Here is a 72,089-nt window from a genome sequence, read left to right as displayed (position 1 = left end):
ATTTATAGCTACATTAATAAATTATATGTGCATTTTAAAAAATCTCTCCGTATAAATGTAGGTGAATATAACTTATCATCTACAAGCGGAACAAAAATTTATATAAATTTGGAGATTCCAGAGACTTCTGTGTTTATGGATCAGTAAGTAATCTATATCCTTTTAGCAATATATGTTATATAATATTTTACAGTATACGCAAGCTTATACTGACTTCTTTATGTTACAATCATAGGGAAGTGAAAAATGATCATCTTATAGAAGAGTTGCCAAGACAATTTAAGCCACAGAGAACAATTGAAGAAGAAATGAACAATAACAGAAGCACCATAATTGAAATTTTAAACATGGTTTGGAACTCTAAAAATAAGGTAAGGGAAAAGTTCTTCAAAAGAAAATTCCAAAAATGAAATTGTCAATGACATATTAAATTTTACAAATAAATTTGAAATTCCAGGAGACTATCTTCACCTGCCATGGAAAGATTACAAAAATTGAAACAGCTTTTGGTTGGTATTTTATGTCATGCGAAATATGTCGTAGAAAGGTTAAACCAAGAGGTGAACATTTATGGTGTGATCGTTGTAACAAACTGGCAGGCTTCCCAATCCCAAGGTATGTATAATATAAAAGTATAAATATATATATAAAGAAAAGAGAAAAAAAATTAAAATTAAAATTATATCTACCATGCCTTCTTTCAAGTATAGAATTGAACTGAAAGTTGAAGATGACACAGGATTGGCAACATTCATTTTATTTGATTCTACGGCTGAAAAATTACTCCACATATCAGCAAAGGAACTTATAAATAAATGTTCACAGGTGAGAATTTGAAATTCACAAATAGTTCTTAATATATTCTTTAATATAATTGAACTTACAGTTTATGTCCTACTATTTCTACAAGGTACCTGAAGAGTTTGACCTGCCTATGCAAATAGCGAACCTTATTGGGAAAACATTTGTCTTCCAATTGGAACTCAATGACTATAACCTCAAACAGGGATGGGAGATCTACACTGTGAAGAAACTTTTTGATCCTGTTATACACACTGACAATTCAGTTAAACTTGATCAAATAACTGATGTGAGTACTTTTATATTAAATTTAAATTAAAAAAATTAGATATTTTTAATGTTACTTATTCATATCATAATATAATTTACACCATATTCTTTTAACAGTATTATATGAGTGATGCTACAAATGAATCTGTCAACAACTTACCAAGTGAAGAAGATGCAAATCCTACAAATGATGCAACTGATGTACAGCTCACACCTATTGCAGATCGACAAAAGAGAAAGAGGAAACAAAAAGTCCTTTAATCTATTGAAGCTTATGTTACAAATTATTTAAACTTTTCTTACAATAATAGGTGACCTTACAAAATAGGTGATAAAGGAATAGTTGGTGTTAAATATTCTCAGAATTTGGGTTTTTTTTTTTTTTTTTTTTTCCAACATGTTTTGGATTTATTTGATGGATGCATGATTATCCACCTGTCATTTTCTCATGTTTTGGCAGTGATATTGGTTCTGTCTACGTGTGTATTGGTGTGTATTGGTTTTATTTGACGGATGCATGGTTGTCCACCTGTTGTATTGGTTTTGTTTGATGGATGCATGTTTGTCCACATGTTGTTTTCTCATATTTTTGCGCAGAATAAACCAATTGCCGATAAAGTGTTTTGCCTTTGTCATATTTGCTGTGTTTGCTCTGTGTCTGAGATATTTTCCAACCATTGTATAAAGTTGTTTTGATGCTTGACAGTAGTGGTGGGATTAATTAAATTATATTATATTAAGATATTTGACATTTTGAATCTTTGTTTGATTGAGCATTGGTCTATATATTTACTGGTCTGTGCGTATTGTGCCTGCGCTGCATTGTTTGGTTTTGAAATACAATTGGCTTATAATATATTATATGATATTAAGCCCTTTTGTCTCTAACGGTTTATCGCTTGGCTGGGCATTATTTAGATTCTATAGTGTGTTCCTACTGTGCTGCTCTTTTCCTGCAATTCGGTGATGAAGTCAAAGCAAATGTTTTATTTGCATCTCTTGGTAAGTGGTGATTGGTCATTGTAGTACATACACGATAGTATATGGTAAGGCAATGAATAACTGCCTTAAGATTTTTTGTTTCATACATTGTATGGATAGTTGAGGATATTTAAGATTTAATTCTTCATTTTATTTTAAACTTAAGTTTGATTTCTATTTTTCATTAAGTAATTTAATGTTTCATCTTTATACAAAATAGTTTTCCCGTGCATCGCACGGGTTAGCGACTAGTATATATATATATATTTAAAATATTTAATCTTCTTATATTGTACCAAAAACCTAGAGCCTCCAACCCTTCATTATATTTTTCTTCTCCTCTATCTCTTGGCTTCTTAACGGTTTCAAAATATGAAAATTTTGTTATAAACTAAAATTTTAGATACTTAAAAGGATAGATAAATAAATGTTGAATTCTACATATTTTAAGAATCAATCAAGATGTTGAAAAATATATATAATTTTACAGGTGTTTACTATTTACTATATGTTTATACTTGTAATTACATTTATTTACAATTGTTTATTTATTTTGTTATTGTTAATTTGTTGTTGATTAACATATTCATAATATTTTTTCTTTCAATCTTGCCCCCCCTAAATTGAAATCCTAGCTCCGCCACTGTGTGACGTGCTTTTTTATAATAGGTTGTGGATCCGCACACGTTTGGTGCAATAATCACTCTACAAGTATAGGTGTTCGTGGGTTGTGGGGTAGGCAATGACTAGAGTTCAAGTTTCTAAAAGGGAGTTTCACACACATATACTCTTAAATTAGGTTAAAATAAAATTTCTATTTTATAAATAAATAAAGGAAGTGGATGCAATGAAAAAAAGTTGTCCAGTTTTAACAATTGGGCCAACAGTTCCATCAAAGTACCATGACAATTGGGTGAAGGATGATAATGATTATGGGCTTAACTTGTTCACATTAGAATCCTCTATTAGTATCATCAATCGGCTCGACACCAAGCCCATAGGGTCTATTATTTATGTGTCATTTGGTGGCATGGCCAATTTAAGCAACAAGCAAATAGAGGAACTGGCTTTGGCTCTTAAGGTAAGCAAATACTACTTTTTGTGGGTTGTTAAGGCTTGTTGGTGAATTGGAGTTCACAAATGGAAGTGCTATTGGGTGTTTTTTTTCAACACATTGTGGGTTGAATTCTATGATTGAGGCATTCAGCTTGGGAGTTCCATGTGGGTTGAATTCTATTTTATAACTACCAACTGGTACGGTGCAACTAAACAACAACGGTAGTAGAAAATAATACTGAAACAGTTTGTTTAAGTGTCAAACGAAAAGGTATATTTTTTTGTGTTTTTAATTGTAAACATGGCATAAGTTTAGGTAGCCACGTGGTGCAATGAGGCGTGGTCAACAAAAAATCAAACGTTTCGGTTATTAGTTATTATATAGATATAGATATAGATATAGATATAGATTATGCCATTAAAACATTTTTTGTATTTTGCAAATATTATTTTCAGCTGTTTTTAAAATCTCATTTTTAACAGGGAAAATAGGAAGGGAAATGCTAACGAGTACCCTTAGGGCATTGGTTAACAATCTATTTTAGGAAAGTTTTGACATCACTTTTATGAGAAATGAAAAAAACTGTCAAAACATCAATTGCTTTTTTTTTCTTTTCCTATAAAAATTTTCTTTACTTATTATTAACCAATGCCTTAAGGACACTCACTAGTATAACCACATGGGACATAATTTTCCAAATAATGTATTTAGAGGAAAATTATTAGGTACTCCCAGAGTACCATAAATGCGTACTCCCTTCTCTCACATAAATAGTAGGTCTTACCATGAATTTAATTAGTAAGACACACTATTTATGTGAGAGGGGGGAATATACATTTATGGTACTCCGAGAGTACACAATAATTTCCCGTATTTAGAAAACATTAGTAAAAAAATACATTTAAGTGTGGGACCCACCATTTATGGTCTCCAAAACAAAATATTGTATTTTAATCTTCTAACCAAACATGCCCAAATTAATTCTAAAATCACATTTTCTTTCCCCCACAAAGAATAACATGAAGGTGATTTTTGGATTCATAACCCACTTTGAATTCGTGTGCAACTTGTGAAAAAAAAGTGTCTACATAATCTTTCAACTCATGTTAATAATAATGACAATAATAATCTTTAAATGTACTTCACATGTTCAGAGACTCTTTTAGCAAATAAGCAATAAATCAATAGTTAATTGACACGTGATTTGGTAATGAAGTGAAAAAACAAATTGTCACGTTCAAAGGAAAAAAAAAAAAAAACACATCGACGGTTATAACCAGCCCCAAGTAAATTTTTACTATTTAAAAATTAAAATAGAAGTTTACAATTGAAATAAGGGCGAAAATGGCCAAGTACCATTTTTGACAAAAATAATTAGCAATTTACCACTGTTTGGAAAATATTTAGCGATCTATCATTTTGAAACTCGAGTTCCAAAAACTTGAGTTCTATAATGGCGCCCGCTGACCTGGAATTTTTTAATTAAAAAACTCCACATGAAACTCGAGTTTGGAGAACTCAAGTTCCTTATAAATAAAAGTCAAGCTCTATTTACTCGATTTATGCATCACATAAATAAATTGATGAGTGCAATTGATGTTTGAGAGTGCAAGTGGCAAATCAGAATAATTGCAGGAGAGTACCAATGCTAAAGTGACTAGTTGTAGAGGGTAGCAGGTGTTTCTGAGAGTCGAGGGGGTAATGGCAGAGATTTCACAAACTTCTTCTTTTCGAAAAGCATTAACTAATGCTATACAACTATACTGATTAAAGACTAAGTTCACCTTGTTGACTTCTTGTTTTGATCAGCACTAGAAAGTTCCTTGGCAATGTGGATGACTTCAATTTGGGAAAGAAAGTTCCTTGGTAACTAGCTACACTAATGGAAGACTAAGGGTTTGTTTGGATACCGCTTATTCTTGAAAACTGAAAATATTGTAGCAAAATAATTTTTAAATGTGTGAATAGTGCTATGGGACTCAGTTTTAAAGTTGTTTTGCTAAAAAAAGTACTTGCAGATCCTGTAAAAATGCACGGGACCTACTAAAAAATGCACAAACACAAACGCACGGACACAAACGTTGTATCCAAACTCACACTAAGTGCATAATTGTTGGGTTTCACAGGTGGAAATTAAGTTTCATTCCTTGTTCAAATTTTCACAGAACTCGATTGTATAGAGCTTGAGTTCCACACTCAAGCTTTACAAACTCGATTTCCACATGGACTTTTTAATTTAAAAAAATGTCAAGTCAACACATAACTCGAGTACCATAAACTCGAGTTACATGTAAAACTCGAGTTTCACAAACTCGAGTTTTAAAAAAAAATGGTAGTTTGCTAAATATTTCCCAAATAATGGTAGATTGCTAATTATTTTGGCCAAACATGGTATTTGGCCATTTTCACCTTGAAATAAGCCCTTACTTCTAAAACTAGTTACTGAAACTGTAGAACTTACAATTGTGACCCCATAAATTGCTCCAAACGCTTTGGACTCTTCTATCATGAAATTCTCCATATGTTCTCTCTTCATGATTTCAAGATCCACCTTGAAGATGTCTTCACAAAAATTGACTTTGGAGGATTTTGTGGCTTTGGTCATGATGACCAATCTTCAACTTTTTTGTGTTTAGACTTACTTCAAGATCTCTGGTATGGTGGTGAAATAGAGAGAACTAGGTTATGAAACCATTTTAACACAACAAAAACAATCTCTCTTTCTTTCCCTTTTACTTATTTGATTTTGTCAAACTTGAAATTTAGTTGTTTACAGAGTGAATCACTAAATATCATTAAAATATGGAGATGAAAACATACTAGATAATGGAACTTTTTAAAATTTTTTTTACAAAAATCAATTTTGATTTCACTTCATATGCTGTATTGATTTTTATTTATTTATATATACTAATAAAATTAGGTAATCTTTTTTTTTTTTTTGGCTAGAAAATAGTTCCCATGTGTGATTTATTTCAATTTTTTTTTCTTTTATATACTTTTTTATTTATTTATTTTTTTTATAGAATGGGCCATAGAGCCGAACAATTAAAATCCATAAACTTAATTCGAACCAACCAATCCCCACATAAAGCCAAACAATGGAGTTTGACAAAATGGGCTATAAAGTATGGATCAACCAATCCCCATAAGTTTAGAGTTTGACAAAATTCTTTTGAATTAAAATAAATGTTACTGTTGAGCAATGGCGGCTATTGGAATCTTCAAGCAATGGAGGCTTGATAGGGAGAGAGAGAGGTATCAACAATGGAGGCTTTTGAGAAAATAGGAGAAGGAACATTCGATATTCAGGTTCATCAATTACTCCAATTTAGTTTTTTTTTTTTTTTTTTTTTTTTTGGTGATTTAGATTTAGTTTCTTCATGTCTCTATGTATTACTTGTAAGAATCATCTTTATTGCATGATTAAATATGTTGTTACTCTTGGAATGGGAGTTACTGTGTGGAGAAGAACCCTAATCTTTCTGTGTTCAATCTAATTTTTAGGGTTTTGTTTTCCCTCTTACATGTTATGTTATTTGTCTTGAAATTGTGGGATTTTGAAATTTGAATGTGTAATGATTTTGTTATTTTTTTTTTATGTTGGATTTTTTTTTGGGGTTTTGCATTTTTTTTTAATTTTGAAATTTGAAAGTATAGTCTCTGAAATTAATTTTCTAAGAGATTCCTAAGTGTTGGTTTTAGTGTTTATTGTGTTGGTTTTTTGGGGTTTGCATGTTGTATTCCATTCTTGAAAATTAATTGAGGATCTGTTTTTTTTTTTTTTTTTTTTTTTTTTGGGTTTTCTTGAAGGAAATAAAAAGATAGAGAAGGCCGGTTTGTGGCTTTGGTGTTTTCTTTCATCTCACATGACATGTATTTTCTCTCTCTAATGATATAATTTTCTAAATTATATGCTTGTTTTGTATTGCTTTCTCTTGGAATGTGTTCATTGATGAAGTGCCTGTTTGCCAATAGAGTTTTCTTTTAGAATATATCTATATATATATATATATATTATAATTTTTGTAGCACAAATAAGGCAAAATCATTTGCCAACCTTCCAATTTGTAGAATGATCTTTGGGAGTGGCGTCAAATTTCTTTCCATATAGGGATATTTGAGTGGAGAACACGCAATCGGTGTGGAGCTAAGTATGAAGGGTCGTCAGCCAGGGACTGTGGGTGTAAGCGCTCGCAACGAGTTAGGTCTTCTCGTGGGAAATATGCCTCGACTTAGGGTGGATCAGGCAGAGAGTGAAAATTGAGTCGCCACCTAGATTAGGTCTAGGAACTACACACACACACACACACACACATAGTGCCCTTGTGTAAGGACTGATCTTTACCAGAGCACATGTTTGAAGTTTAGGTATGGGGATGGGAAGATGTTAGACATCCAACCCCACCTAACTCGTAGGTTGGCCTCCACTCATTGTGTTCCAAATCCTAATCCCATCAAAGGGTTTTCTAATAGGCTACTCTAGACACACACACACACACACACACTAACATGCATCTAAGAAAATAACATGACATATCATCCCAAACCCTAGCATTCATCTATCATGGCATTCGATCATGTTATCCAAAGGCAACAAGTATATCAAGGCAGGAACATCCTCACATGGTATTAAACGATTCAAAGTATGGCATCATGGCACTAAACAAGCATGTTCATCATATAATTAACTCACTTTAAACGACCAAGTCAAATGCGTGTACATGTGATTATGCATGACTTGCCTCACTGCATCACAACACTTATGTATCAATGCATGTTCATGTTCATGTGCATGTTCATATTTTTCATCAAGCACAAAACCCTAATCATATAGTCTAAGCAAAAGACTTGTAAACATGTTATAATACTAACTTAGAACCTAAACATGTGGAAAAAAAAAAGCTAAACAAAAGTTAAAACATGCATTTAAATGAAATAACAACAAGAACAAACAAATCTAAGTTTTTGCTTGAGCCTGCATACGCATGTAGAAGCTCATGTACGCAAGGACATAAAGCTGCGTACGTAGGCACAAGCCTACGTATGCAACCCTACCTAGAAACACAGTAAGCACACACCAATCAAAACCTAGTCTAAACAACCTAGTATGCCTTCTAAACAATCAAATAACTAACCTAAACTACACAGGAAGATCTTAAAGCAAGAAAATAGAGATAAAAACAAATAAACAAAGGAAAAGACTAAGAACAAGTACCTTGTACAAAAAGCTTTTAGAGTTTGATTTTGACCATTCCCCTCGGTCAATCTACCAAAAAAAAAAAAAAAAAAAACCAGAGGTTTAGTAAGTTTAACTAGAAGGCTTTGGACTAAAATAAGTCCTAGCCAAGAAATTTTAGTTTAGGATGCTCTTCAAAGTAAAATGCTTCTCTTGAATCACTTTTTTGGAGCAAATTCTTTCTCTTTTTTGGAAAAAGGGCCATAAGGCTTTTTTATAGTGTTCAAAGAGAAGAGGCGGAGGCAATTCTAAGCGATGTGAGATTGTCTTTGCTAAGATTTTTATAAAAACTTGCCTTACAAAGAATTCAGAACTCTACCTACGTACACAGGCTCTGCTGGGGATATTATACAAGTAATAATGGAAGAACAAGATTAACACAAAAGACAAATAGAAAATAGATAACTTGGAGGCACAATATTGTTTTCCTTAGACAATATTTGCCCCCCACACTGTTGTTACTAAAGGGTCATCGCAAATTTGTCCCTAAGATACAACCAAAATATTGGGTTCTACAGATAGCAATTCTGGAGAATGACTACAAGATTTCTTGTGTTTCAAGTGAAAATAAGCCTCAATTTATACCCATAGGGTTATGTTTCATCAAAAGGCACGTATAGAGAGTTAAAATGTTTCATAAAACTGTTCACAAGGCTTGAAACCTCTTCAACCTTTCTGAATAGTCACCAAAAAAATGCTACAAAAAATTTAGCTTTTGAGTTTCGATTGATCAAGAGGTTCTTTCGATCGATCGAATGCTCTTTTTGATTGATAGAACATGAATTGAATAGCGATTGAGCCAAGCAGAAGCTCCAAGATTTTTTCTTTACCATTTTGATTGATCGAGCCAAAACTTTGACTGATAAAAAATGCTTAATTCAGAATTTTAACTTAGAAAATTCCAAAACTTGAATTTTTAGTTTATGAAACAATATTCTCTAAACTCAAACAACATTATTACAACCTATCCTTGTATATACCTATATGTACAACAGGCTCATGGCTGCGTACACAAGAGTTAAATTCAATGTTTCCAACGCATTTAAAATTTTTCCATAAATCCAGACAATTTGTACATCTGATGTACACAATTTGATTTTGAATTTACACAATTTTGTGAATTCAACGTATCCAACGTACTTAAGCTTTTTTACAAATCTAGTCAATCTGTACATCTAATGTACACAATTTTTTTATTCAACATATACAACATATTTAGATTTTTCTACAAATCCAAACTATCTTTATATGCAATATATACAATTTTTCGTTGAATTTACACAATTTTGTATATTCAACATATTCAAGGTATTCAATTTTTCTATAACATCTGTTGAATTTACATAATTCTATACATTCAACATATTCAATTTCTTTTACAAATTCAGACAATCTGTACATCTTACGTACATAATTTTCTGTTGAATTTACACAATTTTGTACATTCAATGTATCAAGCGTAGTTAAATTTTTCTATCAATTCAAACTATCTGTACATCTAATGTACATAATTTTCTGTCAAATTCAAACAATCTATACATCTAATGTACATAATTTTCTATCAAATTCAAACAATCTATACATCTTACATACATAATTTTCTGTTGAATTTACACAATTCTGTATATTCAATGTACCAAATGTAATTAAATTTTTCTACCAATTCAGACTATCTGTACATCTAATGTACATAATTTTCTGTCAAATTTAAATAATTTTGTAAATTCAACGTATCCAATGTTTTTAAATTTTTTTTTACAACCATCACTATGAATACTCTTACGACCACTTTCTCAACAAAACATGTTAGGATCTTTAACCATTGTTGTAGAAACATAATTGTCTAATAGAAATTTTCTGCTATTTCTCTTTATGGACTCTTTTTCTTTTCTCTAAAACACACACACACACACACACACAACCAAAAAAAAAAAAAAAAAAACAAAACATTTCAAAAAACACATCAAATTTTCTTAATTCTTGCATCTCCACCAAGAACACCAAGTGTTGTTTTTTAACCCAAATCTTCCTTTTCTTGTTCTACATCTTGATTTTTGGCATGTTTTAAAGGTGTGGTGGCTTTTAGCTTCTATGCCACACCCTAAGCCTTCTAATTTTTTCCTAGCATGTTCTTCCTTTGCCATTAATATAGTTTTATTGCTTTGACTGTTCTGCTTTATCTTCGTTTCTAGCGTGTTTTTAGCTTCCCTGTTCTTTGCTACCCACATGCTTATTACATCTACATGTTGTGTGCCTTTATGCTCTGTTTTGAGTAGATCTTGTTTCTACATGCTTAGGGTCATTGTTCGTTTCCTTGGTTTTGCTCATCTTTTTATTTATGAATGATTAGGTTATGTGCTCATGTGCTTTATGATTTCTATGGTAATGCATCTTGGATTTATATGCTTGTTGCTTTTTCCATGTTTTGTGCAGATTTGCATCCGTACACACTTATATGCTTGGATTCACGTTCTTCCATGTTTATGTGCTTAGATTTATGTTTTCACATGTTTGCGTGCTTAGACCTAGGTTTTCACATGCTTATGTGCTTAGATCTATGCTTTGCTTGCTTTATGCCATCTTCCATGTACTTGTGTGCTTTGTGCCATGTTTGCATGCCTAGACCTAGGCTATGTTTGTCTTGCCATGTGCTATTGTAGCCCTTTTGTCACTTTATCTTTCTTTCTTGCATTTTGGCCTATTGGTTAGGACACGATCTAGACCCTATGGTTTTTGCCATCATCCATATACCTTGGCCCGTATCAAAGGGTTTGGATTGCCCCATTTGCATGTCTATGCTTGCTTGCTTCTATGCTTTATGCTTGTGTTAGCCTCTGTAGTTCTAGGCTTTGCCACGTTTGACGCCCTTAGCGGGTTTGTGGTTGTGTGGTTACATCCGATGCCCATGAGGCCTTGTTCGGATGTAACCATTTAGGGATGCAGTGCCGTGATGTCAGTTGCTTCGTGCATACCTCTCCCTTTCCACTACATGCAATGATATGCTTGCCATGCTTGTTTGTGCCACTCGCTTTTTTGCTTTTATACATCTATATTGCTTACTTGTCCACGCATGAGTCTTGCTTGCTAGTGCGTCGTCCATACTTCAACATAATGAAGCTATGGACATCGGATCCAAACTTACATTTGTCCCTCGCGGACACCACCTTTTGTTTGTTTCTTTACTTGTTGCCTTTCTTGCTTGTTTGTTTGCTATCTACTTTGTTTGTTTGCTTGCATCCTTGTTTCTATGCTTGCCATATCTATCTTGCTTATTCGCTTTGCGTCCTCTTTCTATTATCTATGCATTTTCCTTCCATTGCTTGTCTACTGGTTTTCTTGTCTTTGCCTTTGTAGGTACACACATGGAGTGAGGACACATGGAGCTAGGGCATGATCTCCTAAGCATAAGCAAAAAGGGCATGGATGCAAGCATGCGGTCAGGCCGAGCAACCGCATTAAGTAGGTTTAGGGTTTAGTTTTTCCCTTTGGTTATGTACTCTTTAAACCCCTCTCTTCCTCCTCCCTTTCTCTCTTAGATGGTCTGTATTAGGTATATCATGCTGTGTACCATTCGTCCTCATCTCTAGAGTATGGCGACCCCTGTTTACTTTCTTGTACTTATATTTTAAGCCATGCTATAGGGATATAGGCATTTACTTTCCTGCTCCGTGTGCTAGTATTGTACACGATGCATGTATATATATACCTGCTTGCCCCTTTTCAGTGTGACTATCACGATCCGTGTCATTTAAGGCTAGCAATGCCTAATTTCCACCATGAAAGTAAGGTGACTTCTTATCAGGTTTTCGTGGTGGAAATCTAGCATTTTGCTCGAATGCTTTCGAAAAGCATAGATTGGGACCACTCCCATTCAAAAGCCAAAACCTCAAAGCCCCATGCGTGCAAAGCTCAAAACGCCAATGCCAAAATCGTGTTTTTACTACCAATCTCCAAAAATTAAAATTTTATCAAAACAAAGGACTATCATTAGACAAGCGTTGTGGGGTACCTAACACCTTCCTCACACGTAACCAAACTTCCGAACCTAAGAATCAAGAGTTTTTTACTGTCAGCATTAGATTAGGAAAAATGACATTTTTCTTAACCTAGAATTGGTAATAAAATTAACTAGAAACAGGTGACCAATCACACCTTAGAAAAACCTAATGATTGATGGCGACTCCACTGATCCCCTTAAAATTTAGCCCAAATTCCTGCCATAAAACCAAAGGTGAACCTACCTTCCTCCACTGAGAGAGAGAGCACCCGAAACTCTGTGCAAACCATACACATTCACATCGAAAAGGGCCTTCAACGGGCCTTGTGTGCGCGCAAGCTGTCGCCACGGCGGGTGGTCGAACGGAGGCCCATGACGATGGCGCTTTTTTCCGCTACCCAAAGATGACTGAGTGTCGACACGGCGAAAGGAAGTAGAGAACCATGAAACATTGGCACTTGAGAGGGGACATCGAATACATATGGTGAGNCTTGATTTTTAGAAAATCAAGTTTCAAAATATGAGCATATCGCTAGATAGTATCAGAACAAGGACATTTTGCTGAAATTTTTGGGCAAAATAAGTATTTTGCCATTTTTGCCTTTAGCTTTAGGCCTGCCCCACGTAATTCCCAATTTAACCCCGCATCAATTTAAATAAGTCCAATTCACACACACACAAAGCTAAGGGCATGTTTGTTTGGAAGTGAATCAAGGTGGATGGAAATTTTGAAGAGAAAATGAGAATGAAAACTTTTTTGGAGTGTATTTGGTTGGAGAGAGAAGAAGAAAAAAAAATGGTAGGGCCCAGGTGTTTTCTTCCCAATCCCACCAAAATATTTTCTCCCTAAAAAAAAAAAAAAAAAAAAAAAAAAAAAACAACAACAACAACTAAGTGGAGGTGAATTTTTTCTTAATTGACAAAAATGCCCATGTGTACATTCTTCAAGTTGCCTTTATTATTATTTTTTTCTTCTCCACTGGGCAATACGTTGCCTTTTTTTTTTTTTTTTTTTCACTGGGCAGTACTGTTGCCCTTTTTCGTATTTGTTTTCCTATTCTTTTTGTTTCTTTTGATTTTCTAGGGCCTAGCGTGCCTCTTTCTTTCTTTCTTTTTTTCCTAGGTAGTTACGTTGCCTTTTTTTTTTTTGGACATGATTTTTTTTAATAAATTTGGGTTTTTTTTTTTTTTTGGTGGTTCTTTGTCACTTTTTTTGTTTTAATTGAGCATCATTCTTTAATAAGGGTATATGAGTAAATTTATTCAAACTCATTTTTTCCATGCTTCCACTTTTCCACTCTCAACCAAACAAAAAGAAGAGAAAATAAAATTTTTTCTATCCTCCCACTTTCCATCCTCCCACTATTTCTATCCTCCTACTTTTCCACTCCTCCAACCAAACGGACCCCAAAAAGTTAAAAACTACAAGAAGCTCGGATAAAAGCAGAGTATGATGCGATTTTAAGCGTTGGGTTTGATGCTTTAAGCCCGCCAACGATGAGTTTGTGCTGGCGGCGGGCTAGGTAAATAGCCGAGAGTTGGGTTTTTTTGGTGTGGGATTTGGTATAACATGATGTTTGACAGAAGTTTTGGTGGGTTGAAACTTTGAAACGAAGGTTGTGTGGAGTTATCTTAGTTGAGTGAAGTTCCGTTGGGAGCCTTCATTCTATTCTCACATTGAAAGTCCAGGACTTTGAATGAGTTTCCTTTGCTTGAGGATTCTTCTTAGGGTTTTTTTTTTTTTTTAGGGAGAAAATATTTTGGTGGGATTGGGAAGAAAACACCTGGGCCCTACCATTTTTTTTTCTTCTTCTCTCTCCAACCAAATACACTCCAAAAAAGTTTTCATTCTCATTTTCTCTTCAAAATTTCCATCCACCTTGATTCACTTCCAAACAAACATGCCCTTAGCTTTGTGTGTGTGTGAATTGGACTTATTTAAATTGATGCGGGGTTAAATTGGGAATTACGTGGGGCAGGCCTAAAGCTAAAGGCAAAAATGGCAAAATACTTATTTTGCCCAAAAATTTCAGCAAAATGTCCTTGTTCTGATACTATCTAGCGATATGCTCATATTTTGAAACTTGATTTTCTAAAAATCAAGTTTCAATATAAAACTCGATTTGTAGAAAATCGAATTATAGGCAATCAAACTTTTTTAAAAAAAAATTATGAAACTCGAGTTCCATTTGAAATTTTTCAAGGAACTTGAGTTCTTTACTAAAATTTGATTTTTAAAAAATTGAGTTTTAAAATAAAGGTATTTTATTATATAGTTTTAGAATATAAGTATTTTGCTGAAAATTTTGGGGTAAAAGAGTATTTTGGCATTTTGGCTTAAAGCTAAAACCCTTTTCCTTCTTCCTAAAATCTCAAGACTCATCAGAGAAACTCACTACCACCAAAACCAAAAACAATTCCTTGCTCTCTCCTCTCCTGATCATGTTTCGAATCCTAAAACCCAACTCCCTAACATCATCATCGAGCCACCAATTCCTCCAAAAATGCGGCGTCAGCAAAACCGCAAAGGGAAAGGACAAAATGAAATCAGGCCAACTCTTGAAGCGAACAAGAACCAACACCAAAAAAGGCACCATCGCTACTGAATCACCCAAACCCGGAAAAGGTTTCGAGAGACAAGACCGATTGGAGCAACTATGTCTTAACGCTCCCACTCCAATTCGCTACTTAAACCCCAGAGAAAGAGCCCGCGAAGCTCAGAGAGAGAAATTGGGACTCATCAGCAAAGAGCGCCAGCGCGAGCTCGATATCTTGAAGAAGCAGAACAGCAAGAAGGCTTCCAAGAAGGATAAGGAAGTGTTTCAGGAGATCATGGGGACACCCGGCTTGGATCTCATTTCGCTTGGGATTGTGGATGCTGATTTGGTTCCCAAATATGAGCTCACTGCTGAGGATGGCAAGCGGTTGGCCAAGGAGTATAGTCGGGTTTTGATGAGGAGGCATCGCGCGAGGCAGGCCGCTGAGTCTACCATTCTTAGGTTGAAGAAAGAGGCCATTGAGGCGCTGCCGGAGGAGCTTAGAGCTGCTGCATTGGTACCGGACCTTACTCCGTTCCCCGCCAATCGGTTCATGGCCACATTGACTCCACCGATTGAAGGGTACATTGATAAGGTCATGGAAGCCGCCAAGAAGAGCAGTGGCAAGGAGAAGATGAGATGAGATTATCTCAATTCCCAGGTTTTATTTATTTATTTATTTTGTTTTTTAATGTTTGATATTTATTTAAGTTTATGGCATTGGTGGCTTTTTCAAGGGTATGTGTGAATTTTACTGGGAGTTTTAAGGTTTGATTGATAGACAAATGAAATAACCAAAATTCAACAAAGTCTTGCTGGGAATGTTTGAGCTGAAATTTTAGGGTTGTATATTATAGTCCACTCATAAAATAGTTGCCCTGTTAAATTTAGTACAATTTCAAAGTTGTTTTGAGTGTTAACAATGTTACCAAGTGGTTAGTCTTGAACCCACAATCTCACTCTCCATCCCATTATTATAGGAGCAGGAATTTGTACATAAATCTTGGCAGGCACATAATTCATATCCTGAGTTTAAATGCTTTGAAAGGTCTAAGGATTTTGCAACCAAATAGAATAGAAAAGTTACAGTACATACATTGCAGCACAGGATTTGAAACTCTGATTAGGACCCCTTGTTTACCCATCTAAGTATCAAAGCTTCTCTCCATTGCTGCCTCCAATGGAAACATGTTTTTGATACTTTGCTTAGGACCCTTTGTTTACCCAACTTAGGGATGGAATTAGGACATAAATTATGGGAAACACCAGGTTGGTTTACTGGAAAGTATGGTAATTCCAAGCCCAAGAGTTTAGCTTTCATTACCCACGCCGCCACCCCCCCCCCCCCCCCCCAAAAAAAAAAAAACAAAGAAAAGAAAGAAAGGAAAGAAAATTAACATTGCCTTGAGTTAATCTATTATTTTCAAAGAGAAGCTCAAAAGTCAAACTGTAGATATACATAAATAGAGCATGTGAATTGTTATATGACTATACTGCAATACAATTTATGTCATCCAAATAAATCAGTGATCAGCTTGAAATAATTTCACCAAGGACAGAATCATGACGTGATTAGTACAGTGGTTCTTGTTATAATTATTTCTGAATAGAATTGCCCTTGTTTCTTATAACATATGAAGTAAAAGATTTTATTTGTCACCACCCCCCCCCCCTTCCCCCCAGCCTGTGCGTGTGCGTATCCTTGTAAACAGTTCTTTTGGATTAGTTGTCCAGTATTTTCAGTGAGGCTGTTCAACTAAGAATTTTTCTTTAATTATTTGGGAACCAAAAAGCTTCATGTAATTGTCCAACTAAGCATATCCTTTAATTGTGTGTACCCAGGCACTCAACAAATGAAGTTCATGTCAAATTGCTTCCTGGGCATGATGTGTTTCTTGTGAAAGTTATTTTAAGTTTTAACTATATATAAATAAAATTTGACACTGCCTTGAGTTAATCTATATTCAATGAGAAGCTCACAATTAGAGCCGTCATTACACAACAACGGAGCATGTCAGTTGTTATTTGACTGTATTGTACCACAGGTTTTTTTATATGATATGTGCAAAACAAAAAAGTATTAAGCTTGGGATCATTTAAATTGAGGACAGAAGCATGGTTTTTTTAAAAGAGAATTGCCTTTGTTTCTTGTGACATGCTGTGAGATAAAAGCTTTTGGTTCATTTTTTTCAAGACTCATTGTGTGTGTGTGTGTGTGTGTGTGTGTGTGTGTGTTTGTAAACAGTTCTTGTCAGCTATTTGTTGAATTTTTTCAGTGAGGCTGTTCAACTGAGATGGTGCTTTGGTCAGTTGAGAACCCAAAAGATTCATTAAATTGTGATTCTATTGTCTGTATAATTATTTGATACTCGAGCTCTTTAAAAAATGAAAATTCATGTGAAATTGCTTCTTGGGCATGCTATCTTGCTTGTTGAAGTCCTCCCCCCACCCCCCACCAAAAAAAAAAAAGAGGAAAAAAAGAAAGAGAAAATTAGCACTGCCTTGAGTTAATCTATATTCAAAGAGAAGCTCACAACTGGAACTGTAGTTCTACAATAATGGATCAAGTCAGTTGCTACCAAATTGCTAAAACACTGTAATACTAAAATTCACCTGGAATTGCTTCTTGGGCATGGTATGCTGCTTGTTGAAGTTCCTTTTTACCTTAACTTATATTTCAAAAGAACGCTTCCATGTAGAACCGTAGTCTACAACAACAATGAAGCATGTCAGTTGTTATCTGACTGTAATGCAATATATTTTACGTAAATATCCAAACAAATTAGCCAGCTGGGGATCATTTTCACTAAGGACAGAAACATAATGCGTACTATTCTTTTTTTGGAAGGGAAGGAGGGGTTGGGGGAATGGAATTGCCTGACATGCTGTGAGATGAAGGCTTTTGGTTCTTCTCTCTCTCTCTCTCTCTCTCTCTCTCTCTCTCTCGTGGCTTTGTTCTCTAATACTTTTAGTAAGGCTTTTAAACTGAGATAGTCCTTTGGTCAGTTGTCTAATCCCATGTAATTGTGATTCTATTGTATGTATGGGTATTGGATACTTATCTCTTAACATAATGAAAATTCATGTGAAATTGTTTCTTGGGCATAATATGTTGCTTGATAAATTTACTTTTTACACACCACATACCCCCCCCCCCCCTTTTTTCTACCAAAAAAAAATAATATGAGGGTACATGCAAAGGGGTGAGGGGATGGCAAATTTAAATAACATTTGGTGGATTGGAATAGGGTTTTCTCCCTGATAAAAAACGGAGGGTTGGAGGAAACTAAACACTTTTAACCAAGCCATATTGGTTAAGTGTTTATGGAGGTTTGTAGAGGAAGGCAATATGTTTTGGTGAAATGTTATTGCTGCTACATTGTTTTATTTTTTTGGTGGGGGGGTGTAGATGGACTACTTTGATTGTTCATAGGCCACATGGACTATTTTTGGTCAACCTTTTATGTAGCTAGGCTGCTAGGGAAGGTAACTTTGCTGCCCACGATGTTGTGAAATGGGCTTTGATTTGTAATCAGTGGCATAGCCACGCTGGTGCTTGGGTGGGGTCAAAGTTTTGAAATTTTTTTATAGCATATGTATTTTTCTAAGTGTTTTTTTTTTTTACAATTTGGGCACTCAAAATTTTGGAGGAAATTAATTTATTTTTTAATAAAAAATATTCACTTATAGAATTCCCTTTTTTGTGCTTTAAGATATTGGTTTGTTATGTTTGTAATTGATTTGTTTTATTGATGAGAAAGTCTTAGATGTTAGTGGCTAAACATTTGTGTTTTTTTTTTTTTTTTTGGGGGGGGGGGGGGGGTGTGGTGGGCAGGAGAGGTGGGGGTGGGGGTGGGGGAGGGCGGGGAGCTGAGGGAACAGAATGAGAGTAAAATTGGTAGAATAGTTAAATTAAACTAATAAATAGTTGTATTACACAAAATTGAGCATTGGATTTTGTACATTTGTAGCTGTTTTCTTTCTTCCTATATTATTATCTTAGAAACCAAGTGAAGCTATAGTTTAAATATTTTTAAAACCTAGTTGTGCTTTGGAAACCTAACAGATTATACTGTCTCTGAAATGAATTTAACTTCTTCTCTTCTCTTTTTTTTGTTGTGGGGCTTTGGGGGGTGGGGGGTGGTGATGGTTCTAGTCGTTTTGGTAGTGTTTTGTGATAATTTCTTTTTGACTAGAACTTGTTATGGTCAATTTAGATTTTAAGAAAGTAAATAAAGCGTAGTTTCTCTCTGTAATGTGTTGTTACATGTGCCATTGGGATGGGAAATTGGTTGATCACTTGCTTCTCCACTGTGCATTGGCTTGCAATTTGAGTTGTTATCGAGCTAAAGAGGGATAGGATAGTGCTAATATTTATAGATTTTAATTACTAAAGCATTGAAACTAGGTATTAAGCTTAGTTGAATTTAGCAGAAACTAGGGATCATGCTAGTTTTCTTTGAAATTGTACGATAAAGCTTACTGTTTTGCTTGAAACAAATTGATCTTCTCTCTCTCTCTCTCTATTTTATTTATTTATTTTTAAGTACTTTTCAGTTTTTCAATTGTGATTGTGTTAAATCTTTTGGACTCTTAAGGGTAAGTAAAATCTTTGAGAAGCACCAAAGGAGATGCTAGATTGCTACTTTTGTTGCGTAATACACATATGATCTGTGTCTGTTATGCATCTGCTTTAGCCTTTGTGTTCTTTCTAATCCCACCCTCCTCGCGTGCGTGCCTGCCTCCCGATGTGGTGATGCTATGACAATGGTACTAGACCAAGATTGAATATTTATTATTTTTTGGGGGGAGGGGGTGGGTGCAAGGGCAGTTGCCGATGTTTTATTTCCTGTCTCATAATTGTAATTCGTTTGATAAAATTTCTTATGCTATCCCTTGTGCTGCAGATGGAGCTATGTTTTTAAGCCTGAAGAACTTCAACTGTTTCACAAGCGGCAACTGGAAGTCAAGGACCTGTATTTTTGGGTTCAGGTGGGAGACCAAGGACCAATTGACTGGTGCAATAATATTGCTGAATTTAGGACTACATGTTCTGGTAATTATAACCTGTTTGTTTGGGTGGCTTTTGATGGTCAAAGCATATGTATGGTTTCTGATAACTAGTGTCTTTTTTTGCCCAATTAGTGGATTTTACATGTTGTTCAAATCCATCATGATTTATTTTGATTCAATCCAATATTGCAAACTGCTTGAACAATATGGTTAGAAAAAAGTTAAGCTTCAAACCAATTGGAGTAATTTTCCTCCAACCAACTATGTGTCCATGTGTAATTTAATTACATGACTTCATTAATGAGTAATGTGAATTGTTTAAATAATACACTTGAATAATCTTATAATAATTCACCACATAGTAGGTTAGAAGAGGTAGTTCCAAATTGGTTTATAGCTAAACTTTGTTTATACTGTAATGGATTGAAATGTAATGAAATAGCTTGTGGTATAGTCATTTTAGACTTCTAGTTTGCATATCATTCCAGTTACAGATAATTGGCTGGCAGGTGCCACACTTTTTGTAGGTTTGAATAATCAATAATCTAAGTGTAGTGGCCCACGATTGGCACAAACTTTCGATATTTAAAAATATATATATATATATACACGATTAAAAAAATTTATGCAAATATGAAGGCTGCTTAAAAATTGAAGGTAAATTATATTTTAAAGTTTAAACTCTATAATTTATTAGAGGGTTTTAAAGTAAAAAATTTAAAGTTTTCAGAATTTAAAATTAGAAGATAAATTTTAAGATTGTTATAAATTAAATTCTATAGTTCAGTAAGTTTCAAATTGAACTTCGTATTTTCAAAATTGTATCAAATTAAATACCTAAATCAAACTGAAAATTTTAGCCTTTGAATCTAGCCCTAAAATTTTAGAATTTAGAGTTTAATTTTATATGATTTTAAGGTAGATAATTTGTTTTGAAATTTGTGAACCATTTGAAATTAGTGAAACTATATTGTTTAATTTGAAATTAGTGAAACTTTACAGAATAATTAGAAATTGTTAATTATATAGTAATATTTAATTTGAAATCACCTTAAAATATAGGATTTAGAATGTAATTTATGCTAAAATTAATTTAAATTGTACCTACTACCCATGAAGTTGGAATATGTATTTAAATACTACCTTAGAAGTAGCAAAGTAGGCACTTTAAAATTCCAAAGCCAAATTGACTTTGCAAATAAAAAAGGAAATTAAAAGAAAAAAAGAAAAAAAGCCCAATTGACTTGGATGGGTTGCAATGCATCAATGACATGTAGAGGCCCCAATTGCAAACTATTGTGATGGGCCTTTCTCCTTTAAAATTAATTTAATATTATGTAGCAAAGTAGGCACTTTAAAATTCCAAAGCCGAATTAACTTTGCAAACAGAAAAGGAAATTAAAAAGAAAAAAGAAAAAAGAAGCCCCATTGACTTGGATGGGTTGCAATGCATCAATGACAAGTAGAGGCCCCAATTGCGAGCTATTGTGATGGGCCTTTCTCCTTTAAAGTTAATTTAATATTATGTGACCCATAAGTCATGTATTAGATGGTAAATTCACTAGTCGTTAACTAGTGGAATGCACATGCACCAGATAGTTAGAAAATATTAAATACTAGTATTATGTCCATGCCTTGTACAGTTTTAATTAAAAACTTTTAGTATAATTTTATTGAGAAATAATAAATTATTAATTTCTTGAATCTAGATTATATAAATTGCATATAAATTATTTTTCTTAAAATTATCAAGAAATCACACATCATATTTATATGAAAAAAATTCCTTAATTTAATAATTAAAAACCTATGGAAACTTAACCAAAGGTATTTCATTTGCCAAAAAAATAAACATAATTCTCTTCTAACTTATCGGTTGTCTTATAATGACAATTTTGTAGCGCACATGTATAATATTACTAACAACAAAAATAAAAATGAAAAATAGTAACATAAAAATTTTACTATTCAAGAAAATTAATTTAATCTAATAATGCACGGATAAGCATAACTCAAATGCAACCTAGAAATAAAAAAGATGAAACCCTTGTTGTAGGAGGAAATACAAAATTTAGATAAAGCCTATGAGAGGGGGGGGGGGGGGGAGATGAGTACAAATAATTCATAAATGCAAAACCAAACAAAAGAAGAAGAAAAAAATTAAACATATTTTTGTAGGATAAAAAGGAAGAATAGTATAACAATAAAAGGATAAATCTCCATACCTTTAAGTTTAACTCAAATAATAATTGATGTAGAAAAATCATGAAGGTGAAATATTTATAGAAGAAGGTAAAATATTTATAGAGGTTTATATAATATATTTCATGCTTTTAATGACTCATAAGAAAAACCATAAATTAAAAAACATAAACACAAAAATAAAGAAGAAGAGAAACATACACCTATAATAACATGGATGGTGGCTTTGATAAAGTATTCTACTACAAACAAAACCAACTCAAATAATAACTAATGACAAAACATAAATGTGAAATATTTATATAGGCTTATATAATGAATTTCATGGATTTAAAATTGACTTTATGACTCATAAACGGAACCATAGAAAACAAAAATAAAGAGAATAAACATACTTGTAATAAAGTGGATGGTGGCTTTGATAAAATATTCTACTACAAGCAAAACAATTTGGGTTGCACCGCTGGTGCCTTGCCCTTTCCTTTCATATTTGCCTAGGAGGTTCTTTTACTCATAGTAGTCTGCAAATGAGTTTTAGGAAAAAGATTATGTTTTGAAGTATGATTTGGGAATAAATATTTTCTTGCAAAGCTTTTGTAAGATTTATTTCAAAAACTATTCTCTCAATGTCTTTTTGTAAAGTCCTTTTAAAATGTTTTATAAGAAAGTCATTTTTAAGATTTAAATCATATATAATAAGACAAACTCTTTTCTGTACACCTTTGTGCTCTTGCTAAGTAGTGGTATAAGAGTAGTCAATGTTAGAGGGATTGGAATTCAAAAACTTTATAAACTCTACCATGATTCTATCTGTTATGTTTGTATTACTATATAACTCATTCTGTGAAAATATGTGAAATAAAGTTTTTCCATAAAATAAAGTTGTACCAACTGCTAAATTAGTCTGGGGAAAATCTGTCAGAGACTTATAATTAATTATGTCTGTCAAGAAATTAAATCTATCTTTACTCAAGAAATTACCACAATTAATATCTTCTTTAATGATTAGTAAAGGGGAATCTGTCAAGACTTCTTTTATTAAAACATTTGTTACATGAGTAATTGAGATTACTACAAAGAGTGCAAGACTGCCATCTATTATAATTTTGTTTGGTACATTTGTCAAACTATCAGTTCGTTCAGTCCAATCATATTGACTTATAAGCATAGTCCAATCTTTTGTATTGAATTCTTTTTCATAAAGTGTTTGGACTATTATTTGGATTATATGTTGGTATCTATGCAGAAGAGTAACAGAAGAATAAGAACGAATCTCTGTCTCTATGTCTTGTTTAACCTTTTTTATGTCCTTATTTGTTAATTGGTGAACAAATGATATTTCTATCTCTAAAAATGACAAACTTCTTTTAGTTCCATGTATTCTTTCTTTATTAGTATCCTGTAAGATAGTGACCTTATAGGGGAAATCGATTTCTTTTGGATAAAGGGCAGGATGGGATCAAGAAGTACGTTAATTACATTAGTTTTAATTCCTTTGTCAATCTTTTTCAAGACCATAAAAGAGTTTCTTAAAACAACTTTGGAAGAAAGATCTTTAATAACTTTAAAACGAAAATAGAAACATACTTGTAATAGTGTGGAAAAATTGATTAGAACAATAAGTAGTGTTTCTATCTCCAAAAAATTTATATATATATATATATATATAAAAGAAGAAGAAGAAGAAGAAGAAGAGAAAGAAAGAAGACATAAATGATGAAGTTGTGCATATAAATATATAAGAATACACTAAAAAAAACCTGTATATATAGAGAATTTTCAATTTCTAGATTTCTAATCAATTTAGGAATTATAAGAGAAATAAAATTATTAGGAATAAGATATGTATTAAAAAAAATCACAATTATTAGGATGCATATTTATCCAAAAAACTTGGAAGTTAGGACTTGGGAGAGTTCAATTAGACATAGAATTTCAAATTATATTGAAGTTAAATTATAAGAGAAATTATTAGATAGTTTGGAATTAAAGAAACATCAATTCTATGTGAAATTCTTATCAACAACGTGTATTTTTTTTCTAAATTTATTTTTTATCTATAATTTTTAATTTTTAATTTTAAATAAAATACTAATGGTTATACGATCCTAATATAAGTAAATTACTTATCTTATCCATGTTTCTAAGGGTTTTTTTTCCTTTTTTTACATGTCTTATCATTTTATATCTTAAAAAAAAAAAATCTAAAAAAATTCTGCAATATGGATTAGACCTTTTTTAGTGTAGTAATTAAAAAATAAGAATTAGATTACACTATGTCTCTATGTTTCTGCAATTTAAAATGTATTAGACCTCTTTTTTTTTAGTGTAGTCTACGTTGCTGCAGTTTAAGATTCATTAGACCATTTATATATATATATATATATATATAAATGTTTTCTTTGTATGTGTAGTGTAGTAATTAAAAAATAAGAAAGTTGCTGCATTTTTTATAATCCACTACACGTACAAAATAAGGATTACATGAATAAGATGAAGAATTTGGATTGTAATCAAATTAAGATTTTTATCAACTCAGAAATTATAGGAGAAGAAAATTTATATATTTAAAAAAAAAAATCTAAAAATCAAAAAAAAATTCTATAATATAATGCAGTCACTTGGCGCAACCACGGCTTCTAAGCCCAATTTTTGTTATGTAGTATATAATTTCCACTTTGTTCAATGCTATCATGTTCTGTTTGGATGGGAAGTTTGATTTTTACATAGAAATTATAAAAGAATGGGATCCCATCATTTAAAGTCCCATCAAATACTAATTTCATTATATGGATTGAATATTACATGGACAAAGAAATCCCACTATTTTTCGGGGAATTGAAAAGTTTAGGTAAGTTCTAAATAAAGAAAACTCCTAGAGACACAACTTAGTGGCTCAACAGCCCTTAGTAGTCAATCAAATTCAACTAATTGATTCCATGAAAGGAGAGTGGGACTTAGTGAAGTCACAAGAAACTATTTAATGATACATCAATCTGTGCCATTAGGAAGGTTCCTCTCAATGAAAGACAAACCAGATAAATTGCTGTGGATAGCAAATGCACAAAGGAAGTTCATAAAGAGTTCCAGCATTTTTTTTGCAACAAAGTGTGTTGTGCAGTACAGAAAGATCAGTGTGGAGAAAGCTATGGAGTTTGAAAATACATGAAAGATAACAAAACACTACTATAGAGAATAGTTCAAAACATTCTGCCTACTAAATGTAGGTTTCAAAACATTCTGCCTACTAAATGTAGGTTACAAGAGTTGGGACAAGAACTTGATGCCAAATGCCCTTTATGCAAATGTGGAGAAGAATCTAGTTTGCATAAGAATGCGTAGTGGTGAAAACTTTGTGGTTTGGGGGAAGATGGAGCTTATAAATCGGCTACTGGCCTACAGTGTCAATCTTGCAACTAGTGCATGGGTTGTCGAGCCACCTACTGCTCTGATTCCTAATGAGATCCCTGCAGTTCAGTTCCAGACCATGAAAGCAATTATTTGGGAACAAATTTGGAGCATCAGTAACAAAGTAATGTTTCAGCAGGCTGAAGTCAATATCGATGTCATGCTAGCTGTGATAGACAAGAAATTTCAGGAGCATATTGCAATTTCAGATCAACAGAAGACGGGTAAATAACTCAGTGGCAAGCACCTCCCTTGGCTCTTTCACAATTAATTGTGATGCTGTAGTAAGAAGAGATTGTGGGGGATATGTAGTTGCTGCTGGCACTAAACTGGAAGTCAAAACCTTAGTAAATTTAGCTGAGGCAAAGACCACAAGATGGGCAATGTCAATGGCTCAATTGCTGAAGTTAAGAAAGCTAAAAGGGGAGAGAGACCCAAAGATATGCTTTGATGCACTCTGAAAAGCCACAACCTGGGAATATGATCATATAGAACGATGGGAACTGAGAATTGTGCTAGAGGATGTTCTGGAAATGGCAAAAGAGATGGACCAAGTAAAATTCAAGTGGGCAAGAAGAGAGGCTAATGAAGCTTCCCATGTTCTAGCAAACCAGGGTTTGGTTAATAACTAGAATGGTTTTGTTGATGTACTGTGACTACTGTCTTTACCTGATCAATTTCTGCATGTGATCAGGAAGGATGCTACTGAATGTGATGTTGCCTCGTTATATAATTGAATCTTGTTTCTTTGTCAATATATATACAAATAAATTTTAATATCCATCGCTAAAAACTGAGAAATGAAAAATACTTATCCCATCTACTATCATATCTTATCTGGGAAGACAAACTATGATACGAAATCAATCAGCGCCCAAATATATACCCAGAAGGTCCCAAACATCCATGTCTGCACCCACCCAAAGTCAAAGATTACTTGTTGAAAATACATACATACTCTTCAACCCAAATCGTGGAGACATCATACTAGGCTAGGTCCAAGAATTTCTTGAAAAAGCTTATGATCTATCACAAGAATGGGGTAACATCCCAGCAAAAATTGGTTGAGATTTAAATAGCAAACCTCAGGTGACGTCGCAATGAATTAATTATCAAACAATTTCTCATTAGACAAACAATTCTTGCTTCAGACTCAGCCTTAGCTTCCTCAACTTAGCATCCAATCTAGAACCCATGAACTTTCTCCGATGAACTGCTGGCAACCCAACTTGAATAAGGAAAATTTCGAAGGACTAGACCTCCATCTCCACCTCCACCTCCACCAGCTGAAACCAAAGTCAAGCTGTGCTTATGATGGTTGTGTTGCAGAAGAGGACAAGGTGGGAAAGACATAGAATCTGACAAGGGTGGATGAGTAGAAATGGGTTTTGTAATGGATTTTAAATTGGGGCAGGGATGAGGAAATTTTAGATTAAGTTTGAGAGAGGTGGAGGTGAATGAAATGGAGAAAGGGACAAAAATTAATTTGGTTGAGGGTTTGAACTTTGACAGAAGAAAGAGGGAGAAACCAGGAATTTTTATGTGGAACTTACCCGTCTCAAATTCTGTCTAAAACTGCCCCATGAGTTTTGAAATTTCCTTTCATGATTCACCCAAACAAGGAATTTTATTTGATACGAATTTAAATTCTGTCCGGTATCCAAATTCTGCTTACAAATCTCCTCTACCCAATTACACCATTATTAATTCTCTCATAATTCTTTAAAACAATTTTTATACATTCGGTTCCACAACACAAAAAAACACAGCAAAACAAGCAGCATATGTGCTACAGACCTCTATTAAACCACAGGTTCCATCATTCCCTTAAGAGTAGAAATTGTCAAGCATTCATGGAATTCCTCTACCAGACCTATTATTCAAAGAATCAAAGGGCACCAACCTAAACAGACTCTGATTCAGCTCATCTCTCTCTGCAAGAAACCACCACTGCTTTGCTTTATAATCTTACACTCAAAATTCTTGTTAGTTCTTATCAAAAAGTAGTCAACATTCTTCCAACTTTAATCAACATGTCTCTCCTAGGAAGTGCTATGACCATAGTCCACAAAAACCTTTCTAATTTTTCGGTAGTGATAGATGAAATGAAGTCTGTCTTTTATATTGAACTGGTGCATGGGAATGGATATTCCATAGGGTATAGTTTGCAGTCATATTTTTTGCTTTTCCTTCTTTAAGAGCAGAAAATACTTGGAGAAAACCAAAAGAGAACCTCCCACTTTAGAGTGACAAAGGCTAAATTTTTCTACAAGATTGTTAAAGAGTAAATATCAGAAGAAAACACGCATAGTACCTTTTTTTTCCTATAAGTAGAAAACATACATAGTACTTCCAACAGCGTAGATGCCATCCTAATGAACAAGTAACTTATTCTAACTTTTAAGCTCTATATGACCATATCTCAAGAGAGTGGCTTGAAATTCTAAATTTATTTGGAAAATTGTAACTTTGGGGCATGTTGCTTAAGAAGGAGTGAAACAAACAATACTCAAGAGATCACAAAATCAAAATGTGAAAATCCTGCAAGTTAAGTCAATGGCAGTGGCTGATTACATGATGCACAATAAGATAAGAAGAACAAAATGTGATACACATTCAACTCCAATTGCAGAAACATTTATTAAACCAAACATACTCACCTGTAAACCAACCAGGAAGGGCTACCACGAATAGTTAATAACACAAAGAAGTTACCAGCCAGTTGCTAAGACTTCAGCCTTTTAACCTAGCCATTCAAATTCCACTAATTATGGCTAAATTGCAAGAGCAAATAACTGAATAAGTAACCTTACTGCCTTTGAGGCTCAATTGCACAACACTTAAATGAGTTTCATTGACTGCCACTACTAACAACCAATTAGCAATTGCAATTTGAGTATCATCAGAAATCAAAACAACAGCCAAAAGCGTTGTAGCTCAACTAGCACTTCCTATTCGCTAAATTGCAAGGGTAAATAACTGAATAGATAACCTTACTGCCTTCAATACTTAAACGAGCTTCATTGACTATCAAAACCAAAACAACAGCCAAGAGCCTTGTAGCTAAACTCAACTGGCACTTCCTAGTCGTCCATGATTCAAATCCCCCCTTCCCCACTGCCACTACTAACAACAAATTGCAAATTGCAAATTGCAATTTGAGTATTATCAGAAATCAAAACAACAGCCAAAAGCGTTGTAGCTCAACTAGCACTTCCTATTCACTAAATTGCAAGGGTAAATAACTGAACAAATAATCTTACTGCCTTCAATACTTAAACGAGCTTCATTGACTATCAAAACCAAAACAGCAGCCAAGAGTGGTAGCTCAACTCAACTGGCACTTCCTAGTATTTTCAATCGAATCGTCCAGATTCAAATCCCCCCTTCCCCAATTATCGAATAAAAAAATCAACAAACAATTAATCGAAACGATTTCTTTTATATATATAAAAAAACAAGTAATTAAAATTAGAACCGAACAGCACAGGCTCCATATTATTATTAGGGTCTAAAACATGACACATAAAAAGGTTACAACATATGATGATGATGATGATGATGATGATATGATCATACAACAGCAGCAGGAGCAGCAGAAATGATGATCAAAACGAAAAAAAATAAAGAGAAAGCCAGAAATCTCTCAGATCTTGTCAATATCTTCATCCTCAAACTCAATATAATCATCGCCAGCAGCTTCATCTTCCTCATCCAAGCCGCCAGCAATACCTTCGTTCAACCTAGTGGTCTCAGGCAATTCACCGTAGGCTTTCAGGAGCCTAGCCTCATCAGGCATGTACTTGAGGATAACATCGGCCTTGTCATCCTGGTAATCCCTGAGACCAACGAGGATGATGTCCCCAGCAGCGATCCAAACCTTTTTGTGCATCTTTCCTCGGATGTGGCAGAGGCGCTTGGAACCGTCGATGCACATGGCCTCGCATCGACCGTTGCCTAACATGCGAAGCACTTGGGCGTATTCTTGTCCGTCTTCCTTGAACACCAGTTCGCGTTTCTCGTCGTCTGCCTCGTTCTTTCCTCTCTTCCTGTTCTTTCCTCCCTTTCCCTTGTTCTTCGGCATACCTCTTCTTTGCTTCTTCTTCTTCTTCTTCTGCTTGCTGTTGTTGCGTTGGAATGAAGTTTTTTTATTTTTCTAGTTGTGTTGTGTTGTGTTGTGTGAGGTCATGGAATTTGAGGTTGCTTCCTTTTTGTCCACTGCCGGTTTTACCCTTAGCTTCTCTGCCTGCCTGTCTTCGACTACTGACTACGGTTTTATTTATAAAATCTCGCCCAAATTTATATATTAAAATTTGTTACTTTCTAATAAATTAAATTCTCTTTCTCAAAAAAAATAAATAAATAAATTCTGAAATTTTAAAATCAGAAATCATGAATTTTATAATATTTTCATAATAAATTATAAATGTTTAGTTGTTATTTGTTTCTCAAAGAAAAAAAAATTATTGAATCTACTACTTAAATGATTTTTTTGTCTACCCATAACAGTCAATTATAACCTACCACTTATAATTTATTATAAAAGTATTATAAAAATATATATATATATATATATATAACAATTTTCTTTTAGAATATAAGATATAAAAATTCTATAATTTCAAAAGTAATTACAATGTGCTAATTTTTAGAAAAAAAAAATGTATCAAATGTTGGTGCGATGTATTAAATTAGAGAGTGTGTGCTAATTTTTTTTTAAAAAAAAGTTTTTAACATTTTTTTTTGTTTTAAATTTTGTTGAATTACAATTTTAACCTAATTTTTTTAATTTTTTTTAAAATAAGGATTATTTAATTAGATTAGAGGTATTTTTAAAAAATTTTGAAATTATCTCAATTTAGATTTTAATTTGATTTTTTTCTCTAAAATTTGACTTTTAATATATATATATATATATAGATTTATAATTATTGAATTAAAATAAATAAATAAGACTTTCAAAAAAGTTACAAATATTTTCTCTTATTTCTCTCTCTCTCTCTCTCTCTCTCTCTCTCTCTCTCTAATCACCATTTAAAAAGGGTTGATTTTAGAGTTTAATATAGGTTTATAGTTTGATTTTTAATTTTGTAGAATCTTAAGATTTAATTTGTTATTCTTGAAAATATCGATTTTTTTTTTTTAAGATTTTACAGTTTATTTATTACATTTATAATATGTAAACTTAAGTAATATTTTTTTTGGGGGGGGGGGGTGTAAAAAGGCGGGATTTATTTATTAAAATAAGAGTATATCAGTTTTTTACTAGAGCCAACTTGGATAGATACAAAAGTGAGAGAATTTAAAACGAAGTTTTCCTTTCTTCTTTTTATTTATTTTTTTTAATTTTCCTGGACTTTGCTGGAAGGTTACGTGCTATTGGCGATGATGTACAGGTGTAGGGTTCAAAAGGTTGCCAAACAATCAAGAACGCTAGCAGATTGTTGGACAAAAATGAAAAATGGTATTTCCTTGACTTGTCAAAAGCTTCTAAGCACTGCGTGACTCAGGATATTGATTGGGGTGGGTATCAGCAATTCAGCACCTACCAGCGATCAAACTCGTTTTAGAGACATACAAATTCATATCTTGCTTAGGTGTTTTTAACTTTTAAAATTGATTTTTTTTTTTTTTAAGAAATTGTTGTAACATCTTGTATTTCTATAAAATTGACGAAAATTATAAGTTAAAAAAAGTTGTGATCTATTAGAGTATAGACTAATATTGCTTATGTGAAGTATGTATTCCTATTCCTATTCCTAATTCCTAACAAAGATTATCATATCCCAAAAAAAAAAAAAAATCACTTCCAGAAGCTAACGTTCAGTTTTATCCTATTTTGCTTTTCCCTGATGTATACGAGAATTTGGATTCCTATTTCCAACTCTCCCAGATTGACGATTGCTTTCCAAATTTACGTCATGAAATCTCAAAAAATTTATTGCCTCTAATGAATAAAGAGAAGTTGCAAGTTGCAAGCACAACACTACACTTTACCCTCCCACTATACTTTTATCAAATATTCTTCCTTTCATTTAATATTTCTCTTTCGACAAGAAAGATCCTTATCCTATTTCTGAACTCCACTTGCATAAATTGATTCTGGTACCTCAAAAATCGACAGAGATATACATTATTGCTTGCTCTTCAATCTAGATAGAAGACATAAATTGAGGTGAAACTATCACATTATCTCAAACAGTTCTACAATGAAAGAAACATTGATGCTGCTACCTACTCAAAACCCATTTACACTTTTTCCCCTTCTGAGCACAAGTAGGTCCAGAACAAAAGGAATATTACTAATCATCGTTCAACCTCAGTGCTAACCAAAATATCTAGTGCATTGTGCCTGGATATTACAAGTTTTGTCCCTTTGAAGTTACGAGAAAAAGGGCAAGGGAGAAACAAAACAAAGGTTAGAGCCACCAACTAGAGCAGCAAATTAGCCATGTTCTGGAAAAATGGAATGGAAGAGGAGTCAGTGCCTGATGGTAAGCTCAGCTCTGAGATGGAGGACGCCGTTTATGAAGTAAAGACTATCGTCAGCCATGAAGGAAGTCCATGGTATAGCAAATAAGTTTCGGTAGCCAACTGCCTTACCTCCAGTGAATGTGTAGTTGCCTTTGTATTTGCTAACAAACTCCTCCGTTGGCTTCGATCTTGCTGCAAATTCATAGTCCACTGCAAAAGTCACTGATCCCTTCTCCTGCATCCCCAAAAAAAGCCCAAAACAGTGGAATGAGCTCTGCTGGTCCATATTGCAATGTGCTGACAGGAAGAATCCTTGGCCACCCAAATGGAATGCCTGAGAATACACACGTCCAGAGGGGAACAAATTTGCACACTCCTCACGCTTTAGGTCCAGGTACACCACACACTGCTGCCGGGGAAGTTCAAATTCTACCACCTTAACAGGGCGATATTTGTAGGCCCGCTCCACAAAGCGACGATTCAAGGTGGCGGACTCCTCTGCAGCTAAAACGCGTTGCCGGTGTGGGGCCTCAGCCTTGAAAAAGAGGGCCTCAAGCACAAGTTTGGATGCAATCTCATGATCAAAGTCATTACAGGTTAAGACCTTCTTAAGCTTCCGGCAGGTCATGTATGGGAACCGAATGAAGCGTGCAAGGCGTGCGCCTAGGACTTCCCGCCGCTCCTCCAGTTTTGAGTACTGAGCCCTAGCCCATTTCAACACAAAGTCATATACAGCATCTTCAGATGGCACCTGGAGATCATCACTGGACAATATCGCCTCTACTCCAGCAAGAGGCAAGGCCATCACCTCTTCTTGGAACCTGGTAAAAGTGCCGAAACCCAAACATGAGTTGCCTCCTAGAAGGCAAATTGCATTTTATTTAAAACAATGATTAAGAAAACAACGACAAGAACAATAGCAGTAATTCATTGAGAAATAACAAAAAAATTGGTTTGACAACAATTGTGCTCATTTAATCATGATGCCATTGACACATTGTTCATGCCTGTTTTACCAAGCTCAAAAATATAGGTGTAAAGAAATTGCTAGGTCAACATATAAAATGCTTGGAGATGTTTATGCCTTTATGGATAGCCACAAACAAATCTTGGAATTTGTTCATGGAAAGTTGAAGTGTAATGACACTAACTGACTAACAAGAAAATAAGAGTGAAATTGTGTGATGGGTTAATAAAAGAAAAACAGATGAAAAGGATGTTTGGAACTTCTTTAATAGATCTTACCAACATTACTCTTCATTTGATAAAACTCATTCACCATAATCATAATAAATAATTCAATGATAAAGGTGAAGAAGAAAACGACTAATGTGACAGTAGCATCATATTCTGAAGTAAGACAAAAAATAATACAAATTTACTAAATTGACAGCAATATCATATTCTGAAGACAGACAAAAAAAAAAAATACAAATAAAAATACAAATCTTACGCCAACACCAAAGAAAATAGCTAAGCACAAAAGGCATATATACGCAAGGGTAAAGTATGATCCAGTTTTAATTGTTCATATCAACCAAACCCACCCCCCCACCCCACCCCAAAAAAAAGGGCAATATAAGAAAGAGAAGACATGGAAAAGTAATGAAGATCCAGTCATATAGTGCAAGTAAATTGGAACTTACTTAGTGATGTCCTTATAGCGGGTAGCAAGTACTGCTTCGCTGTGTCAGTCAATGGCTGGACAGCATCAGCCATTAAGACACTTGAAGGAAGCTCCAGATAGAGCAAAGCAGACTCAGGCGTCATGGGCATAGTGCGCAACAGTCGGCTACAGTACCTCATGCATGAAGCAACCTCAAACTTGTCAGCAGCCATCAGAACATCCAGCAAAGCAGGAGCAGTAGTAACAGACACGGTATTACTGTACATAAAATTCAGGAGCTCCATGAGCGCAGCTTCCTCTGTGCAACGGGAAAAGAAGCATGATTGTAATTTGACTTTGACATGCACAACAATAAGTTAATAGTTTTCGCAAACGTAAAGGATAACAGAAAAAAAAAAAGGGAAGCTTGTGATATATATATATATTTTACCAGAGGCATTGATGCGTAGGGTTACATGTCGCTGCTCTGACTCCCTCATCCCATTTGAGAATAACTACAATAAATAAGAAGGAAATTAAAAGACCATCTAACAACTATCATAGTTAAACAAATGTAAAACACCTTACAGTAATATAACCTCTACCTTATAGAAGAATGGACTTTTGGCTGCCAATATAGGAGAGCTGATATGCAATGTTTTAACTCTCACAACTGTAGAACAATCCATGCTCCAGTTTGAATCATTGCTATTTGCAGCTTCATCACCTATACACCACCACAAAAAAGTTAAAAAAATGAACTTAGTGGAAGAACAATATTCTATAGCTGCAAGAAGAACAACATTTTATACATGTCAGTCCTCTTTGCCTCTTCCTTCTAGTTAATGTTCAGATGATATTAAATTTGCTGAGTTGCTGAAGTTCTAATTAGATAGGTCACTTTTTTTTTTTAGTGGTAAGTTACTTTTTTTAAAAGAAAACTACTACACTCTTTTTTAGTGGTAAGTTACACATGCACCTTATGGATCTTGAACCCGCTACTTCCCTCTCAACCTAGAACTTATAATGGGAGGAGGTGCGAGTTGACATACAGCTCATTGGCTTAAATTTTGAAGGACTAAGATCAAGCAAAACATTTTAGTGAATTCAGATAAAATATATTTTAAATTTAAAAAAAAAAAAAAAAAAAAAAAAAAAAAAAAAAGATTAAGATGGAAGTACCATAGAAAATTGTTTCATACCTGAAGGTGATTCTTCAATCATTGCAACTGCTTCCTCATCAGGATTTTCACAGCCCACACAATCGTCCATATCGGGCTGGTTACCATTCAAAATTTGCTCCTCAGCACACGAAGTGAGATCCACAACTGCAAAAAAACGTTAAATATTAATTAACATGAATAGGGCAAGATATCACATCACAAACATAAACATAGACGCCAATCACAATGAAATAAAAAAAAAAAAGTACAAGCATGCGTGCTAATAGACAGACCCACCAATCAAAATTCAGGATTCCAGACTACCAATGACAGATAACTGTTATTAAGCAGCTGTTACTACCAATGTAGTCAAAGGCAAAAGGAAACTTTAAGGTGCCAAGACCTTGTATTGCTCGAGGCATGAGACGTCAAAAAGGTGCACACACAAGGGAAACAAAGCGCCGCATTCTAAGTATAGTTTTTATACATATAATGAACTTCAATCGTAAATACATCTAAAGTTTTTCTTTTGATAAGTTCCAGCACAATAAAATTAAACGCATTTGTCACTAAAACAAATATACAGCAATAGCACTTTTTAGTTGCAGAGAAACTGAATGACACCAAAAGAACATAACCACGGTTCCTAGATAATGAGAAGTCAACTCTCAAGTATTTCCAGCGCAATCATATAGCTCAAAAAGCCAATTTTCTCATCTTCACAGGAATCCTACAACAAAAGATATAGGGAAACAATTATCTCGTACCTTTTTGACCCCAACAGAGTTGAAATCAAACCCCAGCAGTTGGGATTAAGACTTGGTTGAGTCACTGTTATCCATCTACTCCTCAAATATTAATTCAACAAAAAATGGCCCACATGGTTGCATTGAAAGTGATGAGGAAAGAAAAGCATTCATTTTTCTTTGATTTCTTATCAGTTGAGTTGAGTTTTTCATCATCTCTAATAAAACATGGTTACACCCGGTTAAGGCTTCCCACTTCAGTGGATCTCTAACCCAAAAATTTTTACATATCAAAAGAAAAAAAACATGGTCTTCATTTCCAATAAACAACACAACAATGACTGACCTACCGACTTGCTATCTAAACATCTTTTCTTATGCTCAATTTTATCCCACGCCAAGAGACCTAGTCAATCAAATGAAGATTTTATTTTATAACCTCATTGAAGCTTTAAAACAACATTTTACGCTCTTTTTTTTTTTTCCCCTTTACCTTTTCCTCGATTTTCTCATATCGAATGTATATCACAAGAAAATAAAAAAGAAAAACTTAAGCTTCATGATTGCGAGTTCATTTTTTCCCTCCATTTCCCATGAACTAAACAGAACCTTGGAAAATTGAATTAAAATCTCTTAGCTTCATAACAATATCTAAGACTTCATTTTCATTTATTTTCCCCAACTTCCTCACAAACCAAACAGAGCTTCTCATCAAGCAGATAAACACCTAGGTAATAAAACAACCTTTTAAGCAAACAAACAGACTCATAGAACTAACTCAAAGTTTAACCTAATCCAAATTCTAATTTCTTGATTTCCTCCCAAAAACACCAAGCATTAAACTCTGAAATATCTTCTCGGAAACCAAACAGAAACTTGATGAGTTACTCTTAACCGTCTACTCCTCAAATATTAATCTCAACCAGAGACAGTCCATACGGGTTGTATTGAAAGTGATGGTAAAAACACATTAAATTTCTCTTCAATTTCATATTATCTTTAGCATTATAAGACTACATTCACCACCTGAGTTGAGTATTTTTCATCTCCACCAAAACACGTTCTTCGTTTCTAAGAACCAAAACATTGACTGACGGACTGACCAACCAACTTGATATCTAAGATTTTTTCTAATGCTCAACTTTCTCTCACACCACGAGAACTACTCAATCAAATGAAGACTTTTTTTTACTTTTATAACATCATATAAGCTTTAAAACAAGATCTTGCACCTTTATCCTTTTTTTAAAAAAAAAAAATTAACTTGTTACTAGATTTTCCCATTAAGTTAGCAACTACAAAATTTCTCATAAACCAAACAGGACCCATGAAAATCGGATTAAAATCTTTTAGCTACAACATCAAACACCTCATTTTCATTTATTTTCCCAAACTTTCTCACAAACCAAACGGAACTTCTCCTCACCCAGACCAATACCTAGCCAACCAAAACAATCTTTTAAGCAAACAAACAAATACTCCTAGAACTAACTTGAACTTTAGTCTAAACTCCGAAATACAGTTTTTCCCTAATTTTCTCAAAACTTTCTCGGCAACCAAGCAGAAAAACTCGAAAAAATGAAAAGTAAAAAAAAAAAAAAAAAAAAAAAAACTGTTACCAGTATCTTTCTTGATATCCTCACGCCTCCGCTTCCGATGGCGAGCCCAATCGGCGATACTGTTACAGATACTCGTACAACCTTCGTTATCGGGGCGGTTCTCGAGCGGGTCGCCCATAATCTCGATCCGGAGCTGGCGGTCCGAGAAGTTACTATCGTTGAAAGCGAAGGCGAAATCAGCATCTGTAGAAGCCGATACACTACCTCTGGTGAACTCCGATTCCATCCCCGTTCTCGGGTCAAACAGATCCGTACCCGTATCCAAGTTCCTCATCCCCTCTCTCTCTCTCTCTAACCAAGAACAAACAACAAAGAGAAAATAGAGAAAAAGAGAGCGTGTTGAGTTGTGTTGTTTTGTTTTGTTAGTAATGAAGAGACTGGATGACTCTCGTGTTTTTTCTTTTTTCTTTTTTTTTTTGAGAAATAGTGGTAAGTTAAGTTAAGTTAAGTTACGTTCTGTTCAGAAAGGAAAGGGGTTGGCGTGGCGTGTTTAAGTATGTATGTTTATAAATATGTATTGTACTTGGATTTCAAATTAGTGAGGTAACCAAAAACAGAAATATCTTGTATTTTTATCTACCATTTTATCTATCCATCTTGACTGAAAAGGAATGGTTATCTTTTTTTTTTCTTTTTCTTTTTCTTTTTTGTTAAAATCTTCTTTTTATGCTTGAAGACTTCAAGTTTCATATTAGTATTCACTCCTATTTCACTGCAAATTACTTCTTTAATACGCCTTTTTTTTTTTTTAGTTGTTTTGAATAAGGATTTCTACAAGACTAGCGGGTTGTTAACAACTGAAAAATGACATGATTTTTGTTTTTTTAAGGAAAAGCAAAATGATGGGGTTAACCAAATAATTAAAGACATTTAGTTTTTTTTTTTTTTCCCTATACAATAATATAATTATAATAACAAAAAAAAAAAAAAAAAAGAACATTCCATTTTCAATGTTTCTATATTTGAAACACTAGAAAGTCATCTATTATTAAAATCACTAGAAAGCCTTTCTGTTTAAAATGTCGACTTTTAACTGAAATGGTAAATAATAAGTTCTTCCTAAATTCTAATCTAAGATTAACGCGAAGCAGCCTCTAAAACCATTCTAACCCCATGATTTTACATAAGGCTACGTGTTTGGTCCAGCTAACTCTCCTGGCCACACATTACCCACACTTGTGCCTATAAACACGCTGATAACAAATTATATAAACTTCTTGTTCCCCATTAAGAGAAAAATACTTTTAATTATTTTTAACATGATTAATTTACGGATTTCAGTTATCTCAACTGATAAATGTTATAATCGTTGAAAAAAAAATATTTATAAATATCTCTAAATTATGTATACTTTTGTATTCTATTATTCATCATGAGGAAAATAATTTTAATATTTTCTACTTTTTAAATTTAAAGGTTTCAGTTAGTCCAACATATAAAATTTATAATTATTCATGGCCACACAATGACCACACTTGTGCCTATAGGCATGCTGAGATAAATTATATAATCTTTTGCATCTTGTTCCCCATTAGGAAAAAAAATACTTTTAATTATTTTTAACCTGATTAATTTACAGATTTTAGTTATCTCAACTAATTGATAAATTTTATAATTAGTTGAAAAAAGAGATATGTGGATATCACTAAATTATGTACACTTTTGTATTCTAAAATACTTTTAACATTTTTAATTTTCTAAATTAATGAGTTTCAGTTAGCTCAATTAATAAAATTTATAATCGTTAAAAAGAAAGATTTGCAATTCAAATCTCGTTTACACAAAAAATCAATTGGTGTCTTAACTTAATAATAAAAAGTAATCATTATAAAAACAAATGTCATAAGTTCAATTCTATGTGTCTAAAATTCATCAAAAAATTCTTTCTATGTGTCTATAATTCATCAAAAATTCTAATTATCTATAAAAAAAATTACATAATAGAACTATTTTTCTAAAGGTTTTTCTTTCCTGTTAATTATACTTTTTTTTTTTTTTATCAGTGTTTAATTATACTTTATGAGACCAAAACAAAGTCAAGAGAACTAGCAAAAGTCTGAAGGAAGCAACACGGCATTAAGTTCCTGCATTACTTAGTCATGCAGAATACATCATAAATCTTTTGGGCTTTTAGCGAGTTTCTAAAATCTCATACCTTTCAGGACGCTAAAAGAACCTGAGAAAACACGGTTTTGACTGGGTATTCGAAGAAGAATAGATGGTAAGGTTTTTTGATTAGTTGGCGCCTAACTTAGTCAGTTTATTAGCAAACTAGTTCACCTTGTGGACTCCCCAAAAAAATGATAAAAGGCTTGTAGAGGACTTTTATTTTTCGGTTTATCACACATTGGGTCATTGTTGACATAACTCCTTGTATGATTATGTTTCTAGGATGAGGTGTGTGTGAGTCTCCTCTTTTTTTTTTTTTTAGAAGTCATCACTAACCATTGGTCTTGTATTAGGTCACATCATAACCCTAACTCTTAACCTTTGAAGGTTTTCAATCAGCTCGTGTATCAAAATTGAGCTTAGAACATTCTAGTTTACAAGTTTTATAGAATACTTAGCAATCGCATCAGTCAATGTAAAATTTCTATCTATTTTGCAAAAAAAAAAAAAAAAAAAAAAAAACTACTTCTTCTATTTTACACACTCATTTTTGTAAAACGCCCACATCAGTTTATTTATTCTACACATTTATTAAATAAAATATTCATTCTTTTACAATTTTTTATTATTTTTTCATTACCCCTCTCTCTCACACACCCAAAACTACCCAATGATCAGTCCACACCCACCATCAACCCACCCAACCACCATCAATGAGATCAACCACCCTCATCAACCCACCTAGCCACTATTATCACCCACCCAACCACCATCATCAAGGAAAGCCAAATACCCGAATCCCCATTCAACCCAAAGGAAAGCCAAATCAACCTCATTCAAACAAAGGAAAGTGATCAGCAATTGAAGAGGCTTCGGCAAGAGTTTGGAGTGATCGAAGATCGGTGGTAATAGATATATTAAATGGCGGCAAGAGATCAGTGGCGGTGGCGATTAGCGATCGATGGAAGATAGAGGAAGATTATGAAATGAGAGAAAGAGAGAGCTGAGAGGGTTAATGGTTTTGGTGTTCTGATTTGATCAAATGAGAAAAAGAGAGAGTATCAAATCAGAAAAAGAGAGAGTGAGAGGCACTAGAGATAAGGAGAGAGAAAAACTAAAATATTAAATGCAAAGTTACAGTAACTGTGCATATATGCACAGTTACTGTAACACTTTTGTATATATGCACCAATTTAATGTATAGTGTTGGGATCAAGTTAAGGTAACTACGGTGACTCTGATGTTCCATGCCTACACCAAGCACATCAAGTTGGACTTTCATTTGCTCGTAAAATGTTTGTTGTTGGTGCCCATACGACCTCCTATGGTGCTTCTCACTCTCAAGTTACAAACAATTTCAACAGTGTATTCTCCAAAGACTTCTTTCATGCATTACAGGTCAAGCTTGAGTCCTACTCCTACCGTCACTGCCCTTCAGCTTGAGGGGAAGTCACAAGGAAAGCTCTTAACTTTCCCTTGTCAGCCATATATTTCACATGGACAATAAGTCTTGGTTTAGGAACGAAATTGCATCCCGAATATTGTGAAAATTATGCCTTTATAAGTCTTTGGAATGAAATTCCTATATCAGCGACTCCGAATCATATTTAATCCCATTATCATTTGCTATGTTTGTAACTCTACCTGGACGTCCATATAAGCATGTTTCATCATTTGCTAAAACCGAGACCAATAATTTCTTCAGAATACTACCACATTCAAGTTATTAGACATCATGTTGGAGTTTAAATCCAACAAAAAGTTTATTATGTGCACGCCAATTTTGAGTGAGACTTTTGACTTCAAGGAGTTTAGTCAATTATCTCATTCTGCAAGTAGACACTAGCCAGTCATTGAAAGGGCTTTCATCATAGTACTAAGTTGGTAAAGACATGGCTTGGATCAAGATTTCTCTCAAGACATCATATTGCACATCATATTACACGTATGTTAGGGAAGGTGAGTGCATATGGAGGACAACTAGATTAGGCCCAAATGCTGAAATTCACAAAGTATTTCCCAGCAAACTGCACTGATCCCTGAATATATATATATATATATACACATATATTTTTTTTTTTGAGGAACATCTCTGATTATTTAGAACACATCACCAGCTGTTAAGTACTATTCCAACACGACATAACAGCAAAAGTTAATGAGTGGCTGGTTGGATCAAGATGTCTCAAAAAATCAGATTGCACATCATCATATCACACATATGTTAGGTGCATGGATATGGAGGAAATCTAAATTAGGCCAAAACCAGCAAGCAGAAATTCACAAAGTATTTCCCAGCATACCACACTGATCTAATTATTTAGAACTCATCCCAGAATGTTAAGTACTGCTCCAAAAAGACACATGGAATAACACAGCAAAAGTCTGAGTAGCTACAAACCAGCTGATTGTTGTAATCCGTACATGCATTGTTTTAAGTTAGATGCCAGATAATAAAGCTCACAATATCTTTCTTGCTTATTGATAGGTACCAATGAGAGGATACAAGGCACATCATTACTACCAATGACAACTTATTGAACATCATGGCCCAAATAACTCCACCTTAGCCAGGGGGCCAGTTCATTTGTCGTCCCCCAAGGAGGTGGACGTGAATGTGATAAACCGATTGACCTGCAATTTATTTTTGAGAAAATAATTAGCTGAATTCTTGGAAAATAAGAAATCAATAAATAAATAAATAAATGTTTTGATTAATTTCAAGCAATGACAATGGTGAAAGAACACCAACATCCACTTGGCCCATCATTAATCACAATCCTGAAGCCATCATCCAGACCCTCCTGCTTGGCAACAACCTTGGCAGTATAGAGAAGGCGGCCAAGAATCTCACAGTGCCTCTCCTCAGCCTGGTAAACAAAGGCCCATTCATAAAAATAGAACAATGTCAAAATAAGCAAGATAAGCATTAGTAAGGCCTACCTATATATTTCTCAAATACTACGTGAATATATACAGGGACAAAGGTCAGGTTCACCAGTGCACTGGACCTGTCAGGATGATGACACATCGCCAAACATGGACACATGTCACATCCTAACAAGTCCAATGCATAGGAGCACCAGATCCGAGCCAAGTCCTATATACAGACCATAGAGCAATCAAGATCACCTTAATGGGCAAGGAAATACCAAATGCTCAACCAAAACCATACTAGTTAAAGGTAAGACTCCAGTTTTATATCCACGGCATATCCCTACCTGGAATGCTGCAAAATTCCAATTATATAAATTCCAAGTGGAAAAAAGGCTTTAATGGATATTTTTGAGCCTACTTATTGAAATGGAAAGGTGCTAGCAAGGAGAAGCTAAAGGTTGACAAATAGTGAATTCAGGCAAATTTCTAAAATTCTAAAGGCATCCGTTTCTACAACTCTACCCTGTCTTCTAATAGAATTTTTCTTCTACAAATGATAAAAAATTTACCAATCTATTCAAATTCCACAACTTGTTTATCTTCCTGATTTTGACACTTTATAATAATACAACTTTTGCAGACATAAAAAAATCAAAACTAAAAACACCCTAGGATATTGGTTTATGGCCATTTATGTGTCATTTATTGGGAATTGGAGTCCTTGATGACTTTCATGGCTACCATTTATGATTTAGAAATTAGGGAGATTGGAGAGGATAAGATGTTCTGGAAACTAGATAAGAAAAAGGGCTTCAAAGTAGGTGTTTATTACCAACTTTTGGACTTTGATACTGATACTGCTACTACTAATCATCTTTTCCCTTGGAAAATAATTTGAAAGATCCTTGTGAGAGTAGCTTTCTTTGTATGGGTAATATTTTGACTATTGACAACTTAAGGAAGAGAAAGTTGAAGATCTTTTTTTTTTTATAGGTAAGAAAAAATATTATTGAAAATGGAGTAGCAAGAAAAATTCATAGGGTTCATGATAGTGAACAAAGAGTAAAAAGAAAGCAAAAAGTAACAAACAATCACTAAGCTATTCTAAGAAACAAAAGAAAATCCATAAGTGCAGAATAATTCGAGAGACCCCAACACCGAAACCAATCAAAGAGGATCCATTAGCATAAATCTAACAGCCTAGAACCAAATATGTACAAATGTAATGGTGAATCTATTGACCACCTTTTGCTACATTGCCATCGTTTCAGATTTTTGGTTTGTTTGGAGTTTTCAGAATGATGCCAAAATCTGTGGTTGAGCTTCTAGCTTTTAGGCAAGGTCACTTTGGTTGTCATCGAAATGGTCACATTTGGACGATTATCCCACATTGTTTGATATGGTGCATTTTGAGGAAAAGGAATAGCAGAAGTTTTGAAGATACCTAGCATTCAATGTCTAAGCTCAGGTTATTCTTTTTCCGAACTTTATTGGATTGGATGACTGCCTTTAGGAATCTTTCTTTCTTTTCTATTGTTGATTTATTAGATTTATGCAATTTTAGATATATACATTTTTATTACTTATTAAAAAAAAAATGTGTCATTTACAATAATGATATTGATCATATAAAAATATCCATTATTAAGCAGTGATTTACATTCAGAAGAACATTAACTCCTAATTATACCAGTTTTAAGTAGCAAAAATGTCCTAGGAACTATAGATGATAACAAAAGTCCCATATTAGTCAGTGCCTCAAATGACCAATTTTGGATTGCATGGAAATTAACCAATAGGTCCAGTACCAATAAATGGTGCAACTTTAAGCAGTAAAATATTTAATCTTCCGAGCTATTATTTTGCTCTTTCAGTCCTGCTTTAAGCAATTTATAGAAGGGTGAAAAAAAAAAAAAAAAAAAAAAAAAAAAAGAACCAGCTGATTGAAGTAAATTCCCCCAACATCTGAAACCAACATAGCCTTACAATATCAAATTTTCAATAGTTTATAATTGCTTCTATTTTTCTTTTTTCTTTTTCTTTTTTTTAAGTAATAAAGAATTTTATTAATAGAGGCCAAATTATAGTTTGCATAAAAAAGTAGTCACCAAAAGTGTTCACACTCCTCATGAAGCCACTGTAACCACTTACCCAACAAGGTTTCGTTAAACGTGATAATCTTCCTCTTTCTTAGCCCCCCATATTTAAGCGGAGAACATATTGTATCCCAATCTACCAGATGAAATTTAAATTCCCCACCTCCCCCACCCCACTAAAAGTTCAACTGAAACTTCTCCATTCTATTAGTAATATGGGTAAGGATAATCAACAGAGAGAAAAATAATAGGAAGACTAAATAGCTTTGATAGGAAGACTAAATAGCATGCTCTTGAGTAGTGTAATGTGACCCCATTAGAAAAATATATCATTTTCCACCCAGCCAGTGTTTTCCATCCTTTCAACTACATTCCATGCCAAATTCACTTCATACAAAGATCCCAAGGGCATGCCAAATAAGCGATCAGTAAGGAACCCACATTACAACATAGCAATGCAGTTGACTCTCCCATATTACCAACCACCCCCTACTAGAACCAACGTGCTTTTGCTCAGCTTAACCCTCAACCCTGTGATAGCTCCAAAACAGAAATGCAATCATAGAATTTATAAGAGGTCAAAAAAACATCACAAAAAAAATGGTGTCATACACAAACAATGGGTGAGACATTGACAAAGCATCAAATTATCCTCTATCCACTCTGAACCCCTCCAAATAACTACGCTCCATAACTCTTGAAGCATACTGCTAAGTACCTCCATAACAAAAATGAACATCAAAGGAGACAAAGGATTGTCTTGTCTGCCAATGAGCTCTAGCACAACTATCACTTCCTCCCCTTGCAAGTGCTATATGTAGAGTGAGGTCATGGGTTCAAGACTCACCAAGTGTGTTTGTGTGTAACTTACAAGTAAAAATAAATAAATAAATAAGATAAAGAATTATCTTGCCTCAACCCCCTAGATCTAGAAGTATAAGAAATGGACTTCAAAACCACACCCACAGAAGGTCATCCATCTCGTTATTTTCCAAAATGGAACTTTTGCCCTTCAATTCTAATCTTGGGTCTTCACATGACCCAATAATTCATTGCACCTTGCCCTTTATTTGCTTCATTTTCTGGAGGCCCGACTTTCCCCCAATTAAACTTTCAACCATATAATCCAGAGCATTTACACGTAAGTTTTTTATTTATTTATTTATTATTATTTTTAATTGGTTATTTAGTTGTGAGATAAATGGAACATAGAAAGGGGGATTTTTTTTCCATTGTGATTTCCCCACCTCATAATTTGGCTCATGAAAAACTCCTCGATATTTTAAATGAAGTCCTTTCCTTATATGTAAAAACTTTCATTGCTAAACCCAATCAAGCAAATCAACTGCTTCCACGTCTAATGTGACACACCTCATTGCCACCAAAGAGGCCTCCATCGGAAATTGAGCATCAATTCTCATGAAGAAAATGGATTCAAACCACAGAAACCAAATCTTCTAATCCTTTTCTGTCCCTCCCTTCCAACATGCACACCACAGGCCTCTGAGAGACACTGTGAAACTCCCCTAGTTCTAGATACATGCCATTCTTATTCCCACAGCAGGACAACTAAATAGCCCAATACCCATCCTGAAATTTTTTTTCCATTGACAAACTATACCCATCCTAAAAATGTCTAAAGGACAATTCATTTGTCAGATGCTTCTTCACTTTATTAATCCGAGTCACATCCACTTTGCACCCTCCAAGCCTGTCCCTACTACCCTATAACCTGGTTTGAATATACCTCACATATATTAAAGAGGTCCATTCCCCTACCTTCACAACGGAATCCAAATGTTTTGGATCAGATTCTTAGTAACACACGAACTCCCTTGGTATTACAAGGAGGTTTCTAATATTATTGAAAAGAGACTACATCGTGAAAATAAACTCGAAGTAGCCTAAAGAATTACAATGGGATAATATCTACATATGAGTTGACTATATGAAGGAGTGAATCAAGTTACTATCAGTAAGAATTGATACAAAAGAACACTCATAAAGAGAACCAATGACGAATGCTTGTATTTGAGAAGATGTGCGCTCCACAATGTGGAGTGCACATCATCAAAAATATGCTGATTTTGGGAGAGGGTTGAGGGAGCTTGGGATATATCGGTTGGTTGGGGAGGGGTGGGGGTGGATTCTGATGTAGGTCAACAGGAGGAGGTGATGGAAGTTAAGGGATGGGAGCCAATGCAGTTGAGGGATCATCAATTGCATCATTCCCAGAATTTTGTAATTGCCAGTTTTAAAAAGGATTTAATGGTAAAGTGACTAGTTTTTTTTTTTCTTTTTTCTTTTTGACGTTTGAATCATACTACAAATTTTGAGACAACCAAAATGGAAACATTGACTACAAATGTGTGTGTGTGTGTGAGAGAGAGAGAGAGATATATAGAGAGATAGAGAAAGTACCTTAGATAGTCCGGTCAACCCATCCTTAACTTTAGGAATAATTAATATGTGTGTGGGAGCTTGGGGAGATATGTCTCTAAAAGCAAGGACCTGCCGGGAATAGAGACAATATGGGAAAGATTAATTGGTATTTCCATACTGCCAGTGCCATAATGCCAAGAAATATATATATATATATATATTTATATCATAAAGAGAGAGTTGTTTAAAACTCTAGGTGTAAGCATGTTTCATTAACCCATCCTTTAAGCAATAATAAGAATGCAGGCATTCAGAAAAGTAATCTTCAAATCAAAATATCTGAAATCTTTTGAATGCCTGTGGCCAGGGCAGTGTATCAGGTAATCTAGTAGTGGGGATTGAACCCAGGACCGCTGGGAGTAGAAGGCACCTTGACAGGTTTTGAAACAAATTTCTTTAATTCAGAAGCAATTTTTTTTTTTTTTTATTTGTTCTAGACTAGTTATGTAGAATGTGAACAATCCAATGTGTATGAATGAAAGAAAGACTTAGACTTAGACTTAGTTTAGTAGTACCTCATCATCCTCATAAACCACCTTAGATGGAATTTCCTTACTAATGATTTTGTCAAATCTGCAAATTAAAGATCCCCATATCAATATTATGTTATAAAATAAAACTAAAATTCAGATCAAACAATATTGAGTCCCAAACCCACTAAAAATAGCGGTAATCAAGAACAATAATAGAAACATGAATTTTTTTTATTTAATTTGGAGCAAACCCTAATAATAATAGATCAATCCCCTTACACCAGAATCTAAACAAAAACGTAAGAAAAAAATATCTGAATAATATTGTATTTGTATTATGTTCACGGCAGGAAAATAAGAATATACAATACATGGTAGGAGAATCAGAAGGAACAGCTGCAAGAGCGGCTTCTTTCTCTGAAGCCATTGGATCTGAAGACAAATGAGAGTTTAAGACACCAATCCGACTGACCCTTATTCTTTCCTTTTTTATTTCTATACTATTACTTTCTTTCATTCATCACCATCACAATTTACAATGCCCTTCTCTCTCAAATTTCTCTCTCTTTTTACGCTACCCAACCCAACTATCGGGAATGGAGACTATTGGCTATGGCATTGGTACCCACCCAAAAATCTTAACCGTATATTCCTCTAATTGTTTCAATCCTGACCGTTTTTTATTTTATTTTTTTATTTATTCTTTGGTTAGAAGGAATTTTACTATTTTGGTATTGACATGCTAGGTTGTGTAAGAATTGGTTTTTCTTTTTTTGGTTAATTTGTTTGGGTATTTTGGGTTATATGTTTGCTAGTTTCATGTGATGATTTGAGGACAAAGATCCCAGCACTAAAATTATAAGTCAAAACTAAATGTCCTCCAAAATCTTTTTAAAATTAATATTATGGGTGTGTTTGGATATCGCTTATTTTTCTGAAAACTAAAAAAATAAAAAAAAGTAAAATTTTCAAATTACTGTTCACACCAAAAATACTGTTCATTTGTCTATTTGTACGGTTCATGGTTCATGTCTCATGAAAAGTGCAATAGGCAAAAAAAAAAAAAAAAAACGCTAGAAACGCAAAACGTCCACTTATCCAAATGATTAAGCATACGTAAATATTCACCATTTGAAACTCTTTTTCATGCATGATTAAACATTCTGTAATGTCATTCTTTTCTCCTAGGACGATAATCATGCCTAGGAGTGTTGATTTGCCTACTTTGACTGGTGTGTCTGCATGTTATTATTGCGTTATGTAATGCAGAGTCCCACTCTATCAGTTGTTGGTTTAAAGTTTTTGGGGCTCCTATTGTATGCTCATTTTATTTTGAATAAAATTCTTGAATTATTAAAAAAAAAAAAATCTTTATTGATTCCTAAAAAAAATAACAATAATAATTATGCATTTATGGGCTAATATCAATTATCTTTCTAATTAATAGATAGATGATGAACTCCACTAGGGTTTTTTTTTTTTTAGTAACCATTAGTTGGTGCAACTTTGTGGTCTTTTAAGAAATAGAGCATATACCACTGCATATCCTTGGTATACTGGTCACTCCACAAGTATAAATGCTTGTGTGGTGTGGGGGGTAAGAGCCGAGGTTCAAGTCTCCAGAAGGGAGCTTCACACACATATACACATAGGTTAGGGTAGAGTAGAAATTCTATCGTGTATCCAAAAAAAAAAATAGAGCATATATTGGTAAGATTTAAAAATGGATTTTAAACATTATTTGAAGGCGTTTGAAACTAATACATTAAATAAATATTAGTTTTTCCTTTAGCATCAAAGTTCAAATTGCAAGATTTTAAAATAACTTTATATGGCCCACATTTAAGTGATAAATGAACACTCATGTCACTCCACAAGTATTAAGTGCTTATGGGGTGTAGAGGGTAAGGGCTAGGGTTCAAGTCTTCAAGAGGGAGTTTCACACACATATATACTTAGATTAAGTCAGAGTAGAATTTCTTTCTTGAATAAAATAAAAATAAAAATAAAAAAATTTCTAGGTAACCCTCAATTGGTATAATCCTTTTGGTTAATAAATACCTTGAAGTTACAAGTTTTAAACTCCTTGATGGAAGGAGGGTTATGGAACAAATCTTAATTTAAAAGGGTCCATAGTTTAGCCTATATATATATATATATAACTAGTCTCCATCTAAAGGAAATATGTGTGGTAAATGCCATAGACTAGAAGACCTTTTTTATATATACACTATTATATATTAAGTCTTCTTTTTCTCTAAACACTTATACAACTATGGTTGAAGGTATATTTATTTTCCATTGCAACTCTAAATTTATCTTACATTTGGTATCAAAGCCATCCTTTATGATATGTTGTTCAATGATTTTAGTTAGAGAAATTTCTATTAGTTCCAATTATCATATATTTGTAAAGTAAAAGTTTGTATGCACCAATTTAATTTTGGGATGAAATTTAAGTTGCCCTAAATGCAAATATAGAGCATGTGTACTCTAAATCCTAGAGATCAAATTCGTTACACAAATTTTGTGTAACGAATTACCATTGAGTTTTGAGATTGGAAGTATCGATTTGAAATCCACATGATTATTATCTATATAGAATTGGATAGGTTCAAAGGTAGATATATTGTATCTATTTGTTTTTTCAGTATATGTGTGACTCAAGGATTTTGTTTTCTCTAATCTTAAATTGTCTACATATAGTATTTGAAAATATGCTAATGTGGACCAAGGGGTAATTCGACTAAAATACATGTCAAGGCACTTAAAGTGTTCATAAATTTGATTTTGATTTTGATATTCATCAAGTGCACATCCAAATATTTATGCTTGTTTCCTGGATATAAAATCTTAATTATTTGGAAAGTAATTTGTGACTATATAGTGACTCATATGACAAACATGCCTTATCTTGATATTTGTACAATTTTCAATAGTGAATTGCTTTAGGGACCATTTTTTATGGATCAATATATTTGGCATGATAACACAAATGATCTTTATGTTTTGGAGATCATAACATTTTTACAATAAATTATGGGGATAAATGTGTTGCATGTAAGTTTGAAATTATTTCATAAAGTTTATTGTTACATATGAGATTTGGATCATTTATGTGTGTAATTTATTTAAGTGCATTATAGGTTTCTTTGCACTTATCATGTATTGAAATATTATGTCATGTCATTTTTTGAGTGCATATTGATCAATATTAGGATTAGTTGATCTTTATGATGCCATATGAAGTAGTGAATATCAAAATGACTTGGCAGTGGCTATAGCATCTTAAGCCATGATGATAATCACATCAAGAAATTTTTACGAGACTTCATTAGGAATAAAGGCATCTAAGTGGCAATTAATTCATGAAAATAATGACTTGGCCCCATAGGGAGGTTATTATTTTTATGAATTAATTGGAATAAGATGGTGAATTAGGCATTGAGAACATAATTTTCTTAGGCCCATAGGTATGGAAAATTTTATTCTTATTGTTTATATTTACTAGTCTTATTAATAAAGTATTTTGGTAAATTCATGTGTGATGCACCTCTACCCATAGGAAGGTCAGAATTTACTACTAAATTGACATTGTTTAATTTAGAATTAAAGTTTAAGTTTCATAGCATCAAAGTTTTTTTTTTTTTTTTTTTTTTGGGAGTCTGTGGATCTATGTTTTGGTACTTATGTGTATGATCCACCCATCTCATTCAATAAAATATATGTAAAATGAGAAACTAAGTACTAAGGGCAGGAGTGATCTAATTGCTCAAGATTAAGAGCTTGGGAATTTATTCCTATAAAGTTAAAGGTTTTGTGAAAGCTGATGGTGATTTGTAACAAGTATCATTCTTCCATAATGGTTGTCCAATCCTAACAATGTCCAAGATAATCTTCAAAAGGGAGAAAATAGAAAGATGTATCACAAACATGAAAATAGATCGTCCAAGGAAATGATTAGTTGTCTAAAAGAGATATAGGTTGTCCATACCACAGGAAGGTGTAGACGACCAACTAACACTTAGTGAATTTCAGAATATTTTCTACAAACACAAAATGATTGAACCATGATCCACTATTATGAGACATAGGGTGAATTCCCTAAAATTCGTTGTACTCTCCCCACTAAACCCACACATCTCCTATGATGTTAATGGAACCTAACAAGTAGACCCGCTCCAAAACTCTCTATAAAAGGACCAAGCTTCATCCAACCAAGGTAGGTTCTTCTATTTATTCACTCACTACACTTGAGTTCTAGAAAGAAAATTGACTTAACTATAAGAAGGTCCTTGGTTGGTTCCCGCCAGTCACCTTTGAGAGATTCTTTCTTTCTTTTCAAGTCATCCAACCATCGTTGAAACCCGAAACATTTAACCTACTGATTTTCACACATCATCAAAAGCTATTAATATTAATTTACAAGATCCATGAAGGTTTGACTCCCAATAAAAGTTATACTTTGCAAAATTTAGGCATATAGATATTCCACTAATGGTATATGAAGGTTCACCATTGTTGTTGCCTCATTTGGTTTTACTAGGCACATTGTAGATTAGTGTATATACCTTAAGGTCAGTGGGAGTAAATTTTTTTTTTTTTTACACCTAAATATGAATGGCATACTACTTGGAAGTAGTGATTTGGTTTTGTCATGTAAGACATCCTATATGCTTTGAAGCTATAACACAAACATTATGGATAGGTCTTAAGCTTGTCGATTTTATAATGAAACCTTTAAAGATTTTTTAAAGATAACTTGGTTATAATTTTCTTCTCTAAGGATAATGATTGTGAAAGCTGAAATAAACATATCGACATAAATTAACTCAGTCTTGGAGAGAATTTTGAGAAATTGATAGGGTCCATTGAGTTAAAATTTATTGAGTTAATATATGTTAATTTCATAACTAAAGATTTGCTAGCAAAACATCATAAAATTCTTTTGGGCAAATGGAACTTGTTAGCTCATTTGGTGTTTCATTTCGCTCTAATTATTCTATGTTCTAGACACATATTTGGTAATTTACCGCCATGATTCATGTATTGGATTCTTTATTTGAGTGGGAGCATTTCACAACTAGTTGACATGGGTAATATCATGGTCATATTAAAGTGAGTATCACTTATCAAGTTATTTAAATGTCATGTGGGCCAAGTGGGAGAATGTAAGATTTTAAATAGAATTTATATGGCTCACATTTAAGTGATAAATAAAAACTCATGTCTTAATGATTTTATTTGTGAAAAACGTTATGGTGAATAACAGTTTCTAGATAACTCTCAATTAGTATAACCCATTTGATTAATAAACACCTTGAAATTACAAGTTTTAAACCCCTTGATGAAAAGAGGGTTATGGAACAAATCTTAATTTAAAAGGGTCCCTAGTCTAACCTCTCTCTCTCTCTCTCTCTCTCTCTCTCTCTCTCTCTCTCTCTCTATATATATATATATATATATATAACATATCTCCATCAAAAGGAAATATATAAGGTAAAGGCCATAGACTAGAAGACCCTTTTTTATATATACACTATCATATAGTAAGTCTTCTTTTTCTCTAAACACTAAACAACTATGGCTAAAGGTATATTTATTTTCCACTGCAACTTTAAATTTATCTTACACAAACTTCAAAGAATACCAAGAGAGAAGTTTCCGTAAAGATATCATTTTATCTTTGGATGGTTTCCTTCCCTTTATAGTGTTGAAATGCATGTCATCTCTCTTATTTGGCCTACAGGTTATAATGCTAAACTTCTCTCATCATATTTGTCTAGCAGAGCCACATTGGGGCTAGGCCCCCTAGCTTTATCAAAATTTCATTAAATGAGTTGAAAATTTGAAATAGTGTTGAGAAATTAATAAATTTGACTGACCCCCCCCCCCAAAATTGAGAAAAATATATATCCATTTCAAATTTCATTTTGACTCAAATAACAAAAAGATAAAAAGCCTATCACAAAAACAATATATATATATATATATATACAAAAAAAAAAACTAACAGAAGAATTTGTATATGGGATATTCCCAAATCAACTTAATCACCAAAAACAATTTGCTAAAAAAAGAAATCCCTTATAAAGTTCTTTGTTAAAGGAAACAATCCCCTAAATTAGGACTTCCCTTCCATGTGAAAAATCCCTCTCTAACATGGAAAATACTTAGGTACTCTCGGAGAATAGCGAAATGGTACTTTCTCCTCTCACATTTATGGTGGACCCACCATTAATTTAATAAGTTAATCCCACCATGGAGGGAGCACTATTCACCCTGCTCCGGGAGTTCTTAAGAATTACTCCTTTAACATATATACATGTCGTTGACTAGGTTGACTATAAAAATAAAATAAAATAAAATAAAACTTTTAAGTAACTTCTATAATATTGTTAAGTGAATATTGACATTCCCAATGTCGAGTTCTACGCAAAATTAAAAAAAAAAAAATTAAGTGGCAAAATATGCATAACTTGACATGGCTAATATTAAATTCCAAGCATAACTTAACATAAGCAATGTTAAGTTCCAAAATAGGAGTATTTTGCTGCATAGTTCAAAAATGGGGTTGTTTGGTAACATAGTTCAAAAATTAAGGTTAAACAACCATTTTTCTCCTAAAAAAAATCCAAATGTGATGTAGCTTAACAAAAGGGTGGCCTAGGCAAAAGTTAAGATAAAGAAACCCTACTAGGTTGAAAACTTGAAAGGGTGATCTAGGCAAAAGATAGGGAAAAGACCATGGGCATGGCAAAAATTCCTGCAAGGACGTCATGGGAAAAAATTACATGGCACAGGAAAAAGAAAAGAAAAATAAAGACAATAAGTAAAGATAATAAAATGGTGGATTCTCTTATTACTCAAATTAAAAGATAACAAATTGTTTTCATAGGGGATTTGGAATATTCCTATCCTTTATTAAACTCAAAAGAAAAGACATGAGAATCATAAAGTGCAGAAGGTAAAATTTAGGGCATATCAAGGTAGTTATCGGTCCTCTTCCTTTTGTTGGACATTTTGTAAGCCTTCTCTTCCCTATGAACCCACCTCATGTCAGCAAATAGCCAATCCTTGTACCTCGAAGTTAGATGGAGGAATTGAGGAAAGTGGATGTCCTAAGTTATCATCCTCTGCGACCAAGTCTCACAAATTTTGCACAAGACCCTCTCAGTAAATGCCAAGGTATGGAAGGAACCATTGACACTAAGGGCTCCTTGACGATCATCAAATTGTCTCGCAATGCGACATGTAAAGTAGTAAAAGCAACGGAGAAGCCCAACCAAAGGAACACAGTTATCCTTGAAGCCATGATTGACCATGTCTGTGATATGCCACCATTACACCACTCATTGGACATCTAAAGGGGAGAGATGCTTCAGAAATTTAATGAACTTAGTAGGATCCATCTCTTTATTTTTAAGCTTACCATCATGAGGATGCTTTGGCTGATATTGATTGGGAGAAATAGTGAGAGGATGAAGCAACTGGAGCCTCTCATAGAGCCATATTTGAAGGAGAAAAAAAGAAGAAAGTATAAGTGTTGGTGGAAATAGGAGAGATAAAAATAAAAGAGAGAGAGAGAGAGGGAGAGAGAGGAAAAAAATGTATATACAAAGATGATATAAGGAGCCTTGATGGGTTGAAAACCGAAAGACAATCCGTGCAAAAATTAAAGGAATCCCGCTAGGTTAAGAACCTAGGCAAAAATTAAGGATCATACCTGAAGAAGAAGGGGGCTCCCCACAAAGAATGTTGCTTCCTCCCTATGAACTGCATCCAGGCCATTGAGAGTTTTAGCCAAGATGATGATAATTGGACTTCCTTTCCCTAGATTGTTGACCATCGAAAGAATTACGCAAGGTGTCTTATGCACCAAGAAGTACCACATGAGAATGCAAAGACAAAAAGCATTGAGATTTTGAGAGCTCTTCACCATGGCCAAAGGAACATCCTGTTGAGAAAAATACTTGAAAACCATGTGAACATTCAACTTATTAAGTGGGCACAATCTTTTGGCCATAGATAAAGGAACCCTCAAGAGTTGACAAGCCAAGTCAGAGAGATCTTCTTCAAGAGTGGGAAGAATAATAGAACCAAGGTCGGGTTTACCCATGATTGCACCAAATTCTTTACGAGTGGGGCATAATTCCACGCCATTGAATTAAAAGACATGCCGAGTAGGGATCCAAAATTTAGCAACAGCACAGAGAAGAGGCCTGTTCACCCTAATTTGATGATAGAAAAGAATGCAAGAGAGACCAAAAGTGAGAGCATGCTTGAAATTGGGGCTAAGCTTCTTAATTCATGCTGAAACTTCTAAAGCAGTGAATTCTACCATTTGGGGGACCTTATAGGGGGTTTCCAGAGCTTAGAACACGTTTTGTGAAGGTTTGGAGGCCTCTTACAACAATTTTATACTAAGGAAAATCAGCTAGGGTTTTTTTGCCTGGCAACATGTGCACGCATGGTCAAAGGTGCGTACGCATGGTCAACACGTGTACACATGTGTGCGTATGCGCACGCAAGCAGGCACACAGATTTGAATTCCTTTTCCTCTTTGGAATACGGTTTCTCCATCAAGGCTTCCTTCATGATTCCTACAACCTAGAGGACTACTTAAGACACATTCAAGCTCAAATTTTCAAGTATTAAAGAAAAGAGAAAAGCAAGACAACATAAAAAAATTCTCATGAGTTATAAAAATAAGTACATGTCCTAAATAAAAGTAGAAATGTAAAAGATGTTCTTAAATACAACCCAATGTCTTAAATAAAAGTACAGAAATACATGCTAATTAAAAAGAAGAAATAAAGAAATAAACTAGAAATATGCTATGTGTCTGTGCCTGTGCCTGTGTCTTTTTGTCTGAACTACAGGATCATCACCAGTAATGCCTCTTCCTTGGCCGATAGCTGGGGGTGGCCTCTAGATCATCACCATTGTCATCATCATCATTATCATCATCATCCCTTGGATGAGAAAATCCTATAGGACCATAGATCTACTTGGAATACTCGGTCACTTCTAGCTTAAGGTTTCCAGCAAGCCAAACTAGCTCCTCATGCTCCTCCACAATGGGCTGAATTTAAAAAGAATAGTGTTAAAGCAAATTTTGAGAGATGCAAGAAAAGAGAAGACAAGACAAGAATGAAAGAGAGCTCACCACTTGTGTACCCTCTAGAAATGGATAACCCATGACATTCGGGTTATGTCCTACAGGTTGCTCCCAAGCAAAACCATCAGGGTCATAGGCATAGACTGACCCAGGCAGACGGGTAGGGGCAACAGGACCGCTGACAGCAGAACCAGCCGCACTGTAACATAATTATCACAATTGAGTATCACCATGGGCAAGAAAGTGCGAGAGAAGAAAAAGAAAGTGAAAAAGAAAGAATACATGCTTCCGCAGAGAAGGAAGGCATTAGACAAGTCTTGCTAAACTCGACATAGTCTAGATCATCCACGAGCCGCTCAGTATAAGGAATGCCATTCCTTTACAATTGGTACATGGAATCAATCATGGAAAGTAGGGCAAGCATGAACTATAGAGGATTCATCGGAACCTGCAATGTGTTTGCACCCACTAGCTGGCAACTAACCCTCTCAGCCAAGTAGAGGACCATGTAGACACTGCATTTTGTATCCTTTATGACTTGGGCTCCCGTTCCCCAATGATGTTGAAATTCTAAGGCCTAAAGTTGGTTTAGGGCATAATTAGATTCTAGATTAACTTGAGAAGTGTTAAAATGAAAAATATAACTTTTTTGAGCAAATAAATCTATTTTGGAAAATAAAGGCCAAGGAAACCCTCGTCCTACGCACAAATACACGCGTATGCGTATGCAAGTCTGATGCATGTGTACGCAGGCACGGACTTGCATATGCAATTAAGGTTCTAGAGAGCTATGAAAGACAAGTTTTCTGCATTAAAGCTGAGGTTTGGAATGAATCCCACATCGTTTGGGAGCCGTTCCAAAACCCCTTGCATCCTTTGAGAGATGATTTTGTGGCCTGTATGTTAGTGGAGGAGACTTATTTAACCTTGCAGCCCCATTCCAACATGTGAGATTGAAGACATTGTTGGTAAATCTGGTTTTGTATATCATACAAAACACACAGCGGAAGCAACAAACATGGATCTATTTCATTCATGATTGATAACATACACTATATAAATTTCATAATTTAAGAACAAGATAGCGTACCTTGGTGCGGTGAAATTCAAAACAAAAGATTAGAGGTACTTGGGAACACTTTTAATCTTTACTCCAATTCCACTTTACGCCCAAGAAGTGTGGTCTCACAATCAATTTCTAAGAGAGAATAATCGAGTGGCTTCACTCACATATACACACCACTTCACAATGATGTCTCTCTTTTTCTTTTCACTTATGAAAAAATTTTGTATGTTTCTCCCTTTATAACTAACTGATTATCTAATTGGGCTGGCCTATTGGGCCTTTCTAATTGGGCTTTAGTGTGTGGCTTGGAGTGGGACCAAAAGGGACCAATAAGACACTAGCTCCAATGGACCTTGGGCTTTTCTGTCAACTCTTGACAAGTCCAAAGTTACCATTAATTATATTTAATACCACTATATAAATATAATTACACTCTAGGCCTTATTAATAAATTATATCCCAAGACTTTATTATACATGCAACTCCTTCATAAAATATTCATAGTAATACAAAGTCATGAATGTAGACTGTCACTTTGTAAATTACTACATTTTAATCATTGAGTACCTTGTTTAATCTTTTAAGTTATTCATCATATATTTATGAAATCCAACTTTATAAATATATACTTTAGTAACTATTTACTAAAGTAGTTAGGCCTGACATTCTGAATAACAAAGTCATTAAACTTATCTCAAGGAAATATTTTGAATCTCTGTTAAGAGACTATGAATTCTATCTTGAGAATATATGTTCCATCAACACTAAATGTGACTGCCCAACATACTGAGGTTTTGGCCGTTACTTTAGATCTCACTCCTGACATATCAAAGCAACTTATACTTCATGATCATGTCCATTATTCTTTCAGGATTAAGAGTTCATGTAAATATATAAGTCGTGAGATTTATTATACAATTGACAGTTGTTAGAAGAATAATAAATCTCACAGCGGTCCAGTTCAATATGTTTTAACTCTTAAAACATATCAACATATTAACTAGAAGTCACCACTTCCATGATCAAGATAAATCATCTTAGTTAATATGTTATAGTCTTCGCAGATGAAACGCTTAATTTCATCACCGACTACGAAATAAATTCTGAGTTTTCAAAGAACTTATGATTTATATCTTCTGTGACTTTTCATATAAATCGCATACTATGCATCTCATGGACTCTGTGATAATGTTTGAATATTCATGCTACCATTATTTCAAATAATAAAACAACTTTATTAATTACAATATTAAGTCATACATTATGTCATACATAATATCATACATAGCATCATACAATAGGATTTAAGGGTATTAATCCTAACAGACATCACTGGAAATCAAGTAGGAGGTTTTCTTGGTTTTGGAATTAGGTGCCATTGGAGACGATGAGAGAGTTTGGGAGAGAAAAGGAGATCAGATTGTGAGGAATAAAGAAATGAGAGAGGCAGAGGTTTATGTAGAGGGAAGATGGAAGTTGGAGAGTTAGAGAGAATATGAAGAGTTGAAGAAGATGAAGAAGAATAAGAAGAAAAAGAAATGGTTGGTAACCGTTGGAGAAAAATAAAGAGGCGGGAAGGTCTGATGACTAAACTACATGTAGTTTAGGCCTCCCACTAAAGTACGAGTAGTTTATTAAAAAAAAACTTTCAAAATATCCCCAGTGGACTACCAAAAGGTAGGAAGTACAAAGAAAAATTCAAGAAGACATCCCAAAATGACAGAAATACTCTCAATAAGACAAAAGACATAAGAACTCTCAAAGCATCTCTAGTGGATTGAAAGGATCAAGAACATCCTTCAGCGGATTGGAAATCACTAAGGAAACTCCCTTGTGAGTCAAGATCATTAACCAAATCTTTAGTAAGTTACAGAATAAACAAGTTTCTCCCAAGTATCATGGAGGACTCCCTCGTGAGTCCAAGGCACAAGGAAAACTCCCTCAAGGGTTGTGAAGAAAAGAATTTCCCCAGAGAGTTGAGAAAACTCCTTGGTGAGAAGAATCAACACAAGCTTCCCCAATTCCCTAGTAAGTGATGAAGGAGAAGATGAGAATTTTCCCTAATGGACTACACATTATCAAAGACTTCCCCGTAGGTCAAAATTACCAAGAAGGATTCCTCGTGGGCCACCAACACACTCCTAAACGAGTTATTCTCCCCAATGTATCTTACACCAAGGACTTCCTTGTGAGTCAAAACTACCAAGGCCACTTGTTCGCATGTCCCACGAGAATAGAATATGTAGGCATAAGCCCTATACAAGTCAAAAGAGAAGAATACATAATTTGTACACATCCCGAGAGAATTTAATATGCAAGCATAGGCCCTATACAAGTTAGAAGAGAAGAAGATAGAATTTGTGCACATATCCTGAAGGAATTGAATATGCAAACATAGACCCTATATAAGTCAAAAAAGAAGAGTATAGAACTTGTGTACATATCTCGAGGGAATTGAATATGTAGGCACAATATAAGAGATATAGATAAAGATAGAGACAAAAGTCACCCAGAGGCAAGAGCCTCACTAGAATAAAAGAGATAGAGATGGAGATAGAAGACAAGTATTACCTAGAGGCACAAGCCACCCGAAGAAGTTTGAGGCAAAAGCCCCAGATGGACACCACAAATATATATATATATATATATCTTTTTAAGCTCGTAAGAGCACCTTGATTTTTTGGTTAATGGTTGAGGTCGTTGGCCATGTTTGTTTATCTTTTTTAGTGACTCTAGGATAGTGACTCACTTGCCTTTTGCTTGCAATTGGCAAAACAGGTTTTGGGATAATGAACCTATCCTTGCTTGTTTCCTGAGTAATAATTTCGGACATACGAATCCATACAACTCTGCAGAGTTTGCACCTTGTTTGTAGTGTGCGTGTTGTTTGTAGTGTACATTGGTTGAGCCTGAGCTGTATGTCGAAAAAAAATGTTTTGTCTCTTATTCTTTTGATTCCGTTAGCAAAGCTCACGAATCAAAAGAGGGGCATCTGTAGACACTGCATTTTGTACCCTTACAACCCGAGCTCCTGTTCCTCAATGATGTTGGAATTCTAAAACCCAACGTTGGTTTAGAGTTTGATCAGATTGAAATGGTCTTGAGGAAAGTATTTTTGAAAAAATATAAGTCTTTTATGAATTAAATAAGCTATTTTTGGAAAAGAAAGGCCATGGAAACCCTAGGGCATGTATGTGCATGCATGCTCAATACTTGCATGCGCATGCTTCATGCATGCGTATGCATACACGGGCATGTGTGTGCATACTAGGGTTCCAGAAACTATGAAAGACAAGTTTTTTTTGCATTAAAGTTTAGTTTTGGAACGAATCCCACATCATCTAGGAGTCATTCCAAAACCCCATTTTTTTACTTTAAAAAGCCTTACATGGTACCTTTTTGAAAGACAAAAAATCCTAAGGGAAAACACAAGATTCACTAGAAATAGTGAGTCAAAGAGGGTGTTTTTTCACAAAACATCCTCAAGTCAATATTTTTCTGATTGAGGCCTTTCTGGCCTTGATCTTCGAGTTTCAAGTTTACTAATCACTTCTTTGTTTGATTGTGAATAGATTGACTGAGGGGAATGGTCAAAGTCAAGTTAAGGAGCTTTATGTTTTAAGGTATAATGCTCTAGTTCTTTTTCTTTTTCTTTTCTTTGTTTTGATCTTCTTTTCCTTGTTGTTTTTTTGGTTTGTTTATGTTATAATATGCCTGCCTAGTTTAGGTTTTTCTAGCTTTGTCATTTTAAGCATGTTAGGTTGTTAGTTTTAAGTTTATGTTCTGCTATGTTCTTGTGTTTCTAGGTTAGGGTTTAGGGCGTGTATGTGTACGCATGCTTTCTACATTTGCACACATACTAGAAGTATGCGTATGTATACAATTGGGCTGCGTATGCAAGCCCTATGTATGCGCACACATACTCATGCCTAGAAACCATAATCCAAACATTTTTGCTTTTTTATTTTACTTAAATAATATGTCCATGCCTTGTCTTGTTTTATGCTTTTGAGTCTTTGCCTCCATGTTTGTTTGCTTTGTTTGTCCTTTGATTGCTAGCTTAGGGTTTTTATCTTTTTGTTTTGTCATAAACATGCATATAACATGTCCATGCATTGATGTATAGGTGCTGTGATGCAGTGAGGTAAGGCATACATTTACATGAACGTGCATCTATTTGGAGATTTGATTTTGATCTTGCTTTGATGAATATGAATGTATGTTTGCAATGCTTTGTCTTGGATATGATAGCACGTTTTTTTGATCCTAACATGTCTATGTTTTCGCCTTGAATATGATATGTGTTTGTTTGTTTGTTGCCTTGGATATGATATAATAAGATGTGTGCATGTTAGGGTTTGGGATGAAAAATGCCATGTTGTTTGCTAAATGTATGCTAGTGTGTGTGTGAGTCTAGAATACAAGATTAAAATGTAAGACACAATAAGTGGAAGCCGACCTAAAGGTCAGGTGGGGTTGGGTGCCTCACACCTTCCTATCCCCATACCTAAAATCTGGATACGTGCTCTAATAGTAGATTAGTCCTTTCACGAAGGGTGCTATATTTATGATTCGTAGACCTAATCTAGGTGATGACTCCATTTTCCTTCTTCGCCTCAGTCCATTCGGCGAAGGCGTACTCCCCCTCCCATTGCACCCACAAACCTACCAATAGCATCATCAACACAAAACTCACAACCCGAATCTAAAAGAACCTAGGTCAAAGTGAGTGAGAGCAAATCCAAACCATCTCTTTCCCATATACCCATCAAAATTCTCGAGATAGCAGAATGGAGGAGAGGTAGAGATGTGGCTTCGCAATGGTAGTGGTGTTGCGGTGGAGTCGATGGCATTATCGTCCAAATAATTTTGAAGACCCACAACCTAAATCACCCAAGTGACCGCCTATTAAAGGCTCCTCATCACAAACTCAAAACCCACCATCTCCCTCGTCAACCCATCCACCACCATCATCTTCTTCATCCACTCATTCCGCCACTGTCAACAAAAACTAACCCCCTAAAATTTGTCAACCACCGGTCCACTAGCAAAAAATTACTAGAAACCCAAATCTAACCGACCACCCTAACCGATCCATAACCCGTGAATCCAGTTACTGATCTCGACACCTTCACTGATCCATAAAACTCCATTATCAATTAAACTTTACAAACCAAAATCACATATCTAGAAACCCCAAACACACCCACCAAAAAAAAAAAAAAAAACCCTGAAAACCCAAACCCATTAATGAAGGTGCTCCTTGATGAATTGTAACTTTGTGGTGGTTTTACATAGCTTGAATAGATTGTTTATGGAGAGAGAGAGAGAGAGAGAGAGAGAGAGAGAGAGAGCATGTGGGCGGATGAACCAAAAAAAAGAAGAGTTCCCAGGGGGCGGATCAGATGAAAAGAATAGGAAAATAATTTGTTTTTGAAAAAGGTTACTTTGATTAGATTATATTTTTGGTTTTAGAATTTATTATATTTTTTTTACGTTTTCTAACTCGATCTCTCTCTCACTCTAAACCCAAACCATTCTTTCTCAATCTAGATCATGGTTGATACATAAAATGGTCTAATGATTAAAAAAAAGAAAATCTTTTAAATTAAACATAGTTTTAAATTTAAAAATTGAAAACAATTTTTGATTTAAGATTAAAAAAATTAATTTAATTTAATTTTAAATTTTTTTTTAGGGGTCAATTATGCGTACCTTGGCTTGTGAGGGTATTGGGGTTTTTATAGTAGTAGAGGGTGGACCTTTCTTCCTTGGAGTAGAAGTCTTTTCCTTATAGGAATCCTTATGAGCGTAGATTGCGGAATCCTTTCCTTATAGGACTCTGATACTGGGCGTGGAATACAAGCAACTTCCCTATTACCCATGCGTGGTGAACAAGTCATGGTTTTCATAGAACCGTCGGCCTTAAAACCGTCAGCTTGCATTCTCCCCTTCAGCCAAGTTGGCGTCAGCTTCTCGCTACGTTGAGTAGCCCAGGCGCTTCGAATTGCCATCAGTTAGACCTGGAGCCTTCAGCCCGTCGGTTTGTCTTAGTCAGCATGCCTTCTTTTGTTACGTTAGCCCATAACGTCCGTCGTGACTGACCCGTCAGCCAAAGCAGGAGCTAACGGGTTAAGCTCATGGTACCTGCTATAATTCTTCCATATCAATCCCAATTTGATGCTAAAACATATTACAATATCACAACAACTTAGTATATTTTATGTAGCCGGCAACGACAGAAATGCAACGGAGTAAAAAATTACGTGTGAAAACTCAAAACAAGTGCGGCCCCCTGAACTCAAACACAATGTCAACATCTATGGACTATGATACTTTGATGATTACATGATATGCAAAATCCAATGGCAACATCTATGATAGCTTAATTTTTTTTTTTTGAAAGGGGATCATTCATTCATTAAGTCATAATAACAAAGCATCCTGAATCAGGGCCTCCACAGCCGGAAGGGGAGAGTCCTCCATCCAATACACATCATTAACTAAACAATTCCTAGCATGTTGAGCAAGAACATGTGCCACCTTATTTCCACCTCTTCTAGTAATGCTAATCCTAGCCCACTCTAAACAATGAACCAAGTGACGAATGTCATCCACTACATTACCTAGTAGAGAGCAATTAATCCGCAACGATGAGATGGATTTCATAACATTTACATTATCTCCCTCTATGATGAGCTTGGTGAACCCTACATCCACAACAAATTCCATTGACCTTCTGCATGCCAGCAACTCTGCTTCCTCACTAGAACTCACCTTCGGACCAGATGCTGTCATTGCCGCCATAACCTGACCTTGCTTATTTCGAATAATCGCTCCCACTCCAATTCTGTCCAGGTCTGCAAAAATAGCTGCATCAAAGTTTAATTTGTAAGCTGTTGATGGAGGAGGCTTCCAAGTTTCACTGCACTGCTAGTCCGTCCTTGCCACGTTCACCTGCACCTGGGATTGTTTGTAATCAGACAAGTACTCCACTGCTCTGTTATTCAGGTTCCTCGGGTCCATTATATTACCACCAAACACCACACAGTTTCGCTGGCTCCATGCAAGCCAAGCCTGAACCTAAAACATTTCCAGCTCCTCTCTCGTCAACCTGTCACATAAATTCTCCATGAGCTACATCACGTCAGCAACACCTAAACTTCTTTTCTGCAATGTTCGACAGCTTCCAGCCCAAATATCTTGCACGGCAGCACACTCCCAGATTGCATGGATTGTATTCTCGGATTCCCCTTAAGCAGATTGGACATTTATCATCAATTATTACCTTTCTTCGCACCAAATTGGCTCTTGTAGGCAGTATGTCAGTTCAAGCCCTCCAACCGAAAACTTTAATTTTGTTTGGAATTTTGAGATTCCACAACACCTGCCATATCTTCGTACTTGCACTACTGGTTGATGATTCGGCCCTATCTTCCCCTTGTATCCTCCTTGCCACCTTGTAGGCTGACTTAACAGAAAAATCCCCATTGTTATTATAGCTCCAAATGATAGAATCAGCCACATATCTTCTGCTAAGCTGTATTCCACATATTGCTTCAGCATCCTCCCGATGGAATATTGAATGAATCAAATCACTCCTCCACACGTTTATCTCCGGGTTAATTAAATTTGAAACAGCCATCTCGCCCAATAAATCATGATTAGGATGTATTACCTTGTTTGTAGGATGATTCGGAATCCACCTATCTTCAAGCACCTTAATTGAGCTCCCATTACCAACCCTCCAACAATAACTAGCCTTTAGGATAGGCAAGGCAGCCACCAAACTCCTCCAAATATAAGAGCAACCCGGTGATTCCTTTGAATCAAGGAAAGAGGATCAGGGAAAATACCGTGCTTTGAAACACTTATGTAGCAAAGAATCATTACCTTGAATCATCTGCCACCCTTGTTTAGCCAACATGGCTAAATTAAACGCCCTTAGATCTCGAAATCCCATTCCTCCCTCCTTTTTCGAAATTGTCAACTTATCCCAACTCTTCCAATGTATTTTTCTTTCATTGCCTACTTGTCCCTACCAAAACTTAGCACACAAACTATTCAGTTCATCGCACAGTTTCAAAGGGAGTAGAAATACACTCATCGTATATGTGGGTATTGACTGAGCTACAGCCTTTATAAGAATTTCTTTGCCCGCTCTGGATTACAGCATCCCTTTCCATCCTTGCAATTTTTTCCATACTCTATCCTTCAAATAAGCAAAAGTGTGATATTTAGCCCTTCCAATCAAAGTTGGCAACCCTAGATAGGATTCAAACTTCACAACCTCTTGGACCCCCAAAATCTGTAATAACTGTTGTTTCTGAGTATCAGTAGTATTGTTACTGAAGAAAGCTGAAGACTTCTCCAGATTAATACTTTGACCTGAAGCTCATTCATAAGTTTGAAGAATTTCTGCTACCGCTTCCCCTTCCTTTGGTGTTGCTTGACAAAACAACAAAGAATCATTTGCAAATAATAAATTAGTAACTCTGGGAGCACCTCTACAGATTGATACACCTGTAATCCTCCTGTCCAGTTCAGCTTTAGCCAACAGAGCAGTAAAGCCTTCTGCACATAAGAGAAACAAGTATGGTGACAATGGATCTCCTTGGCGTATTCCTCTCAACGGATGTATCATGCCATGAGGTTTTCCGTTTACCAAAACAGAAAAAGATGTAGTAGTAACACAACTCATCACTCTTTCTATCCATCTTGTTGGGAAACCCAACTTCTCCATAATTTTTTCCAAGAATGTCCATTCAACCCGGTCATACGCCTTGCTAATGTCTAGCTTCAATGCCATAGACCCTTTCTTGCCCTTCTTCCTCACATGCATGGTATGTATAGTCTCATAAGCCACCAAAACATTATCTGTAATCAATCTGCCTGGAACAAACGCACTCTGAGTGGGGCAGATAATATCTGGAAGTACCTGTTTCAATCTAATTTAATATGTTTATGAATATCTATTCATTGGGAAAAAATACATACCAAAGCTGAAAAAACTTTTATTTGTTTATAAATAAATAAATAAAAACAATTACTTTTATAAGTTAACCAACCTAAAAAAACCTAAATATAAAGAAATTGAATGGTTGGTAAAGCTTATTTTGGCTTCAAATTATGTTCGACCAGTTATTAAATTATTGCTTCGTATGAGAGAATTTATGATTTTTTTTCCCCTTCCTAACAATTGGTTTTTCAGATGCCATCGTTCAAGTTTGTTTAAATTGTCCATATTGAATAATATAGTTTCCTTTCCTTTACATAATTTTCATTATATTGGATGATATTAGGAGGTAAGACAGAAAGGGTAGGTCCTTTCATTTCACAGATATAATAGGAGATCCTTTTAAAGAGGGAGAAAATGACCTATTTTAAAAAGTCTATAATTATTTTATCTAACTTGTTAGAGTTATCCAAACACAAAAAGTCCGAGTCCATTATAATCAGTACAGATTAGTGGCTATTCCAAACTTTTTCTTTTTTCTTTTTTCAAAGGAAGCCAAACTTATATATTGATATGAAAAAAATTTAGAATCTATGGATTTGGAGCTGTGTTTAGTCACTTAAATAAATACTATATTAGGTAGAATTAGATTTGAGATTAAGTTTATTGTAAAAAACTTTCATTCTAACTGATGGATTATGTTTTCTTGGGGTTAGAGGATAAATCCTCAGTGTGTTTTTTCAATTGGTAGTTACCATTTATTTTCACGTCGTAACCATATTGCCTTTTTTTTTTTTTTTTTGGACCAAAATCTCTAACTGACTTAAAGGCACCACCTCGAAGATTTGATTACACCAATATTGCAGCAACACCATAGAAAATACGTTCTATTGTACTCAAAGGTTTGGTAAGATGGAGGCTAATATTTTCTCTCTGAATGCCTCTGATTTTATGCCTCTACTAGTGCTAGAAAGTCGTGCAAAATAAGGCTTTATATGGTATACTTCAATAGGGTTTTGAAACAAAGCATCAACTTTAAAATTTAAAACGTGTCACCAATTTTTGCGATTTTTGACCGATCGAGAGTCGATTGAATGACTGTCAAAATCTTTCATTTGATCAATCAAGAGTTGATCAAATGCCTGTCACATTCTTAAAACTCCATATATCGAGCCTTGATCAAGTGACAATTGAAAGGGTCGGGAGTGAACTTTGTTATCTTTGATAGAGTTACTTGTGATTTAGGGGTTGTCTTGTTGGGGGAGAGATATAGTGTTTTGATATAAAGTTGCTTTAAACAATAGATGCAATTGATGCAATCGCCTAAAATCCCCAAATAAAAAAAAGCCCCCACTTTAAAAAAAAAAATTTATATATATATATATATATATAATATTTATCTATATATTTTAATTACAAAAAAAAAAATTAACTACTTTTATTAGTCAATAAAATGCATTAAAAATGCGACATTGTATCTTAAAATGCAGAATATTGCATAATAACAGTACACACAACTAGATAGGATAGGACTACATAATGCTATGTGCATTGTGCAGTCTTATCCACAAGCCCCAACACATCACAAGGCCTAAGCTAAACTGTCCCCACACACCCCACACTAATTAATAAGTTATCACTTTTTTTTTTTAATGCAAACTCTTACTTTATCAATTATTATAAATTATCACGCCAATTAATAATTTGATATATATTATATCAACTCATTTGTACTATAGTGATACTAATTTATTTAACCACGGAATAAATTAATTTGTATTTGTGCAGGTTTAGACTTTAAAATTTTTTTAAAAATTTACTTAAAATTTTCGCCTAAGGCCCCAAAATTGTTGAGCCGCCCTGAGAGTAACAATATATTTGTTTTATGTTTATGTAAAATTTAATTTACATGACCTTCACTTCTGATATTATGATTAAGCTTATTGAAAATATTTAGTTGATATCAAAATTTTTTTTTTTTTGGCATATGCTTTGTATTTATTTAATATCTTCTAGCGATGTAATCCAAGATTATTGTAAGCTATTGAACTGTTAGTTGTGCCATTACCTGTTTTGTTTTCCACATGATAGCTTAATGTGGTTGCTCATGCCTTCAAGAAAGACAAAATTCTTCTCTATGTTGTTGAGTATAGTTAGTTATAGCAAGTCTAATTTTATCTATGGCTTTTCAAGATTGTCTATACTAAATGAGTATGTAATTGTGTTTGCGTCTATATTTTAGTTTTGTCACGAAATTACCAAAGGGAAGATTGTTAGGTTCTAAATTTCCATGACAATATATATGACACTTATTGAGTTTGTAAATATCATTGATCAATGTTCCTAACCAGGGGATCATTGATCTGTTTATATTTACAGTATTGAAGCCCCTTTTTCCTTTTTCTTCTTCTCTCCCCCCTCTTATTTTAGGGATTGACCCACTGGCAGGACCCTTCTTTTAATAATAGACTACTACGAAATCATCAACTTGACCAATAGATTTCTTAAGCATACAAGTTCATGAATGGGATTAAACTAATTGAAGCGTGCATCTAGTTTATTGATACGGTAAAAAAAAAATAATCCCATATAAATGCATTTGTTAATTATATTTTTAAACTAAAAAATGTGACATATTAATTTTTCTTAAGATTGTTTTTATAGTCCAAGTCTATTTTTTCTTATTACAAATTTCTTCTGGTCAAATGTAATTTTAGTTTTGTTAGTATGTGTTTGTATCCACTGAAATTGCGTCCACGTTTGCGCGTTTTACACCTTCTGTTTATTTATTTATTTTTTTTAAAACGCATTTCAGGAGTTGTAATCCCTGTGCGGCTACTGTTCATAAACAGTAGCCGCACTATTTGACTTTTCAACTCATTTTCAGCCATATCAGTGGGTCCTGTGCACTGTTCACCAGACTCACAAACTCCACTTTTCGGTAACTTTTTTCATTAAAAATAGATCTCACGATACTGTTCACACATTTAAAAATTATTTTGCTACAGTATTTTTAATTTTTAATTTTCAACAAAATAAGTTGTATCCAAACGGACCCTTAATATCTTTGTATGGTGAGTTCCAATTAGTCTAATTGATAAAGTTTCTTATCGTCGAATAAGAGATTTATAGTTTAAATTATACATACACCAAAAATCAATTGATATCTTAAAGTAAAAATTCTATCACATCTATTAAAAAAAAAAAAAAACATGCATGGTCACCCTAACCTTAAAAAAAAAGAAAAAAGAAAAAAGAAAGGTTATACACGCATGGTCATAAAATCACCAGCCCACTCTCTAATTTAACCATTATTACTTTTCTTTATTCCTCAAAAGGCATAATCACGTGTCAAGGGATTTACGGTTCAACTATTATTAAGCATTGGTAGCAGTGAAGGCCTTCGAAATTGGAGTTCCATCTGTTGTTCTTGGAAGTGATTAGGAGATTATCATCAACTCATTGAAAGATGCAAAAAATTCTCTAGCTCCCTACGACTACTTGATTTTTGAAGTAAAGTAGCAAAATCCTTTGATAATATTAGCTTCTCGAACACGTATCGTGAAAAAAAAAAAAAAAAAAAAAAAAAAAAGTTGTAGATTTTGATTTTTCCCCTAAAAAAGAGAAGAAGAAAAAAGTCGAGAATTAATTAAGAGAGAGAGACTATCCAATCCATCCAGAGAGGGCCCCACATTCACATCCAATTCCATTGATCAAGTGCCACGTGGACAGTCCGTGTGCATTACTGTACTCAAACCAAAAATCACTGTGACACTACCGAATCTATGCTCTCTGTCTGTCTGAGCTTTTGTATGTTTGTGTGTGAGCATGACGGGATCCCTGTCATTGTAACTGGTTGTGCTAATTAAAAGTCTTGCTCCTCTCTTTGGTCTCTTCCCAGTTTCTCTCATTATCACTAACACACTCAGAGAGAGAGTGTCTGGACTGGAAGGTGAGGCTTTCTTGTTTAAGAAATTGGGGTTGAATTCTTTTCTTTCTGTTAGTTTTCTGCTTCACTACTTTTACTTCTACTTCTACTTCTACTTCTGGGTGTTGTTTTATTTGCACTTCTTCTTTCTATTTTCTGCTTTAGTTCGTCTTTTCTTCTCTCTCTCTCTCTCTCACTCTCTCTCTCTCTCTCTATATATATATATATATTTAATGTTTTGTGACTGGTTATCAGTCATGCGCTAAGGTTTCAATTTTCTTTCTTTCTTGTTTTAGTGATTATGGTCTTTGATTTTTATGCTTTATTTAAAACATGCTTTCCTTTTCTTCCAATATTAGTAACCCCCCCAAAAAAAAGTCTAAAGATTGCGGCTGTTTATGAAATACTAAAATATTTTATTATGTTATAGCTAAATCGGGGTTCCATTACTTTTTTTGGCCTTTAAGGCAGAATTTTATTATTATTATTGTTGTTGTTGTTTGCTATTAATCAATAGCTTTGAATAATAATAAAAAATAATTAATACCTTAGTTGATTAATAAAATAATTATTACCTTTGTTATTAAGTGGGTTTGATTAGTGGTTTCCTAAAAGTGATGCAAAGAATAACTCGGTTTTTGATACAGAGACAAAGAGTCTGAAGCGTGAAACTGAAGCTCTCATCTTAATTTCCTGTTTCACTGTAAAGTTGGGTTTGGTCAGTGTAACTGTAACATGAATAATAATTGGCTTCCAGCTGGTTGGAGTTTTGAGAGTGATCTTCCTGTGACCAATCAGAAGAAATCCTTGGGGTCTGTACTCTGTACTCTGTCTCACTCAAAATTATTATTGATATAAGTTGCTCTTTGCAATCTCTAATCTTGTGATAGAAATTCAAAACATTTTTACAGGCAGGACAATGACATAGTAGAGCTGTTATGGAAAAATGGTCAGGTAGTTTTACAGAGTCAAACGCGAAAACCAAGTTTCAATCATAATGATTCAAGACAAGTAGTTCAGAAACCAAAGTTAAGAGGTAGTGGCTCATACGGGAACTCAAGCAATTTAATTCAAAATGATGATGATGGTGATGATACTGTGTCGTGGGTACAATATCCTCTCGAAGTTGATCCCTTCGAAAAAGAGTTCTGTTACAACCTTTTTTCTGAATTGCCACCATCTGATCCTAAAGAAATTGAACAAGACAAGCTTCTTAATAAGTTTGGTGCTTCTGATACTGATGTTGATGCTACTCATGTCATTGCAAACTCACATCAACCAACTAGTATTAGTATTAGTAATTCTGTTGTACCTGAATTCCCTGGCAACTTGGGGCATCATCCTCCTAGATTTCCTTTTCCTGAGTCAGCAGCCCAGAAAAATCATGATTTAGGAGGGCCAGGAAAAGTCTCGAATTTTATAGGATCTTCAAACGGGCAACACGGAGGGGAAGGATCAGGTCAATTGATGCAAGGAGAGGTTAGAGAGTGTTCAGTAATGACGATTGGATCCAGCCACAGTGGCAGCAATCAAGTACCAAATGACCCTGATTTTAGCAATGGTGTTGGGACTTCTGCTTTATTTGCTGGACCTGTAAAACAAGATGTTCACAAGATAACGCCTCAGAGTGAAAGACGAAAAATGGACACACTCGAGCCTACTGTTGCTTCTTCGTCTGGTGGCTCAGGTAGTAGTTTTGGAAGAAGATGCACACAATCTACTGGTGTCAATAGCATGAAGAGAAAGGTCAGGGATGCTGAGGAATTAGAGTGCCAAAGTGAGGTGACAATTCTCTCTCTTGCTTTCGACATCATTTAATTTTAATTTTTTTCTGAGCATAAGTCTGAATATATTTTAGGCCGCTGAACTTGAATCAGCGGCTGGAAACAAGCCAGCGCAACGATCAGC

At 34.4% G+C, this 72,089-nt stretch overlaps 7 protein-coding genes and 1 long non-coding RNA gene across 8 annotated transcripts in view; 4 read left to right on the top strand and 4 right to left on the bottom strand.

The window, feature by feature from the left end:
• Positions 1–59: 59 nt before the first annotated feature.
• On the top strand, positions 60–610 carry LOC136067356 (uncharacterized). Its single transcript, XR_010628827.1, has 3 exons — positions 60–143; positions 236–371; positions 458–610. It is a non-coding gene; the product is annotated as an uncharacterized LOC136067356 (long non-coding RNA).
• An 80-nt stretch (positions 611–690) lies between these two features.
• LOC136067347 (uncharacterized) lies at positions 691–1,431 on the top strand. Its single transcript, XM_065773071.1, has 3 exons — positions 691–825; positions 911–1,090; positions 1,189–1,431. The coding sequence occupies exons 1-3, from the start codon at positions 691–693 to the stop codon at positions 1,330–1,332; spliced, it is 459 nt and encodes a 152-aa protein (XP_065629143.1). The 3' UTR covers positions 1,333–1,431.
• Positions 1,432–14,690: 13,259 nt separating this feature from the next.
• LOC112027085 (uncharacterized) lies at positions 14,691–20,074 on the top strand. Its single transcript, XM_024059754.2, has 2 exons — positions 14,691–15,543; positions 19,790–20,074. Exon 1 carries the CDS (start codon positions 14,788–14,790, stop codon positions 15,523–15,525), a length of 738 nt encoding a protein of 245 aa, XP_023915522.1. The 5' UTR covers positions 14,691–14,787; the 3' UTR covers positions 15,526–15,543; positions 19,790–20,074.
• Positions 20,075–28,927: 8,853 nt separating this feature from the next.
• LOC112027089 (eukaryotic translation initiation factor 1A) lies at positions 28,928–29,733 on the bottom strand. The gene has a single exon (XM_024059756.2). It carries the CDS (start codon positions 29,587–29,589, stop codon positions 29,152–29,154), a length of 438 nt encoding a protein of 145 aa, XP_023915524.1. The 5' UTR covers positions 29,590–29,733; the 3' UTR covers positions 28,928–29,151.
• A 1,942-nt stretch (positions 29,734–31,675) lies between these two features.
• On the bottom strand, positions 31,676–37,523 carry LOC112027086 (BTB/POZ domain-containing protein POB1). Its single transcript, XM_024059755.2, is given in 7 exon segments — positions 31,676–32,800; positions 33,626–33,656; positions 33,659–33,904; positions 34,037–34,100; positions 34,191–34,312; positions 34,788–34,913; positions 37,114–37,523. Coding segments are annotated over 7 exon segments (1,677 nt in total). The 5' UTR covers positions 37,388–37,523; the 3' UTR covers positions 31,676–31,986.
• Positions 37,524–41,676: 4,153 nt separating this feature from the next.
• LOC112027091 (14 kDa zinc-binding protein) lies at positions 41,677–47,734 on the bottom strand. The gene is made up of 5 exons (XM_024059759.2): positions 47,482–47,734; positions 47,153–47,210; positions 46,617–46,706; positions 41,975–42,092; positions 41,677–41,856 (listed from the first exon to the last, which is right to left on the bottom strand). The coding sequence occupies exons 1-5, from the start codon at positions 47,625–47,627 to the stop codon at positions 41,789–41,791; spliced, it is 480 nt and encodes a 159-aa protein (XP_023915527.1). The 5' UTR covers positions 47,628–47,734; the 3' UTR covers positions 41,677–41,788.
• A 17,958-nt stretch (positions 47,735–65,692) lies between these two features.
• Positions 65,693–66,139, bottom strand: LOC136067346 (secreted RxLR effector protein 78-like). Its single transcript, XM_065773069.1, has one exon. The coding sequence runs from the start codon at positions 66,137–66,139 to the stop codon at positions 65,693–65,695; it is 447 nt and encodes a 148-aa protein (XP_065629141.1).
• A 3,822-nt stretch (positions 66,140–69,961) lies between these two features.
• The window catches only part of LOC112027098 (transcription factor PIF5), a 4,682-nt gene continuing 2,554 nt past the window's right edge, over positions 69,962–72,089 (top strand). Inside the window, exons 1-4 of the mRNA XM_024059771.2 lie at positions 69,962–70,205; positions 70,829–70,993; positions 71,093–71,963; positions 72,040–72,089. The exon at positions 72,040–72,089 is cut by the window's right edge and continues 49 nt beyond it. Of these exons, the coding sequence (XP_023915539.1) occupies positions 70,917–70,993; positions 71,093–71,963; positions 72,040–72,089 (998 nt within the window). The 5' untranslated portion in view covers positions 69,962–70,205; positions 70,829–70,916. The remainder of the gene's footprint in view (positions 70,206–70,828; positions 70,994–71,092; positions 71,964–72,039) is intronic.

The sequence above is a fragment of the Quercus suber genome, unplaced genomic scaffold (assembly GCF_002906115.3).
Source record: "Quercus suber isolate HL8 unplaced genomic scaffold, Cork oak 2.0 scaffold_68, whole genome shotgun sequence".
NCBI classification, from domain to species: Eukaryota; Viridiplantae; Streptophyta; class Magnoliopsida; order Fagales; family Fagaceae; genus Quercus; species Quercus suber.
Note: the sequence above shows the minus strand (reverse complement) of the source record. Positions and strands in the feature narration are given on the sequence as shown.

Coding starts and splice junctions, on each gene's coding strand:
- LOC112027091 (XM_024059759.2), bottom strand. CDS start 47,627: ATGAAAGAAAGTAATAGTATAGAAATAAAAAAGGAAAGAATAAGGGTC. Junction 47,211..47,481: donor CCTTCTGATTCTCCTACCAT/GTATTGTATATT, acceptor TTTAATTTGCAG/ATTTGACAAAATCATTAGTA. Junction 46,707..47,152: donor TGGTTTATGAGGATGATGAG/GTACTACTAAAC, acceptor TATTCCCGGCAG/GTCCTTGCTTTTAGAGACAT.
- LOC112027085 (XM_024059754.2), top strand. CDS start 14,788: ATGTTTCGAATCCTAAAACCCAACTCCCTAACATCATCATCGAGCCAC.
- LOC136067346 (XM_065773069.1), bottom strand. CDS start 66,139: ATGCATGTGAGGAAGAAGGGCAAGAAAGGGTCTATGGCATTGAAGCTA.
- LOC136067347 (XM_065773071.1), top strand. CDS start 691: ATGCCTTCTTTCAAGTATAGAATTGAACTGAAAGTTGAAGATGACACA. Junction 826..910: donor TTATAAATAAATGTTCACAG/GTGAGAATTTGA, acceptor TATTTCTACAAG/GTACCTGAAGAGTTTGACCT. Junction 1,091..1,188: donor AACTTGATCAAATAACTGAT/GTGAGTACTTTT, acceptor TTCTTTTAACAG/TATTATATGAGTGATGCTAC.
- LOC112027089 (XM_024059756.2), bottom strand. CDS start 29,589: ATGCCGAAGAACAAGGGAAAGGGAGGAAAGAACAGGAAGAGAGGAAAG.